Raw genomic sequence first — 58,872 nt, forward strand, 5'->3', positions numbered from 1 at the left:
TGTGTTAAAAAGCAGCTGTTATTTAGAGGATGATTCATAAGTCTTTCCCCAGGTACTTAATTAAGATTCTGAGCAATGTATTTTAGTAAATGGGGCTCTTTGTACCCGGTCTTGAAGATAAGCCTTTACAGCAGGAAGGCTTTATGGTAAATTTTTATTATATTTCTAAATGCTTATAGTTACCATTTGTTTCAATCCTTGCCCATCTTCATAACCCAAAAGGTATTTCTTTTTCTTTTACTTTTTGTTAAAGATAAAAGAGTTGGAACACTTTCTTGAATGGCTGGAAAAAGTCCTGCATGGTGGAACTTCACTCCATGATTTTAATACTTTACTCAGAGGGAAGAGGAAAAGTCTATCAGATCTTGAAGGGATAAGAATTATTGTAATGGGGCTGGGAGCGGTGGCTCACGCCTGTAATCCCAGCTCTTTGGGAGGTCGGATCACGAGGTCAGGAGATCGAGACCATCCTGGTGAACATGGTGAAACCCCGTCTCTACTAAAAATACATAAAAATTAGCCGGGCATGGTGGCGGGCGCCTGTAGTCCCAGCTGCTAGAGAGGCTGAGGCACGAGAATGGCGTGAACCCGGGTGGCGGAGCTTGCACTGAGCCGAGATCTCGCCACTGCACTCCAGCCTGAGCGACAGAGAGAGACTCTGTCTCAAAAAAAAATATATATATATATATATATGTATATATATATATATATAAATGGTAAAATAGGTTGACTTACTTATACTCACTTTCTAAGAAATCAAGGCTAGAATATTTTCAAATTAGAAATCTCTTGCTTATTAGAATAAAAGAAAAAAATCGTGTCCAAAATAGCAATAGTTTCAAAACCTCTTGAAAATTCCATCCATGATACAGGCGAAAATTTTTGTTTGTTTGTTTGTTTTGTTTTGTTTTGTTTTGAGACGGAGTCTCCTTCTGTCGCCCAGATTGGAGTGTAGTGGCCAGATCTCAGCTCACTGCAAGCTCCACCTCCTGGATTTACACCATTCTCCTGCCTCAGCCTCCCGAGTAGCTGGGACTACAGGCGCCTGCCACCTCGCCCGGCTAGTTTTCTGTATTTTTTAGTAGAGACGGGGTTTCACCGGGTTAGCCAGGATGGTCTCGATCTCCTGACCTTGTGATCCGCCTGTCTCGGCCTCCCAAAGTGCTGGGATTACAGGCTTGGCCCACTGCGCCCGGCCCCAGGCGAAAATTTAAGCTAGTTTACAGAACTCATTCCAGGAACATCTCGTTAAAAACTGTATCAGAGATTTGTATGTCCATTTATTTGGTATATCTAAGAGTTATTGGATGCTTACTAACGTATTTAATTTTCAAAACACTTTGATACAGATACAGGAGTCAAATAACTTATCCAAGATCACTGCTTAGTGGTGAAGCCAGGATTTAGGCTGAGGCAGTCTGGCTCCAGAAAGACCGCCTTTATAAAGCATGACAATAGCTCTGTACACATTTATTGAGTCCCCAGTATGGGTTAATCATTGTTCTAGGCAGTAATGACATATACATAAACACTTGAAAATGTTATTTCAATGAAGTCAAATCTTTATTCGGATAGGGAGAAGGTAAATTTGTTTTACTTTAAATTTAAATGAATCCACATAAAATGTTTATTTTAAAAAGCAAGTGTTCAACATTACAGCACGTATCGATGTTAACTGTGTTACTGAAAATGTTCAGGTAAAAATGAATTGACCTCGATGAATTAGTAGAAAGTAATTTCTAATTAAAATAAAACAAAATACTTTAAACAAAACACTTTTTTTGTTTCAAAAAGCGTGGGTCCACAATTCAGGTATGTAAGAATAAACTGCCATTCTGACTTTAGTCTCTGGGCTCATTTACAACGAGACCCGGGGGACCTCCACGTTCTCGTAGAGGACCGATCCGCTGATCTGCGGCGCCCTGGCTTGCGCGGAGCAAGCCAAGGCCAAGACTTAGGCCTCTCCAATAAAACCTAGTGGCTCTTTGCAGGCCCATAGCCTCAAAGACAAAAGATATTTTGGCTAGGCGAGCTTGTTCCTCCTGTCAGCGCAGGAAGCATTCACGTCTGGCCATCACTAGCTTTAAAGACTTAAGTGAACGATTGGCTGGCTGTGAGCCGCAGGACCCAGCAGGGAGACCAGTGTGGTCTCTATACTGTTGGGTAGCTGCAGGCAAGGCTCTTGTATAAGAAACAGCCCACGGACCCTGTCCTGGGCAGGCAGAATTCCGCAGAGAGGCTGTTGTTTTGCCTAAGCAGCACGGGCTGCCGAGACAGAAACCTACCTGACTAGTATGGTGTATTATATGAGAACATCCACTTAGCATAGCAACGTCTACGGATAACCCCTGTAGCTCTTCTTCTGGATTGCTGTTTCCAACCATGTTTTCTTATTTCCTACTAGTTTATTTGCTTGGGAGCGAGCGTGGTCGTGGAAAACCCGTAACCGCTAAATTCATCTGGGTCCCCAAATGCGGAGCAGGCTGGCCTCGGTATTTATGTGAGCGGCTATATAAATGAGGATTCGGAGCTTGCTCTATTGATTGGACAGAGCTGGAGGAGGCGGTCTCTCTTCCAGAGCGCTAGTTGGGAGCGGAGCCTGCCTCTCATTGGTCACCAGAGCCAATGGGAAGGGCCTGCCGCGCGGCCGCAAAGAGTTTGTAGAGGCAGTTCGGGGGCTGTACGTTGCATTCCGGTACCGGACGCCGAGAGCGGTTTGTCTCCGTCTCTGGAGTTGTAGGCGAGAGGTGATCATGTCCGGTCGCGGAAAACAGGGCGGCAAAGTACGAGCAAAGGCCAAATCCCGCTCCTCCCGCGCGGGCCTGCAGTTCCCGGTGGGCCGAGTGCACAGACTGCTGCGCAAAGGGAACTACGCGGAGCGAGTGGGCGCCGGGGCGCCTGTGTATCTGGCAGCGGTGCTGGAGTACCTGACCGCGGAGATCCTGGAGCTGGCTGGCAACGCCGCGCGTGACAACAAGAAGACCAGGATAATTCCCCGCCACCTGCAGCTCGCCATCCGCAACGACGAGGAGTTAAACAAGCTGCTGGGCAAAGTGACCATCGCTCAGGGCGGCGTCCTGCCCAACATCCAGGCCGTGCTGCTGCCCAAGAAGACGGAGAGTCAGAAGACGAAGAGCAAGTGACCCTGACGCCGCCCTCAGGGAGCTGGCTCCCCCCGCAAGGGCCCTTTTCATGGTCGTCCCGCAATGGTTTTGAATGTGCTGGATGTCATGGAGGGCCGGTGACATCTAGCGGGGAGGTGGGCGGCGAGGGGCCCGGCGGGAGCCAATAAAGTTGGTGAAAATCGTTTGGTCTAGAGAGCTGTATAGTCATGGGGACCTGCCGGATGGCCCCAGGGGAGGGGGACGATTGGGAAACCCCTGGAGCAGGTACTGGTGGGTGGGCTTGAGCCACTCTGGACTGCTTTAGTCCGCAGGTCACCCTCGAGGCGTTAAGGGAGGGTGGCTTGGAGGTGGGCAGGGTGGGAGCGCACCTCGCTCTCAGTAGGGCAAAGGGGAGGCAGAGTCGGTGCGGCGAGGCCTCCTCCGGAATTATTTTTACTTCCCCTTCCCAGAGGCTTCGCTCTCCTGCCAGTTTGTGGGCACTCAGGACCAAGTTCTGGGAAGAGACCGTCGGATCGAGCTGGGCTCAGGGCAGGAAGTGTCTCCGGCCATATTTTTCAAAAAGTGGAGTAACTTTCCGTCTTGGAAGGGTGGTTCTGATGGCACGATATTAACTTAAGAGATTCTTCTTAGCCTAGTAGCTGCTGTGCTTTCATGCTTTGGATATCAGATATCTTTATATAGCACCTTATGTTCATATTTTTTTTAATGAAGGAAACGTTCGATTTGAGTCATGAGGTTGGAAATTCGTTCCCCGGACAGTCATATTGCATAACATTGCAGCGCCTTTAGTCATGAGTTACATATGCTTGAGTTTTAAAGTGATGTTTTCAGGTTTCTAGCTTCATAAGATCCTGTCTTCATATTATATTCTCTTTGAGACTCAGTTTGACTTTGCTTTAAAACAAAGCAAAAACCTCTTGCTTTTAGGGGTTCTTAAACCAACAAATAACCTGTTTGAAATCTCTTATATTCTCCCACTAGCCTGAAGCAATGACCTCATTCCAGTAATGTCTTTGGGAGTTGCGTTGCCTAATGGCACGATATTGCTTTAATAAACATGTGAGGACAGATAGGGCCAAATACTTAAGTGCAGGGAGAAACACATTTCAGACCAGGAATCCACATTAAAGAGTTAACACTAGTAATCATCTTCTGCCCTTAGTTGACACTCCCATTTATTTCATCCTTCTCAGCAAAGTTAATCCTGGCCTACAGACCCCACAAAAAAGATCCCAGTACAGATTTCACATCTTTGGACTCTTTCCTGTGAGTCGGAATTGAAGTCTTCCCCCGAAAAATATATATATATATAAAATATATATTATGATATATTAGAATATATATCATTATATATTATATAATATATATCATCTATTATATAGTACATATTATATTAATTATATAATATAATATATATATATATATTATGTCTTCATCCTTAGTAGCAGCTGGCCCGTTTTCCCACTTGGACTTTATTTTGTCCCCAGTATTTATTGAACAGCTGTCTATGCCAGGCTCTGTACAAAGTGATAGGAGTAGAGCTGTGAATGAGGCCAACGAGATTTCCATTCTCTTGGAGCTCATTTTATTTTTATTGGTTCCTGAAGACGGGACAAGGAACAAATACATACGTTCATATGAGAGATCAGCTTCTGTTAGTACTTGTACCTCTCTGCTGTGTGTGGATGAATGATGGAATTACTTGTCTCATGTTGCCACTTTTGAGGTGTACAAAGGTCAGGACGTACACACCTCTGTTAGCAGGCAAATCATTGGGCAGGTTCCAGATGTCCTGCTTTTCACTCCTTGTGGTTTTGTCATATGTGAAAGTCATAACACCTGTTTTAAGGATTGAGCTTGTTCATTTACTGTGTGCCACATATTAGACAACACATGGAAAAATGTACGATGTTCTATGGGGGTATGGGTTTATCCTTATAGGTTCAATTATAGGTAAACATTAATAGGACTTTAAAAAAATGCCTAATTGTTAGAATTAATACTTGCAGTTACCACTTGGGGTCAGTGGAACAAAATGCATATATGGTTTTGACATTTGAGTCTAATTTCTTAAAGAGATGAGGCATCTGAGGGATTGTTACCAAAATGATGAAGAAATAAGGACAAGGGACATCCAGACATTCATAAGAAAAAGCACCTTTGCCTTTCCCTGGGAAGATTCACAGGAGTCTGTCCAGCTCTTGTTACATGAAGAGCAACATAGACAAGATAAAGGCATGGTAACTGCCCTGTCTCCACTGCCTCTCCCACCACCACCCTAAGGATTCTTAGCATCCCCTCAAATACTTTGCCTGCCTCAAAATTCAATCATCTCCTCACCATTTTGTTTTTGAGAGTTTTTTAAAAACCTGAATCGTTTATTGGCAGTTTAAAATGCATACTCCTACAAAATCAGCTCAGTCCATGATCCACGATGGACAAACAGTAGTTCTTGCTGATGTGTGATTGTTAATTTAAAAGGCCAATATTTCTTTAAGCATAAGACCATATGGTAAAAGACCTAAGACAAAATCTGGTGGGAGTTGAATTCCAGTTTTTAATAGAGTTATAATCCATAGTTTCATTTACACACACACATACTCTTTCCTGCAGAGATAAGCCGTTCAGTGTGGTTGTGGCTTGGCCAGGATTTGTTTGATCTTTGTTTTTCCTGCAGGGCCAGTCTTGTCTTTGTGTCCTTGAGGACTGGTCTGTTTAGTTGTGCCTGCCTGGAATCAAAAGGTTTAGTCAGGCTCCATAATTGGTGATGACTGGCGTACTACATGCAAACTTCACAATGCCCCTTCCAGTGGTTGAAAGGTCGCATACCATGCTGTGTAAGAACTTAAGCTCTCTGCAATGAGACTTAAATTCAGATTCACTCATTAGTTATCTGATCTTTGGAAACTTAATCTCTTTAAACCTGTTTCATCTCTAAAATGGGCATAATAGTTTACCTCAGAGAGTTTGGGGAGGATTCAATGAATTAATGTGAGTGAGGACACTAAGATTCCTGTATAGAAATAGGCTCAATGAATAGTAGCTATTCTTATTTCTATGTAAAGTGAGTAGCGGTAGTTGATGGGAGCTGTTGAAACAGGTAAACATACAGCATTCTAGCAATCCTATGACTTTTGTGATAGCAACCATAAAAACAATTTTAGTGACTGTTTTATTAAAGCACATCCACAATTCAATGTATAACAAAAAAGAAAGTAATAAATGATTAAAACTTGTGAACCTGAATTTGCATTTTTGTTTTTTTTGTGTTTGTTTTTTGTTTTTGCCCCTGAAGACAACCTAGTTTAGAATTTATGGCTTGTTAAGTCCACCCACACACATTAAAAATGGACCCTGTTTGTTCAATAATTTATTGAGCAATATTATGTGTTACACCTGTGATTGGTAAACAGCTGCCAAGAAACTCACTATCATGGTACACACACCCAAAAGGAAGATAATAACAGAGTACATGTAGAGGGAAGGAGATGCTCAGGGTGTTAACAGGAACAGGGAATATGGGTACCTGTGTCCCTCAGCCAGGTGGGCACACTGGCTGGTGGGAGGTGTAAGCTGGGCTGAGAGGCAGCACGCACGAAGACATGGGGGTCAAAGGTAACTCCTGCAACTGGATTTAGATCTGAATCTAGGGGAAAAAAGTCTGGATTGGAGCTAAGAATTTGGGAGTCATGACTAAAAATAGCCAGAGTAGATCAAATCATCCAGAAAGAACATATACATGTATAGAGTACAGACCGATATCAGAAATTGCCACAAGGAACAGAAGATCTGTGAGATTTAATCAATTGGCAGAGGAAGAGGCATCACTAAAGAGAGAAACGGATGCGGCCGGAAGGACACCAGGAGAGAAAGTGTCAATAGAGATTTTTCCACAATTGGATCGTTTTGCTTCTTCATACTCCCTGCTTGCTTATACTTAAAGAAATGGTCTTTAAAAGTTATTTTTTCCACAGATAGGAAATGGTGACAAGCTGGCTCATGTTACTAATGGAATTGGAATCAAAATGCATTTTTACCCTTTACATTTTTAAACTGCGCATATGGAAATTCAAGGTATACACGGTGACAGCAAAAACATTTTTCTAAAAAAAAACCTAGAAGAATATTGGCTAAGATCCCTTAAAGATATCCTTTATCATCATTCTTTTTAGTTGAATATAAATTTTAAAGAACTTTTAAAAAGAGGCAACTTATTCATAAAGCCAATGTAGGCATTTTAGAATGATTAAAACATGAGAAATTGGCTCTGACGAGGCAACTTTTAAAAAAATCAATAAATGTTTAGCTTTCCGAAAGAGAAATGGAGAGTGAGAGGAACAGGGAAGAAGCAGAGGAAGAAATAATGAAACTGGTTTCAGGCAGATATGAAATTATCACTGTAAAGCTTTATTTTGTTTTCTCCACAAGTGGAGGAAGGAAAGCTTACGTGTTGAAAATTGGATTTTAACATATACATACTTGAAGGAGAATGGTGACTTGTTTGGGCAATAACTTGGATCCATGATTTTTTTTTTTTTTTTTTTTTTTTTTTGAGACACGATCTCCCCCAGTTGCCCAGGTTGGAGTGCAGTGTTGTGATCACAGCTCACTGCAGCCTCCACTTCTAGGCTCAAGCCATCCTCCTACCTCAGCCTCCCGAGTAGTTGGGACTACAGTTGTGTGCCATCACACCTGGGTAATTTTTTTATTAATAATTTTTGTAGAGATGGAGTTTTACCATGTTGCCCAGGCTGGTCTCTAACTCCTGGGCTCAACTGATCTTTCCGCCTCTGCCTCCCAAAGTGTTGGGATTATAGGCATGAGTTACCACGCTCATAGACCCTTGATAATTTTATCGAGCCATGAAATAAAAAAGCCAGCATTGCTTAACCCCAAAGTATGGAATCATAGGAGAGACGAACCCTATATTCAACAAAATTATCTTTCTTTTAGACAAACAAGCAATCTGCGCATGAGAGTTTGCTTTCTGTTTTAAAGCACTTCTCAAATGAACTGTCTTTTTCATGTCAAAAGCCCAGGTGATCACTGCAATTCCGAAATATCCCTGATGAAATTGTTGTGTTAGAGACGGAAGTGCACAGATTAGCTTTGTAGTAAGACATCGTGAAGAAAACGTGTGTTTGGCCTGAAAGAAGTGCAGTTTTAAATTGTGAAGACTAGGAGAAATGCAGTCATATGTAAAGATGTGTAACCTCTAACCCCCAGAGTTTGGCCATGGGCCAGCTATTAGTCTAGGCAGACAAAACAAAATAGTCCAGGTCTCAGGGGCACATAGACAAGACTGAGGAAGACGTCTTAATCAGACCTGGAAATGGTAACCCCAAGCAAAATTTATCCTAAGATCTCTGGTCTGGAGACCTTCTGAACTCATTAGCACCTGGAAGTCACTTGCAAACAGATTTATCAGAACTATGTTTATAACTTTCCCTGTGGACAACACTAAATACTAAGCAAGCAGTAGAAGCAAGGAATAGAAGACTAAACATGGTTTGCTGAAAGAATATAAATCTGATTAGATAATTTAAAAAATTCCAAGAGATCGTCTTCCTAGGGAAACACATAAAGTCAACACTGAAGCGCTTCAACAAAAGACAGGAAGTCAGTTCAATATGAACTTATTTCCCAGCCATGAGCAAGTGGCACCTCACACAGATCAAGTCACAAGAGGTCTCAGATGTGCACACTGCATTGAGAGTCCTGGTGCAAGCAACGAGAGCTTGGGCTAAACCTGTAGTTTTGTCTATGCCCTCTAGCCGAAGACCATCAGGAACATATTTGTAGTTGAACAAGTTGGGATTATTCCTCTTTGCAGCAAGGGGGAACACATTCCATGGGGAAATGTGGGGTGTCTCAGTAAGAGGCTGTTAGGGCGTATTATAGGATTTGGGTTTGTGTTAGTTGATTTGGGGGCTTTGCTCAGAATTGCATGCCGTCAGGAAGTAGGGTGCAAGGAATGTTGTAAAGTGCAGAATGAAGTGAAACTAAAGCTGTAATTGGTAAATATGCTAATGCATATTAGCCAGGATAGGGTTTTTTTTGTTCATTTTTGTTGTTTGGACAATGTTCATGTTTTTCTTTCTGTTCAGACATGATTACAGAAAGGTCTTGTTTTTTATTTGATCTTTTTACAGCCACTCAGTGGCCTTGTCTCGTGTTAGTGTTCTGTGAATTGTGTATGTTCAACAGATCACCACAGTGTAGCTGTGTCAGGCCAACTCCTGGCAACAGCACAGCCTAGCTGATAGTCCAAGTCAGTTGCTGTCTGTCATGGACTGCTTTTCCCTTGCTCATTAGCTAAAAAAATGTGACACACAAAAGAATGGTTGCTCAGCGGTGGAAGTAGACAAATACATCTCAAGGCAAATGTTGGCAGTGTCCAAGCGTCATGCAAAAGAGGGAGCTACTGTCTTCAAGTAGTTCAGTCACACATTTATACATTTCAAGCATCCATATCTGCTAACAAAATCCTCGTTTTCATGTTCATCAAGTAACTTGCTATCTTGAATTTATCTTTTTGTCCATGTCTTCACACAGGATAAGAATGTCCTTGTTTCTTGAACGTGGTGTTCCAGGTGTTCCTAATAATAAATCATGCTTTAAAGTTTTTATATCTATATATGTATATTACTTATATTTATTTAAACATATATATTAGGTAAATACCATGACCTCACTTTCCTCCCTTCTTCCAGTATCCTGTTTCCCATTGCCCAACCCAAATGGAAGACAAAAGACAAGGAAGCACATTGATGCCTTATCTACAGTTTAGCCTTCTGGAGGCATACAACAGAGTGGAAGAGTATCAAGACAGCATTAGGAGGGCAGACGTCTTAGTTGTCCAAATATAATATGAGCATGCATCCATTGCCAGGGTAAAGAGTGTCACTGGACCTTTTACAACATGAGAAAGGTTATCTCCTCACAAAACCCTTGATATAGAGTGTTCTAGCAAGAGCAAACAGTCCAGATGAAATCTCTGTTGTAAAACTTTCATATGAGTAGTTCTTAAATGAAGTCTATAAAATGTATAGCTTTATAGATTCCAGCCTGTTCTTCTGCCATTCTTTATACCACTCACCAGCCATACAAAACTATCTCTTGTTTCTTCCAGCAGGGAACAAGGGCACAGAGAACTCACACCCTCTTCTTTGCTTCAGCCTATCCACTAGAACTAGTTCAGGCTTAATCTAACTGCGAAGAAGCTCAGGAAATACAGAAGAGAAGATGAAATATTTTGGTGAGTACCATTGTCTCTGCCAGTTTCTTGGAGCATTTTTGCTTGCTTGCTAGTTCTTAGCTTTGTTCTATTTAACATACTTCTGTTGTGGAGCTTGCCAGTTAATTAAAGTTCCTTTGAGAGTTTTCAAAAAAAGTGATACACACAGTTATATTAGCTAGCACACATAAGCTAACAGAACTAGCTAGTAGCCCCTGCCAAAAAGGGCTTGAGAAATATTCCATTTGTTTTTGCCAAAGGAACCTGTGCTAAGAATTGTTTTAAAACGTTGTGATAGTAGAAGTAAAAAGCACTGAGTTTTCTTTGGATTCATGTGTGCCAGTTATGAATTTATCGGTTCTGAGCTCCAAATTAAAACTTCAAATTCAGCTCTGAGTTTTCTCAGTAGAGGGCCCTGTAGAGAAACATTGCAGTAAGAAAAGGCGTATTTCCATTTGGACACCAAGTAAGGTAGGCTACCTGCCTTCAGTGCAGGTTTCATCTTAGGAAACCAGAGTAGTGACAGAAACTGTGTAGCTCACAAAGCCCAAAATACTCACCATCTGGCCCTTTAGAGAAAGTTTGCTGATCCCTGTTCCAGTCTATCTGTGGAAACAAAAATGAAAAATACGAAGCTCCCCAAACCACAAAGCATCTATTGAAATAACTGATGTTGTTCTGCTAGATTTTTATGGAGAAAAACTAGCAGAACAACATCAGTTATTTCAAATAGATACTTTTTAAGGTTAACACTTAAGTTTTAAAACGATCTGTCTTAAAATTATTTCGTCAAATACAAGGTTTTTTTTTTTTTTTTCCCATGAATATGTATTTTATAAATGAACTTTGAGGGTACAAGTGTGGATTTAAAAATACCTCCTCCTTTGGTCTGGGTTACTATTCAGTAAGAACAGTCTTAGGGGGAGATGTTGAATTTGTACTTGGCCTGGGTTTTACTTCCCTTTTCAATCAAGAAAGCCATCAAACATTCTTTGAAGGTAAGGTTTTCTTTGCAATAAGTTGCTGAAGCTCTTTTTCACTTTTACAAAGAAGTTCAGCCTTCATAAAAATAATATGGCTTTTTCATTTGTGGGTGGTATGTTTTCTAAAATCAGACAGGATTTCAGAGATGTATGTTTCCCCCTCTTCCTGCCTAAACTTTGGCTGTCATCTTCCTTTTTTCTTTGCCTCGCTCCCCATTTTATTGGGATCAAGATTGCTGGGTATAGACAGTAATAATGAACAGTGCAGTTCATTCTGTTCTTCTTTGGACTATAAATCTTTCTAGAGATTCTATGGCTAGAAACACTGTTATATTGTTTCTTCACAAAATACTGTTACAAAAGCCATTATTTTACTTTTTTTTTTTTTTTTTTTTTTTTTTTTTTGAGACGGAGTCTCGCTCTGTCGCCCAGGCTGGAGTGCAGTGGCCGGATCTCAGCTCACTGCAAGCTCTGCCTCCCGGGTTTACGCCATTCTCCTGCCTCAGCCTCCCGAGTAGCTGGGACTACAGGCGCCCGCCACGTCGCCCGGCTAGTTTTTTTTGTATTTTTCAGTAGAGACGGGGTTTCACAGTGTTAGCCAGGATGGTCTCGATCTCCTGACCTTGTGATCCGCCCGTCTCGGCCTCCCAAAGTGCTGGGATTACAGGCTTGAGCCACTGCGCCCGGCCTTATTTTACATTTCTTACAGCATTTTTAGAGTGGTAATTCTGCATATATTTATCTCCTGCAAAAGTGGTGTAACTCTTACTAAAAATGGACTTATCGTGGTATTTTACAATTTTAAAAAACACAGCTTCTTTTTAAGCTTAATATGCCTGGAGGGGAAATACTCTGTGACTGGAATAACATGTCAAGGAAAAATGTGTTTGGGGACCCATGGTCTTCTCTTGCAGACTTCTGATTTATTTTAAAAAACATACTTTCTCTATTTGGTTGCAGCACCATTAGACCCACAGTGTATATTTAATATTTCTAAACTTACAGAGAAAAATGTTAATTTTTAAAAAAATTTAGAAAAGTTAACATATAAAATTATAAATGTAAAATGAATGTCTTCACTGCCACGTGGCATATATAGCTGTTTTCCCCCCCAAATTGTTGTTAAAAAAAGATGCTTTAAAAATGTAGCATTAATAAGTATTGTACTCAGGGTTTGAGACAGATAAAGACAATGAAGTTTATTCCCTCAATTTCCCTAAGGTCCATGAGGGTAGGGACCTTACTTGATTTAGCTCACCACTGTATTCCCAGCACCTAGCTCAGTTGTTGGACAGTAACTGTCTATAGAATAAGTAAACTTCATACTCTCATGTCCCTAAATCCTCAAGTATGTCATTCCATCAATTACCCCATCATTCTCCACCCTCTCCCTATTGGCTATCGCCCCTCAGCACAACGTCTGCCAATTAAAATCCCTCCGTTCACCCAGAGTATAGCCAACTGCCTTCTGTCCTCTTTCCTTCATAAACGACAAGGTTTTCTTAGAGAAAAAAGTTGGGAGACAGTTCTTTTGGCTTCAGAGAAGTTCTAGTTCCGACTTTTGCCAAAAGCTCTTATTTCTAAGAATGTAAAAATGTTTTCCAACAACTCATTAATACCTTCCTGGATCTAGGATCTGTATATGAAGAAAGTATGTGTAGCTCTGCTTGGTGACAGCTTTGAGCCCCAGTAGTCCTGAAATAACGCCAGTCTTCCAAACTGGCTGAGGAACATTTTCAGATGTTAGACCTGCTGTAGTTTGAGTTAGGGATAAAACTGTTCCGTTCTATGGGGGTAGTGATTGTCCCATCTTCTTGGCCTGAAGAATTACTTGAATGCAATAAAAGTGATTTTTAAAATACTTATAACCCTCCCCAGCTATACATAAGGAGGTATTTTAACAAAGAGCACAAACGAGAATATAGAAAATGATAATCGAAACAGAATTTTGGATAGCATCTGGGCTGCATGCTGATTCCATGACATGGCAGAGTATTATTGTGGTGATCCTTAATTTAAAGGGGCAATTGCTGTCCCTAAAGTGACACTTTGCTAAGGAAATAGTAACAAGTCTATCCACATACATGATTAAAGATTTTTATCATTTACATTTCATAGCTGTGATCTAACCATTTTTGTGAAAATATTATGTAAATTATGATCATAACAAGTGTACCCAGAATGAGAACTGCTAATTAATTCCCCTTTCCTGTGGATGCAGCTGATGTATTGTGTCACATCTTACCACTGATTTTCAGAAAATTATACTAGCAATATTAGGAAATGCCTTTATGATAAACTATCAACAGCTTTCTTGTATTAACATGAATCAGAAATCTCCGACTCAAGGCTGAGGTGGGAAGATCACTTGAGGTTAGGAGACCAGACTGGGCAACATAGCAAGACCTCATCTCTAAAAAATAAATGAGCTGGTTGCGGTGGCACATATCTGTAGTTCCAACCACTTGGGAGGCTGAGGCCAGAGGATCACTTGAACCCAGGAGTTTGAGGTTGCAGTGAGCTATGATCACATCACTGCACTGCAGCCTGGGCAACAGAGCAAGCACCTGTCTCTAAGGAGAAATGATAAAAAAAAAATCGTTCCCAGAAAGAATAATATGTTTCAAGTAAGATCATTAAAAATATTTCAGATCAAGTATTGGGGAGTAATTCTGTTTATGCTGAAACTATAACTACAATATTGATACCATATGGTTTGATCCTTGATATCCATAAGGTTATCAAGGATGGTGTCAAGGATTGATAACGTAAGGTTCAATCCTTACATCTAAACAATCAGACTCAATTTACCTGCTGACCTATATTAATAATACACTAAAAAACCAACCCAAAACGGTCTATTTAGTGCTTTGGCAGGATTTGCTTTAATATGAAAGAATAAATCAGTATCTTCCAAGCAAAGTCAAAACAAACAAAAGATCTTGAATAAAAATCTAAAAATCCATCAAATAAATCAACTCTAAGAAAATAAATGCCTTATTGTATTACTGCACTACATTTTAGGTTATCACCAATTTTTGATAGTACGGGATTTACATGAAAGGCATTTGAGATACTGTGGAAAGTAACGTTATGACTAAACAATGCACACACTGTGTGTATGTGTTTATGAAATACACACTTTGGATCACTGGATAAATCACGAGTCCTTTTTAAGTTTCAATACTCTCTAGTGTAAAATGGGGAAAATACCCAGAAAAGTCATCTATTAGGGTTACTTGGTAGATCAGTTAGTCATGAAATTAACATTAAACTTAGTAGACTAAGAGTTAGTCTACATTGGTACATGAGTTTACATTAAAGCACTTTGTAAAGAAAATGGTATAAATGCAAATTAATGTTATATATGTTAAAATATGAATGAATAATATAAAAGCACACAAAACCCACCAATTCAGAAAGGAAAAAAAGCTAACCTTTTCTGATTCTTTAATAGCTTAAAAATGGTTTAAAATGACTTTTGCCATTCAACTTGTATCAGTTCATGAAGCTCTAGCGTAAGTAACCACTGAAGGTAAGACATCTTTTAAACAATAAAAGCCAAACCATACTATTCCTAACACCTCTCAGTTTCTTTAAAGCCAGTATGACAACCTTACAGGAAAATAATTACTCCTCTTTTTTATCCCTTAAAATTTAAAACGTAGTTTCTACCAAGTTTTCAGTAAGATTCTCATTCTGTACCAGAAAGGCAGTTCCTTAAAAACCCAAGTTTTAAATACTTAACCTTTTTTTTTTCTGTCCATAAACTAGGTATTATGTTTATACATTATCAGTAACACAGAGTCAGTATCTTGGTGTAGAACATTTATTTATTTTTCCCACGAATCACTGAAAGTTTAGGTCAGTGGGAAATAATTTTAATCAAATAATTGTACGTTTTCTTCCCACATATCCTGCCTTGTATTAGGAAATGACATTGTGATCCATTTCATTACAAGTAAAATATTACAAAATATTTACAGGAAAATATTAAAAATAACTCAAACACAAAAGGCAAGATGAAATAAACTGTTCTTTTCAAAAATCTCTACTCCAGTGCCCACAGCACACAAGAGTCAAAACAAATAAGCAACTAAGATCCCCCTGATCACAAATTTCCAAAGAACTGGAGGAGGGGAAGAAACAGGATGAAAATGGTGGTGTGAAAGGGAATGGATGTTAGCAGCACTGCTTCAATAACTGATCTATTCTGGATGAAATACCCTCTTTTATGTGCAGTAAATTCTGAACAAGGCTAAATTTTAGGATATTCCTTGAACTGAAATTAGAAAATACCCTGACAATGGAAGCAGCTCTTTCATCTAAGTTTAATAAGAGCTTCTTTCTCCATGGGCCACTGTTGTGAACAGAAGCCTGTTCTGGAATCAAAAGCTGTCACAGTAGCCCTTCCATCTCTTTCATGAAAGCCTCATAGACATCATCCTTAGTTTGTACTGAGACAGGAACAGAAGGACCAGATTTGGGTGCTGCTTTGGCAAGAGGCACAGCAGAATCATCCTCTGACTTTCTTTGGGGAGCAGCAGTAGCCCCTTTATTCTCCCGACGTACTCTCAGTGCAGTGGGCACAAACCGAGTAATCTCTGCCTTGGGATTAGTGATCTGTGGCTTGGCACTGATGGTTGCTGTGGCTTTCTTCTCAATGGTGGCCGCACTCGTATCATCCGCCTTGGGTCGCTGAATCAAGTTGGGTGGGGCACTTAAAACCCCAGGGTTCGGCAAGGGAGCTGGTGGGAAAAGCCCAGGGGGGGCAGGTCCAAGGGGAGGCACCAAAGGTGGGCGCATCATGCCAGGACGAGGTGGAGGAATACCTAAATGAATAAAATAGGCAGGATGAATACTGTAAGAACTAATACAATTTAACTACTATTAAGGACATTTAAATATTGGTTACCAATTTTTTAAAAACTGGATAACAACTTACAGAAAATAAGCTGAACTCATACTGGTTGCAATGTGAAACTCAGGAATATTTTATTACAAAACAGTATTTACCCTCAGCCTATATTGCTGTACTTACAGTAATATGTTCTCTTCTCTAAATAATGTTCTACTTTAAAATATAAAGTGACATCAACTGGTTTCAAATTACTCTCTCAAATCTCATATCCCAAGATTCTATTCCAGCTGCATAGTGCAGATATTAGTAAGGACAAGGTCAGGAGACCAATCCCCATGCATTATATTTCCATTACCATTACCCCTGCACAAAAAGGTAACAGTGTGCAAGAAATAAAATTTTAACTCTGGTTATTAAATGCACATGGAGGCCAAGCACGGTGGCTCACACTTGTAATCCCAGCACTTTGGGAGGCCAAGGCGTGTGGATCATTTCAGATCAGGAGTTCAAGACCAGCCTGACCAACATGATGAAACCGTGTCTCTACTAAAAATAAGAATCCCAGCTACTTGGGAGGCTGAGGCAGGAGAATTGCTTGAACCCAGGAGGCGGAGGTTGCAGTGAGCTGAGATCGCACCATTCTTGCACTCCAGCCTGGGCAACAACAGCGAAACTCCGTCTCGAAGAAAAAAAAGCGCACATGGAGTAAGAGAATGCAACTAATCACAATCTGTCATCATTACTGGAAAAGAACTCATGTCCTATGGACAGTCAGACATACACAATATTCATATACAAAGAACTGCAGATTTCAGTTCTTCAAATGCCACTTTTAAATTAAAGTACCATATTTTATCAAATCTAAGATCCTATTGATTACATAAACGCATCATTATTCTGTGTACCACTAAGACAGAGAGAGAGAAAAAAAAGCCTCAGACAGGGTACTTAAAAGCAGATCTTCACATGAAAGTGGGACATTTCAGTGTTGTAAACTAGAAATATATCTGCCACATAAAACAAGCCCACAAGAAAATCTGCATGTCTAACCTTGACACTAGGTAGAGGAAAGGAAAAAAAAACACTCTCTGTAATTTTAAACTTTAAGTTGGTACTCATGCGGATGCATGAAACAGCTTCATAACTACAACTAAAACCAAAAAATTATCAAATAGAGAATTTAATCCCATGTTCTCTGGCTAGAAGTCCCTCAAGCAAACCAAGGGCAAATACCCATTGGAAGAACTCTACTTCAAACCAGGTCAACAACTTAAAAACCACCACCAACTGTAAGATTACCTCAGATTTCAGAATACTGAAATGTGACCATATGTCTTAGAGCAAATTAAATAAACAGTAGGCAAAGTTTTTATTATAGAAATTGAAAGCGTCACCTGGAGGTGCAGGGGGAGGTAGCCTTGGTGGGGGTCCCCGAGGAGGGGGACCAGGAGGCAGACCTGGAGGTGGACCTGGGGGAGGGCCAGGGGGTCGGCCTGGTGGTGGTCCTGGAGGTAAAAGTCGGGGTAAGGGCCCTCGGAGTCCTGGCATTCCAGGTGGTCTCAGGAATGGAGGAGCTCCTGAAAAGGGAAAAATGATAAATTAATGTCACACAAATGTACATTAAGTAATAACTATGGCTTAAAAGTAACTCAAATATGGTTTGACTTTAACCTGAAATCAGATTAACTTCAAAAACTTAATGAAACATACATGGAAACAGAATTCATTCAATAAATATCTCAGTACAGCCAGGCATGGTGTAATCCCAGCATTTTGGGAGGCTGTAATCCCAGCTCACGCCTGTAATCCCAGCATTTTGGGAGGCTGAGGCAGGTGGATCACGAGGTCACGAGTTTAAGACCAGCCTGGCCAAAATGGTGAAACCCTGTCTCTACTAAAAATACAAAAAAATTAGCTGGGCATGGTGGCAGGCGCCTATAATCCCTGCTACTCGGGAGGCTGAGGCAGGAGGATTGCTTGAACCCGGGAGGCGGAGGTTGCAGTGAACCGAGATCACACCACCGCACTCCAGCATGGGCGACAGAGCGACACTTCGTCTAAAAAAAAAATATCTGAGTACCAGAAAAATGGTACTGGATTTGTTGTGGATCTTTTCACTTTATTTCCCAACACTGACAAAAAGCATACTCAATCACAGCTCTGCAATGCTGGAAATATAAAAAGGTGATAAGAATTCTTAAATGGTTCCAGTATAACCTGAAAATGGAATATAAAACACAATGCTTTGTCCCTACAAAGGACATGAACTCATCCCTTTTTATGGCTGCATAGTATTCCATGGTATATATGTGCCACATTTTCTTAATCCAGTCTATCACTGATGGACATTTGGGTTGGTTCCAAGTCTTTGCTATTGTGAATAGTGCCGCAATAAACATACGTGTGCATGTGTCTTTATAGCAGCATGATTTAGGGGGGAGGGACAGCATTAGGAGAAATACCTAACATAAATGACGAGTTAATGGGTGCAGCACACCAACATGGCATATGTGTACATATGTAACAAACCTGCATGTTATGCACCTGTACCCTAGAACTTAAAATATAATGATAAAAAAAAGGCAAGCAAAAAAACCCCACAAAAAAAAAACAAAAAAACAATGCTTTAAAGACCCCTTGAAACTCATGAATATATAGATAAAAACCACTAAGAATGACATAAAATATGTAACTTTCCTTTGCACCAATCGGAAAATGATTAGCTTAACTGAAGAAAACTTAGTAGGCTGACAATAGGATGAACGACTAAAATCACAAATAGTTGAAAAGTTCTCTGTTGCTTCATTTTATAATCTTTTTATACTTTCAAGCTGAACACTTAATAAACAGACTAATCACCTTTGCCTCTAAAAAAGAACTACAACTAAAAAACTATGCAGATTACACTGACATTCAACATTCTTAACCTAAGAACACAAGACAGTATTAACTGTGTCTTACGCCCACCTGCTGCCAATTTAGAGCTAGGTCAACCTATCATATTAAAAAGCAATACGAAAGAAAGCCTCCATTACGTGTTCAAGTTTCTGTCTGCTGTAATCAGAAAAACTTTGAAAACAAGAGTGCTTTGGAGAAAAATAGGTGGCTGTCAGCAGAACTATGAGTTGCAAACAATGGTTTAAGAATAAACAAGCTTTACTTGTCCTTTGAGAATCTTTCACATCTTAGAGAATCCCATTAGGAGGAAACAAGAAAACATGAACGCTAATAACACATACTATTTTCTGGAATGACTTCACTCTAACCTCATTTAAACTTTAGTCACATGATGTAAGTGTTTACCTGGAGGTGGACCAGGAGGAAGGCCTGTAGGTGGCCCAGGAGGCCGTAACGGTGGAGCAGGTGGCGGTCCAAGAGGTGGTGGTCCTGGCATGGGAGGTGCTTGTATCTGAGAAGGAGGAACAGACTGCGGTGGAGCCTGCTGCTGTGAAGAAGCAGTGGATGCGCCATCAGAATGGGATTCCTCTTTATGCTGTTTTTGTGATTGCTTTTCTGCTTCAGAGTCATCGGAATCATCATCATCATCGTCCTCTGAAAATTCCTCTACTTCCCGTCCCTCCTCAGGGATTTCTTGACCTGAAAGAAATTTTAAACTCAGTAAATGGAGTTGATTCATTTTTTTATAGTTTGGAGAACAGCAATGACTGAATACACATGGTTAATAAATGTGTTCTTAAAATTAAAAACCAAATAGTCTTCTTCAATAAAATACTTAGATGTGAAAGAAATACTATTCTATAGTCATCTGTATTAGTGTAGCATCGTGGAATGAACTCAGGCTTTAAAACAAGACAGACCAATATTTAAATGCCAGCCCAACCATTTACTTGCTATGTAACTTTAGGCAGCCTATATAATAGTTCCAAACCTTATTTTTGTAAAACAAGAATTTATTACTTACTTGAAGGTTGCTGAGATACGAAATGGAAAACTGTATGTAAAGCAATTAGCGTGAGGATACACCACAAGGTGATTCACTATTTTTTCCCTGCCTTACCTGCCATACGAAGCATCATGGCTTGAAGAGGAGTCAGTTCCTTCATGTTCTTCTTTTTCTTCCTTGATTTTCCAGGCATATCTGCAAACCGTACACTCAGACCTAAGGGGACAAAGGAGGGAGCGGAGTAGATTGGGATCAACAAAATTCAGTAAATGTTTACTATGCAACACTATAAAGTACTAGATATGATTGCTACCCACTACTTGGCAGAGGTGCAGGATGAGACAGCTATATTAATGATACAAACATCCAGATAAAAACAATGTTCTAGAAAATATAAATTATTAAAGTTGGCCAAAGAGGTGATAAGCCCAGAATATACAAAACTTAAATGGTAGTTGAAGATCTACTCCTTAAAGGCTACAAATAATTTTAGGAGGAAATTCAGCCAAACATTAAGTTACAGAAATCTCCTGATAAAGAGCATAGGAAAAGATAAAATGTTACCCAACTCATGAAGCTAGCTTAAACCTGATACCAAAACTCATCTACTGGCCAACATAAAATATAAGCAAGTTATACATGTTTATAGCAGCACAATTTGTAATTGCAAAAATATGAAACCAATCTAAGTGTCATCAACCAACCAATGGTTAAAGAAAATGTGGTATATATCCACCATGGAATACTACTCAGCCATAAAATGGAACAAAATAATGGCCTTTATAGCAACCTGAATAGAGTTGGAGGCCATTATTCTAAGTGAAGTAACTCAGGAATGAAAAACCAAATATTGTACGCTCTCACTTATAAGTGGGAGCTAAGATATGATGATGCAAAAGCGTAAGAGTGATACCATGGACTTTGGGGACTCAGTGGGGAAGGGTGGGAGGGGAGGGAGGGAAAGGAGACTACAAACTGCGTACAGTCTATCCACTACTTGGGTGAGGGATGCATCAAAATCTCAGAAATCACCATTAAAGAACTTACCCATGTAACCAAACACAACCTGTTCCCCAAAAACTATCAAAACTAAAATTTACAAAAAGGAAAAAAATATATAAGCAAGTTGAATCCAAGTGTTCCAAAAGCCAGCAATGTAGTTCACTACAATAAAGAACTTACAAAGAACAAAAAAAAAAGTTATATCCCAACAAATATATAAAAAATACTTATAATTAAAAAAAAAAAAAAAAAACTCTCAGCAAGCTAAGAATAAAAAGTTCTTTTTTTTTTTTTTTTGAGACGGAGTTTTGCTCTTGTTGCCCAGGCTGGTGCAATCTCAGCTCACTGCAAACTCTGCCTCCCAGGTTCAAGTGATTCTCCTGCCTCAGCCTCCGGAGTAGCTGGGATTGATTATAGGCATGTGCAACCACGCCCGGATAATTTTGTATTTTTAGGAGAGACGGGGTTTCTCCATGTTGGTCAGGCTGTGTCGAACTCCCGACCTCAGGTGATCCACCTGCCTCGGCCTCCCAAAGTGCTGGGATTACAGGCATGAGCCACCATGCCCGGCCTAAAAAGAACTTCTTAACTGACAAAGGCTATCCATTAGACGCTGGATAGGAGTATTTTTAGCTGGTAAACATTTTAGGAGGAGAACAGTTCCATGTGAACAGGACTTTAGTTTTGTTTACCCTGTATCCTTAGTGCCTAGAAAAAAATGCCGTCTGTATAGTAAAAACTCAATAAATATTAACTGAGTGAATACCAACTCAGAGTTGGGATGGCCAGTTTCAGAACATGTGTATTGATGAGAATATATAAGAAAAATGTGGCTGGGTGCTGTGGCTCATGCCTCTATTCCTAGCACTTTGGGAGGCCAAGGTGGGCAGATCACCTGTGGTCGGGAGTTCGAAACCAGCCTGGTCAACGTGGTCAAACTCCGTCTCTACTAAAAATACAAAAATTAGCCAGGCATGGTGGTGGGTGCCTTTAATCCCAGCTACTTGGGAGACTGAGGCAGGAGAATCGCTTGACCCCGAGAGATGAAGGTTGCAGTGAGCTGATATTGTGCCACTGCACTCCAACCTGGGCGACAAGCGTGAGACTGTCTCAAAAAAAAAAAAAAAAAAAACAACAAAAGAAAAAAAAATCTGTCAGCAGAATAAAAGGAAAAGAAGGCAAGAGACCACACAGTCCCAGAAAAAAATGGAGCTGCCGTGGCTCTAATGGCTTTCTACTTTCCAGTACTAGTTCCTACCTAACAGTCCTCTATAATAATCTTTCATTACCAGCTCTTATTATTTTTAACTAGCTTTTTTGTTTTTGCAACCATGATTCTTAAGACACAGCAGAAGAAAAATTTGTCATTATCAATATTAACATTAGTATTACATAGTATTATATAAATATTCTGTTGTAGGCTACAAAAACAATCCCAAAAGAAGCTCCAAAACTGCTGAGGTTTGACAGAATTGGTGTGCATTTTGCACTGTCAGTACCTATTAACGATGCTTAAAATTTTCTTGACAAATGTCCTATTCAAATTTTTTTTTTGAGACGGAGTCTCGCTCTGTTTCCCAGGTTGGAGTGCAGTGGCACAATCTCAGCTTACTGCAAGCTCCGCCTCCTGGGTTCAAGCCATTCTCCTGCCTCAGCCTCCCAAGTAGCTGGGATTACAGGCGCCCGCCACCTCGCCTGGCTAATTTTTTGCATTTTTAGTAGAGACGGGGTTTCACCCTGTTAGCCAAGATGATCTTGATCTCCTGACCTTGTGATCTGCCTGCTTCGGCCTCCCAAAGTGTTGGGATTACAGGCGTGAGCCACCGCACCCAGCCTGAATTTTTTTTTTTTTTTTTTGAGACAGAGTCTCACTCTGTCGTCCAGGCTGTAGTGCAGTGGCGTGATCTTAGCTCACTGCAAGCTCCGCCTCCCGGGTTTACGCCATTCTCCTGCCTCAGCCTCCTGAGTAGCTGGGACTATAGGCGCCTGCCACCTCGCCCGGCTAGTTTTTTTTTTGTATTTTTTAGTAGAGACAGGGTTTCACCGGGTTAGCCAGGATGGTCTCGATCTCCTGATCCCGTGATTCGCCCATCTCAGCCTCCCAAAGTGCTGGGATTACAGGCTTGAGCCACCGCACCCGGCCTGAATTTTTTAATAAATAAACATACACATTATAGATACAATATGTTTCATGATTCCACTCGAGTGTACCTGGGTTATAAATATGACCCTGGTTCATGTAAGATACCATAAAAGGGCTTCAAAAGTAGATATTTAAACAGATTTATAAAATACAACATCAATGTTTTTCTTAATATGGCTATTCTCCTTTCCTATAACATACCCATAATAATACATGTTTATGCTGTTGAATAGTTATACCTTTTACCCCAAAGTGAACTTTATTGCATAGACATTTTTATTACACACAGTTTGTTTTTCCTCATAAACATCTACTGAGTACTTACTGTGTCAAAAACTTTCAAAATTGTAATATATAAAGATGAATACAGCTATGATCCCTATTTCCAAAGATTTCAGAGTACTCTCACAGATTCAATAAATTAGGACCTTCAGCTTGTTTTCTCTTTATTGATCAATACCATGAATCCCTCATCTGCACATACCTGACTTCTTTTCTTCATTGTTGTCTCTCTCACCATCATCACGGTGCACAAATTCATCCCCGTCACTTTCTCCATCTGATTTGTCGGTGTCACTGTCATCAGTACTGTCATCATGCTTATCCTGATCCATGTCCTCAGGATAGCCATCATCTTCACTGGTGCTAGAAACATCATCATCGTGACCTCGTTGGGCTGAAAAGTGGGAAAGGCACATGGAGAAGTAATATGATTGGACCCTCCACGACATGGTACCCAGAAATACAGAAAATTATCCTATTTAACTCAGGCTGTAACAACTTAATGCTTACAAAAAAAATTCCTGTATATAGCTATTCATACAGTCTAACAGTATTTTCATTTGCCAATAATTTTAAACACTTCTTTTTGGTAATTTAAGATTTTTTTTAAAAGAGGTTCTAATTTGAAAACCCATTTCCTCCTTTAGCAGCAATCATGTTTGTATACACATACACAGTCAGTGAATGTATACAACGATGCTCTAGTCTGATTACAATAAAGCTAAAAGGGAACCAGATATACAAGTCTTAAGGGATTAGTAGCAAGAGTGACATCTCCAAGGAAAGCCTAACTTAAAACACAATAAACATTTCTATACTTATGTATGATGCTTTTACTTGAGTAGATCCTATGATTTATCCAACTGTATGTATATTAGTATGTACATGATATCCTCTCATTTACTTCCTAAGTTCTGAGGGTGGTGAACAATATGTTAAACAGGCCTAACACAAAAAATGATAGTTATAAGAGCAAGGGAACAGTCACTTCTCACCAAGTTCAGGACTATATAACATGTCTTCATCTCGCCTACGAGGGGGAAGATCTAGGGCAAAACCCACTTTACGGCCATACATCTGCACGACTTGAGGAGGAGGTGGACCAGGGGGAGGGCCAGGAGGTTTTCTGCCAGGGGGCAAACGTGGAACACCATGTCCAAGAAGAGGAAGGATAGAAACTGCCCGAGTTGGAGGTCTGTTAACAGAAAAACAAAAACAAAAAAAACCCCACAGTAACCACTTAACAGTAATGAGATTATTTTCTCTTCTAAACAATTTTCAAGGGATTTATTTTACATTTAATCAAATGTCACACTGTTTACATCCACATTGTCTTTATTTCCCCCTGCATTAATTTTGGCACTGGACAGTCAATTTGTGCCTTTACTAAATGCTCTCTGATTGTGACACTACTTCCTTACCCATAGGCTGAGGTTTTCTTTAGTATAGAGGGTGGCTGGGCACCAGGAAGTGGAATGTCCTGGATCAAAATGTTGGAAGGAGCATGTGGCATATCCGGCAAAGGAATACTCTCCACTTCCACATGCTGAGCATTCTGAAAGAGAGAGAACCATTCAATAGTACGATAAAAAAGTCATCCACTAACTCAACACTAAAACTGACAAGTCAGCTGTTTCATAACTTGGACACGCTTTCCAACTAACATAAATATCACCAAAAACCCCCACAAAAATAATCTCACGTCAATACTTATAGATTGTCAAAGAACTGAAAGAAATCTTTACTTTTAAAAATGCTAAAACCCAGCTGCTTTTTTCTCCTCTTATCAGGTAATTCTTTTTGGATATGATTCGAAATAGCTGTTGTTTAGAGAAACCCAACTGTTAAAAGCATCTAGCACCAGACCTACCCTATTTAATATGCAGGGTGACAGAAAAATACATGTCGGGCTGGGCGTGGTGGCTCACGCCTGTAATCCCAGCACTTTGGGAGGCTGAGGCAGGTGGATCACGAGGTCAGGAGTTTGAGACCAGCCTGGCCAATATGGTGAAAGCCCATCTCTAATAAAAATACAAAAATTAGCCGGTTGTGGTGGCGTGCGCCTGTAGTCCCAGCTACTCAGGAGGCTGAGGGAGGAGAATTGTTTGAACCTGGGAGGCAGAAGTTGCAGTGAGCCTGGGCAACACAGTGAGACTCAGTCTCAAAAACAAAGAACAAAGAAACAAAAAGAAAAATAATACATGTCAACTAACAAATAGTACATATCCAGTGGTGGAGGTTGGGCTCATTAGCTTGCCTATGTTGAATTTCTGTTGTGTATTAGCTTAACTAAGCAAGTTAACTTGTGCCTTCATCTGTAAAATGGGAGACATATTACCTCCTTTACAGAAATTATAGCATTTGATTTTTTTCCCATCTTTGAGGTAAACAAAATGTACAAATTCAGTAAGTTTTGACAAATGCATATACCTCATACTCCTTCCCAATCCATCTCTAATATCATCCCCCAAAGGCAACCACGGCTGTATCTTTTTTTCCTGCACAGATTAGCTATGACTATTCTAGAATTTCATAAAAATGAAATCATAACAATGAAATAAACTTAGCATGTTTTTGAGATTTATTCATAATTTTTCTTTTTTTTTATTCCACGCTGTTTTGAGTATTAGATTATTCCTTTTATTGCTGAATAGTATCTGATTGTATAAATATGCTACAGTTTAATTATCCATTATCCTATTAGTGAACACCTAGGCTGATCTTAGTTTTTGAATTAATTTCTTCTGTTTAAATAAAAAGGATTAGATTTGCTGGTTCACACGGTAGGTATATGTTTAGTTTTAGAAGAAACTGCTATGAGGAAGAGGTTCAACATGACTAAATTCTTCCATTAACTTTTTAAATCTAAGTACAGGTTGAGCATCCCTAATCTGAAATGCTTCAAGATCCTACACTTTTTTGACTCCCACATGATGCCATGGTGGAAAAATCCACACCTGACCTAATGTGATGGGTCGTAGTTCTGTTTCATGCACAGAATTTATAAAATTATCTCCAGGCTATGTTAATTTCATGCTTAGACTAGGGTGCCATCCCCCAAATATATGCAAATATATGCAAAAACAAAACAAAATAAAAAACAACACTAAATCTGAAACACTTCTGGTCCCAAGCACTTTGCATAAGGGATACTCAATCTGTGTAATATTTTAGTTTATCTCTAAAAAGAAAACCTTGATTACCTTGACAGCATCAAAATATTGGCTAAGTTGAGCCCTCTTCTGTTCATATTCTACTTCTAGCTTTCTCAATTCTTTGTAAATATCTGGATTCTCTTTTTCATAGAGTCGTAGAATACGTTCAAAGGTTTCACGCAGCTTTTTACGCTTGTCTTTCAGTACTTTCTCATTTAATTGTGGCTGTTGCACTGGGTTAAACTCTAAGAGAAAAAGTAGATTATGGAATTAACAATTAGGTATCAATAGGTTACATAATAAAAACCTCCATATATGCTAAAAATTTTTTAAGAGATCTAGACACCCAGACATACTCTTTTCAATTTTATTCAAAGAACTACAATATTTATTAAAATCCCCACCCTTTTTAGATGGCCACTAATTTTACCTTTCTCAGAAATGCCACCTAATTGATTTTCATCTTCATTGTAATAAAAATCAATTTTCACTGCTCTGTGCTGAAAACCTGGTGAAGATTCTGTCAGATTTGTGTTTACATACTATATTAGTCCCGTCAAATTTTGAGATCTATTAGCTGGGCGTGGGGGCGCATGCCTGTGGTCCCAGCTATTTGGGAGGCTGAGGCAGAAGAATCGCTTGAATCTGGGAGGCAGAGGTTGCAGTGAGCCGAGATCACACCACTGCACTCCAGCCTGGGCAACAAGAGCAAAACCTCGTCTCAAAAAAAAAAAAATTTTTTTGAGATCTTAGGCATTTTACTTGAACTCTCTGATTTTTTGCTTCCTCATCTAAAAAATGGAGACATTAACTACTTTGTAACAAAGCTATGATGATACAATGGGATTACAAATAAAATATCCAGTGGTGTTTGACTCACCACTTAACTATAATCTTTATAACAGATCTGTATTCCTGGCCTAGCTACCATACGATCCTTTTTCTCCCCAACTAATCATGTGTCAACATGGGGCTTAACTGCAGGTCCTCTATGCCAAGAATAAGACCTCCAGGCCTGTCTGGTCAATCATATCCCCCTATCTTTCTTTTTAGTGAATGACTCGGAGATCAATGAGCACATGATCCAAACTAGGGCCAGAACCTTCCCTAAGATTTTAAATGTAGACGTGAGAGACAGAAACTCTCAGATTTTCCTTCTGGACATGTTCTATACAGATAAAACAAATCTAGAGCTGTCTGTGGCCTTGTCTCCCAATCATCAGTAATTACACACATATATTCCACCTTCCATCCCAAGAAGTTCATCAGTAGTAAGCTGAATGAGGCTAACAGAGATCAGACTAGTACAGATCAGATCAGTACTGATGATGAAATTGGACTTTGAGGTTATTTTCAGGGATTTCTCTTTTTTTATGTTCAGACTTCTTAATTAAGAGAGCCAATGCGTGCTTTTTTCTGCCTTAACTAGTCTGTATTGAGTTTTATAAATTGTAACTAGACTCCTGATGAATAGTATTCTCTTCATCCCTTTCCTTTTTTTTTTAAAAGAATAACAAGTTTATCGTCTTCCTTAAATCCTATTAACTATTATTAATCTTGGTAATTTATTCAAATCTAAAGGGTGTATTCTTACACTATACTATTCCTAGTGTGATTAGTAAAAGCACTGAATGCCTGAGTTTTAATCTCAGCTTTGCCACTACATAGCAGTGTGATCTTGAGAAAGCTATGTAATCTTTCTGTGCCTGAATTTCCTTACCTGTAAAATAGGGACAGTGCACCTATAAAAGATTGTGAGGATTAGAAAACTAGTGGGAAAAAACTGGTGCACAGGTGTGTAGCAAGATAACGACTCAAGAAACCTCAGTTATTACTATTAGCTCCTTTTAAAACAACACATAACATTTGGGGTCATTTAATGAAGGATTCCCTGGTTCCCCAGGGAAAGTAATTATTCCTGCTGATATTCAGACCAGATGCAAGAAGTGAAATCAGTTACAGCTGAACTGGGAAAGATCTGGGATCTTGAAGCCTGACCCAGAACTCTTACTCAGGCTAGCTGCACAGATTCTTCCACATTATTTCAGAAACCTTGTAATAGCATAATGCCATGACTGAATTTTTTCTTGTACTGCATTTAATGTATCATTGAGGAGTTTCATTGCATCTCTTTTACTTACTACTCTGTTTTTGGGCAAACCATGGAACTTGTAACAATCGCTTTAAAATGCTATTTTACAAAAGTGGCAAAGGGTAGAAGACAAAGTGGCAAAAACTTGACAGGTGAAAAGCACATGGAAGTTAACTAGACTGTTTTATTTTCTGCATGTTTGAAAACGTCTATTAAAAAACCAAAATATTCTACACGTTCTAGTATTAAACAGAAAGGATATTTGTGGGTTAGGATAAAATTTCCAGTGGCAACATCAATGATTCTCAAACTTAGATGCAAAAAAAGATAACATGCAGCTATTTCATGTGATTCCAGTTATAACAAAGCAGCGATATTAAAATGCATATGAAGAGTGAATAAAATTATTCTATAAAATGTGAAAAAGGCAGAGAATCCTGGTATAGTATTTTATATATTTGGTTTTAGGTATTTGATGATTTTTTTTCTATATCCTTACTAAACAGTTAAGTATCTTTTTGGATCTTCTGACTGGAAAAATTGGAAACTGCCTTAATTACAGGGGTCTAATACTTAGATTTACATGGTAGTTGCCTAGTTGCCAACATTAAATAAAAGACAACAAACAAAAAACCCAAGGTTATTCCATAAACCAGATTTAAGTCTTCTCCTGAAAAGCAAGCTGGCCAAACTGCTTCTGTTATCTCATAATAACAATTAGCCTAAAATCAAATAATCACTTCCCTCTTATTCTGGTATATGGGGTCTCCAGTTTGCAACAGCCCTCTAGCACTTCATTTTGTTTCCCTGAAACTAACATTAAATCCAAGCATCAAATGCCCTCACGCTGTTCTGTTTTACTTATGCCTATGCTGCTTCACTTATTACCTGCCTGCCTCTGTATGTGTCAGACTGTTACAGCTGCCTGTTTGTAAATTCTTACCCATTTCATCCAGTTTCTCCATGTCTCGGATTATCTGTTTTGGATCCTTCATCTTTAAAACTGCAGCTCGAACCATCATGCGCTGTTTTTTGTTCTTAGAAAAACAAAAGGCGGCCAGATGTCAAGAAGTCAGGCACTCATGAGTTTTACTTCAACTTGCTTTAAGAATCTGAACAGAATAACTCCTTGGCTTCTGATCACTTGTTTCGACCACCAGAAACAGCTATGTAATTTTTTGCCTTAAAAACGTTTACACTTGTCAAAAAGATAAAGAAATGCTATTTTTAAGTTGTGTTTTCTTAGTAAAGTATTTCTTTGAGCTCTGTGAGGTCTTTAGCAGTTACTTAAACACACACACTTTAAATTTTTTAAACCCCTTACGTTTTTGCAGACCTTGGGTGATTGTTCCTGCCCCTTGTTCTAAAACCTCTGCTAGCTGAAGTCCAAAGTTTTTTTTTTTTTTTTTAAAAAAAGCAAAGGTTGAAGCTAAATTCTAAAATTATATAAAGAATATTTAAAAATTTTGCAGGAGTTAATGCTAAACATGAAAACACAACTGAACATTATTTAAAATCTCTGTTGCTTCAATGTATTAAAGCAAAATACTATAAAGCAAATCCTTTCTTATTCTGTTGAAGTACTTTGCCACAAATTCAACAGCTAAGAGGAAAATGCTAATCGGGAAAAGAAAGGTAATATATTTATAAATATTATAAACCAATATATATATTTAAACTAATGTAATATACATAATAGTTAATCAGGAAAATGGATAAAGTGATCCAGCATCATGTTTATTTCCACCCTCATTGGTAGACTTTAAAAGTTATGTTTTAATAAATAACAAAAAAGAATTATTTTCAAAAGTATTTTTTAACTCACTGGAAAAGTAATCAAAAATGGCATTATAACTTGTAGTGAGCTTCTCTGCAAAGTTACTTCAGTTCCTAAATATAGTAAAGTTTGGCTTAGTATATCTTACAGTTTTTATAAAAAGCATAAAGCATCTTTTCTAGAAAATATTAGAAATATTATTCTGAAACCCACTAATCCCAAACCACAAGATGTGCCAAACAGTACTTGAAGTTTTATAAGATGCCTCTGAAATCATACCTTCTTTAATTCTCTCTTCCGGGCTTCCTTTCCTTTAAAAGGAGAGAGGGAGATATAATAAAATTTTTGAATCTTGAACATTAGCATTTCCTCCAATTTAATACAGGTAATTCTTTATTGTGGGAAGTTATAGTATGCACTGTAAAACAGCAGCATCTTTGGCCTCTATCCACTACATGCCAAGAGCATCCCTCTAATTATGACAACCAAAAATGTCAAGACATTTTTGTTTAATGTTTCATAAAAAACAACTATGAATCTGAAGGAAAAAGATAACATAAAATGCGAAACACGGGCTCACAAAACTAATTTGCTCAAAATTTCAAATACAAAAAGAAAACTTTCAGCCAATTCTACTTTGCAAGTCAATCAAATTTGAAAACTAAAATATGGGTACTAATTTCTTTGCATGTTTAAAGTCTTAATGTTCCCATCCAAACACTGAATATACAATTTATTCCTCCTGTCACTGCTGGTCTTGTAATTAAGCCACAGATAAATAAATTCCCTAATATTTGGAATTTTTAACACTCTCCTACTTCATCATTCCACACTAATGGACACTTACGGGCTTGGTCTGTGGGGTTCATAAATTTTCCACTCTTGGTGGATGATGTAGATCTCCGTCCCATGTTGACAATTTGTATGGTTTACTTGTTCATTAAAAAAAGAAAAACCTGTGAAGGTGAAGACAAATAAATAGCTTGTATCTCCTAAATTTATTTCTTCCTTTTTCTAGTCCCCACCAATCTCTGAAAAAAAAAAATTCCTTTAATCAGAAATCCTGTGAGACTGTTCTTTCCTTAGTTTTGACTTTAATGTCCAAGAAAGATGGCATCAACTTTCTTGACCACGAAAATTTAGATCTCTATCATTCTTTAGAAATGTGATGAGTGTGAAAACCACTTTGAATATCCTCAAGTCATCAGTTTATCTTTTTTCTTATGGATCACAGTACTGACTTTCTCAACTGATAAAAAACAACTAGAAAATGCTTCAACGATATGGCACAAACCATGAACATCAGAATTCATTAGTCCTTCTTCTATAACCTCCCTTTATTAACATGTAATTGTAAAAGAAGAATACGAACAGAATGGGGGTAATGGATCTAGGCTCAAAACAAATACCTCACCCTTGCCTTGCTCCATGGTTTTTCTTGGCATGTATGCTGTACGTTCTCAACACTTCTAAGACACTAAAAACTCATTCATTTAAGCATATTTAATTCAGATATAATGCTTGACTCTCAAGAGTTCAAAACACAACTAAAAATGCAAGTATTTGAAATTAGTGCTATACTGACAGCTCCCCAAAATTTAAATATTAAGACACATATTTTTCTAACACCTGACTCCCAATATATAGTTCTTAAGGTAACTAAAGGAAATACTTATTTTTGCTTGAGAAAAAAATATTTTGTAAGCTAAAACTTTAATGAACACAGTACCCTATTACATGACTTCTTCCTCTTATTCCAAAAGAATGGGGCTTAATTTTTTGAAGCATTCTTTCCAGTAATAAAGGTGGACAAATTTGCTTCCTTTTGCAAGTAGACACTTTTTAAAGGTAAGAAAGGGAAGATTTTCAGACCAGTTTGTTACAGTTAATGTCTCTTTCGCCAAGTGTCAATTGCCCCGAAAGTCAGATGTTTCAGAAAGACAGATGTTTCACAGCTGTTCTGGTGGCAATTATTTCAAGACGGGCGGTGTCAAACGCTCTGATTTTTAGCTTCCTCATCTAAAAAATGGGGACATCAATTACTTTATAACAAAGCTCTGATGATACAACGGGATTACAAATAAAGTATCTTACGATGTTTGACTCACTATTTAACTATAATCTTTATAATGGATCCATATTCCTGCCCTAGCTACCATACACCCTGTCAAGTGGTTTCCTTCTCAGAAAAACTGGGGGGTGGGGGTGTGGGAGAGCAGCAGGGAGTAGGAGGTAGGGAAGGAGGAAAACATGCAAAATCCGTACAAATACAAGCTCTCCCATCTTTGATTGCCTACGTTTTTTGTGCTTTCCTTTCTCAAGTGTCCTCGGGCTCATGTTCTGAATCTCCTCCCCCACAAATGAAACACAACGGATATGAATTACAGAGAATTTTACGGAAGATACCGGAGCTTAAGTCTGCAAAGATTAGTTTTTTGTCTACAAGCGGGGGCGACTGGAAAATCAAGCCAAATAACCGTTGGGGAACTGTAAATAGCCAAAGAAGCTTCAATGGGATAGGGTCCAGGTCCACCAAAGGAGGCAACACCAGCAACTGCCGAAACCATAGCGACGGTTGACCGACCGTGACTCGAGGTACAAGACGTCAAACCTAAGGCTACCAATCAACGTGCATAGGAAGCGGCCCCAACCGCCCCGGGCGATGCCAACCGCGTAACCACTGGTCGCCGCGCCACCCCAGGCCCTGGAATACCCCAGTCCGCAACCGGGAGACCCCAGCCGGGGAGAAGACGAGCGGGGCAAAGGGGCTGGGTGTCCCCCAAGCCACTGCGCGGGCGGTGGAAGGGACGAAAGAGATGAGGAAGAGTAGTAGAGCAACTCCATACACTCACACTTCTGCTGTGCTCCCAGGACTACGAGAAGCGGGCAGGGGGCGATTCCCGGCCTCTTTCACTTCGTAAGGGCCTTCAACTCGGCCTCTCGGTCTACCCCTCAGCTACCGCCATCTTGAAACCTCGCGCCCCTCCGCAATCCTTACGTCATTTCCCATTCCTCTGGCCGGCTGTCTCTTAGCGCAGCTCGGCCCTAGAACCATAGAGAACACGCAAGAATTCCAGAACCAGAGTCTCTTCCGGTCCCATACAATACTCCATTGGTTGGTTGTCGGCTAAGAGCCCGCCTCATTGCACTCATCTAGTACAATAGGAATTGAAAGAAGATAGCTGCTATCTGATTGGCTGACAGTCCTGTCCTGTCTCTCGAGTTGGAGGCTTTCTGACCTAGTTGCTGCGGGCGTAATGCCTTGAGCTGTCCGAGAACGGTATGGTCTGCAAATGCAGAAACGTTCTGCGTTTTGTGTCTCTTGGAATTAACGTTAGTTTTTGGATTTTTATGTTTCTTATGACGCAAGCAGGTGCGATCCTTTAGGGGTGTCTCCGTTTGTAAACGAATACCCAGATAACATTTGCTACTGAGTTTAATCCGCTTTGTAAGCATCAGGTTATCCCATGTGGGCGCCTGGTACATGTGGAAAGTTAATAGACGCGCAGAACAGAACATTTGTAGACCACTTGAACAAATAAATCAGCACCCGTATTAGAGTCGCAAGTTGCTTATACAGGTGGTGATTTATTATTTATTAGTGTTCTGAAGAAGAAATACAGGGATACATATGCAGTCGGTTTTAAGTTTATGAGTGGCAAGGTTGATATATATTGGCTGTATTCCCGACTGGTCTATTCACCAACCAAAGGTCCTCTATGATGTCACTCTACGTACGGGATTATTCACTTACCTCTAGCCTTCGCCCTTTCCTTACCTTCTATCCCCTCTTTCCCTGAGTCAGCCCCCACTTGTTTCCCTTAAAGGTAAGTTTAAACATTTAAAAAACTATCTTAGAGGATACGGTTGGTTCTTTCTAATCCTAACCTGACTATGCCTTGTAGGAAGGCCATTCTTACCACCAGTTATAAATATTTCAAAATATTGTTGGAGATACATATTAATTGTTGGCAGAATCTTTAAACTGCCCTTGAAGGTAATAAGATCGGTCCTATACCTAAACTTACCTTTGTGTTAGGAAATTCTTGATTTGAATTTAGACTGAATTTGAGTGTCGGAAACAATGACAAGATCTGGTAGGTTAAAGCTGATAAACCAGGTAATACATAAAAAAGAAAATAATCTTGAATTTTGAGGATGAACTAAGTTGTAATGTTTTGCAACTTTTTTTTTTTTTTTCTTTCCTAACACCATATTAGTGGTCATAGTTTTGCAACTTGTTTTGAAAACAATGCGAGAAGAGAAAGAGAAAACAAACTGTATGTTGGAAATATTAAAGTCTTTCATGTAGCTAAAATTTTTCCTGTAGCTAATATTATTAAGCTAGGCTAAATAGTTTTTATTTCAATACATTTCTTGTACTTGGATGGGAGAATCAACTATAACAAACGCAGTCTGGCATCAACAGCATATTAATAATTTTGTCAGTATAGACTAAAAGAGTCCTCATGAGAATTACTTACTGGCAAAGGATTTAGAAAACAAACACATCTGCAGAGATTCAGCTGAACCAATAGGCCTCCATAGCCTTTGGCGTTTTCTAAAATCAGGTAATTAGTGAAATGGCCCACCTAATGCGTCATGTAGCAAAGGCAGCTGCCTCCTTTTTGCTAGTGTTGAAAATGAAATTATATTAATTTTTCTGAAAACATAATAAATTATGACTTTCCTTTAAATGACAAATGCTTTAAGAGTAGTGACCTTCTATTCTGCATCCTAAATGCATTTTATTCATATGTAGCTGTGTTTTGCTTGCTTGTCTTTTAAATGTTTCAGTGTTTGAACATTCACTTGAGCTATATTTAATCATCACAGTTGGTCAGGGTTGGTTGCAGTTACAGAAACAGGACCTTGATGTTTTTAGTTTTGATTCTTACCATTTTCAAATCCATCCGGTTTACATTGTGTAATTAGTAGACTTTTACAGATCTGCTTCCTGTCCTAATGGAAGCAAATTGTTACAAATCATTTTTCAGTCTCTTCTAGTTTACGAAAAACAGATTTACTCTGATGGTCAAAAATATGATAGTATTTCTGTCTCATTCGAAGGCCTAGGGTTTGTGTCTAGGCAGAAGTTACTAAGTATGTCCCCTTATAACTAAATGATATTTGAAGCTGGTGGTAGAAATGAAAGTCTCTGCAGTCAATGTAAAATTTAAGAATTTTAATGAAATTAGAAAAGGAAAAAGTAACCTCTATACTTGCTACTCTATGATAGCATTTACCCCAATGTTGATCTGGTAGAGCAGGGTGTGAAAACATCCAGGGAGGTAATTTTTTTTATCTCATAGCGTCTAGTACCAACTCATCCAGGCATTGGCTCTAAACTCATCTAGTCATCTAGTCTTGGCATCCCCAATTTCCCTCTCCAAATTGTTTATCCTATTTAAGTCCATATTGGAAGCCTGTAGAAAATGAACCTAATCAAGGAAGCAAACACTGTTACTGAAAAGGAAGCGGAAAAACACTTCAGTGGCAAATAAGATGGCTGTTCATTTCATTTGGTGTTTCACTGTATTGGTGATCTCAGTAATGGCATGATTATATTTTTCTGAGGCTGACTTGAATTCCACCAGATGCTCCTCATAACTTTTGATGGCTGCTTGAAGCTGTGTTTTTTCCACTGCTCCCAGGATGGCACGGACAATCATATCTATGCCAAGGCCAAGAACAGCAACTCCAATACTACCAAGGAGAGAAGCACCAATTTGAGCTAACACAGTGACCAACTTGTTAATTATGCCAGTTGTGATATTTGAGCCCACAAGTTTAACAGCGACTGCACTGGCTGCAGATGTAGCTTCTCCCAGGATGACCGAAATAACCTTTTGCACTATTGCAATTTTCTCTGTTTCCCTTTCCTTAATATCCTGAAGTTTTCTATAGAGGGTTGGCTCTAGCTTGTCTTTTAGTGCTTCATCAACCTTTTGCAATTCCTTTTGGATTTTCATAATGGCTTGGATGATGATATCACAGTTTTCTTTGATGGTCCCATCTCTTTTCATCTCAATGGAGGCCAGCCTGCACCCCAAGTGTGTGTTTAGAACCTCAGTCAGCTTATTGGTGACATCGAAGCTGTCAGATAAGCAATCAAGGAGCTGTTGATGAAGACGATTTACTTCTTGCCGCCTCTTTGGGTTATCTGGGTAGAGGAAGTCACTTTGGGCCATATTTCCAATATGATCGCTGAAAAATAAAATGGTAAATTTTTACTGAAAGTCTTAAAAAATGTCTGCTAACTGCGTAGAAGGGACTAGGAAATCTTTTTCTTCATGCATAGCAAAGAAGCAAGATGCTGTGTAAGGGGAATTCCTCAGAACACTCAACAAGTTTTTTTTTTTTTAGAGATGGAGTCTCACTCTGTTACCCAGGCTGGAGTGCAGTGGCATGATTTCGGCTCACTGCAACCTCTGCCTCCCAGGTTCTAGCAATTCTCCTGCCTCAGCCTCCCAAGTAGCTGGGACTACAGGCACACACCACCATGCCCAGCTAGTTTTTTGTATTTTAGTAGAGACGGGGTTTCACCGTGTTGCCCGGGCTGGTCTCCAACTCCTGAGCTCAGGCAGTCCACCCCCTTGGCCTCCCAAAATGCTAGGATTACAGGCATGAGTCACTGTGCCCAGCCTCAGCAGGTTCTTTAAAACAGTTATTGTTATGAAATTTGGAGTCAGTGTATGGAAAATGTAGGCAACAGAATACAACCCTTTGATGGATAAATTAAGGTATTAGATTTTGTGGTGGTGGGAAATATTCATATTTATCAAGCATCTGTTTATTAATAAGCATGATTATTTCTAGGTAATATTTAATAACTTTTATTTGAAATAGACCCCAATTTGAAATGCTTAGCTCTTGATTACTAGTGCTCCTTAGTTTCTCCAACCCCTAGTCATCACATTGACCACACCTACCGACTGATTTCTCTGAATTTACAGGGCTGTTTTTTTGTGTTTCAATACTTGGTTATTTTCACTTAAAATATTCACATTACTTTATATTTCTCTACAGGCAAGTTATTTGTTTTCTAAACCTAAGGGATATCCAAAGGCAACATATATATCATGCTAGAATCTTAAAAAAATTTTTTTCTTGTGATAAGAGTATATATTCAAGACTCTTTGGATTAAAATTTCATGTGAGGAGAAGGTAGGAACTATAAATACAAAAATTAGTTGGGCATGGTGGTGCATGCCTGTAATCCCAGCTACTCTGGAGACTGAGGCAGGAGAATCACTTGAACCAGAGGTGGTGGTTGCGGGGAGCCAAGATGGTGCCACTGCACTCCAGCCTGGGCAACACAGCAAGACTGTCTCAAAAAGAAAAAAAAAAAAAAGTGGTGAGAGTACATCATAGAATGAATAAAATAACTTGATGGGAGACTTCAGTGTTTGTTCTTTTGGCCCACGGTGCCATTTAGAGAGAACAGTCATGTTCTTCTGTGTTTATTTGGGTGAAAAATCTAAATTTGAGCCAGTAAGAGCACGATGCTACTCAATATGCATACTTTGAGTGGCCTTTCTATGTGGCTGGCACTTTTTTAAAAAATTAAACTCGAGAGAAAAGAGAGAAAAAATGGAGTTCTCTATCCATATCCATGTGGAATCTGGCACAGTCTCTTTTTAAGTAAACAACATCGTAATTAACTTGGACCCTATATCTTCTAGCACCACAGTTCTTATTCTGCTTAAGGGGAACCTCAGAAGCGTAAAATGAAGGAATGAAGATGTTTTTCTTTCAAGAAAGTAAACCTGAAAATAACCTATCCTCCAAATCATATGGATATAATTTGGAAACGGAAAAGGGAACATTTTTCTGAAATTGTTTAGAAACATAAATAACCATGTATGTTGTTAGATTTAGAAAAATGCACTGGAACCTCCTGGCAAAATAAACTACCATGGTCAGAAATTCATTTTTATCCTTGATTCAAATCCAGCACACATGCACATATATACAGGCAGGCACACGTGTAACAGACACACATTTCCACAAAACAATACTTAGAAAATCTCTAATCCAATTCCCTTTAAAGAAATTGCTTGTCGAGGATCCAATAAATATTCTCTAAACGCACAATGGGTTGCAAACTGTAATTTGATAAGCACAGATGTGGACTTTGAATTTTATTTTTTCTTCTAGTAATTTTCCATTAAATGTTTGTCTTTTTTGACTCCCGGTTTTCAGATCTTATTATGAAGTGAAAACTCTAGTTTCTGACTGACAGAAGAAAATTAGCTATATTCCTCTTCAGACAGTTAGGTGAGAGGAGTTTTCTTATCCTGAAAAAGCTGAAAATATCTCTAGCAGCTATTATATGCCATTATATGAAGCCATAGTTTCCAGAAAAGGTGGTGGTCCTATCTACCTCAAGATAAACAAATGGAGAAATGAACCTTCCTCCTGGATGGGAGGCAGAATGCTTCCAAGTGGTCGGCTCCTTTTCAGTTAACTCATTGTTTTAGCACAACTTCACAAATTAACCGTAGAGTGTTTCTGAAAGACTGAACAGGTAAGCCTTATTTTTTTCAGGAAAAAAAAAATAGAACTCTTCTCCCCCCAGTATTAAAACACCATAAAAACAAAATAGTAAACAGTATGGTACAGGAACAAGAGTCAGTGAATTAATAGAACAAATTAGTCCCCAAAGCAGACTCTTCTATCCATTTAATAATAATAAATTGTAGAATCTCAAATCAATAATAATCAAAATTATGACTCCATAAATGGTCCTGAGTCATGGGCTAGACTTTGGGGTTAAAAATTAATAACAAAATTGTTAGTGTCATACATGTAGAAAATTAAATAATAGCTAGAAGAAAATGGATAATTTTCAAATATCTGTATGGAGGAGGACTTTATAAGCCTAAAACCAATGAAAAAAAAAAAAATCACATGCAAAAATTTGACAAAGATGGCCAATGTAAAAAGAACTGAAAACAAGCTGGGGACAATGCAAAAAAGGTACTGTTATTATTTTTAAAAAGCAGTGACAATCTAATATATAAATGAGCAAACAACCCTGAACAGAGTACAAAAAAATAGTGTCTAATAAAATGGTGGGAAAAGTTCAGTCTTACTAGAAATCAAAGTGTAAGACACTGTATGTTTTCAACTACTGTTTTTCTTCCTTTTAAGTAGTCATGCTCTTGCACTTGCACTCTTACACTCTTCTTCGTAGGATCTAGATATCAGTTCATGACTTTGTTCCAATAACGAGTTTAGCTAAGAAACATTATGATGTGCTAAGAATTATGTTTCCCTTATAGTGAAAAAGGACTTTTATTCTGAGTCAGACTTACCTTCCTAGCTTTTTTCCTAAGGGTAGGAAGTGGGGAGGGTTTTTTTGTGCTAACATATCTTCAGCAGGCCTGCCACCATACCTGCTCAGGTATGTCTGAGCTCCAGCTCTGAATACAGCTCCAGGTTATTTCTACACCCCAAATGAGATAAGGAGCACTGGCCAATTAGGAAGAGGAGAGGTGGGGATTGAAGGTGAAACCATTGAATTGTGTTTTGGATAGGTGAAGTCTGAAGAGCTTAGTGAAGAAGGCAATTATTAATTCATTAGCAATTCATCTAATAGGTTAGTGCTTACCACGTGTAAGGTCATATGCCAGCACCACTCTGCAAACCATACAAAGATGAACACATGGTCCTTGCTTTTTTGGAATTTCTAATCTAATTAGGAAGTTAAGACAGATTTATAACTATAATGTCAAGTTGAAAGTATATATCATACAAAATTAAAGGTATAGTTGGTATTTGACTGGTGCAAATTTGTTTTAAACAACCCATACTTTAATATATGATATATTGGCACTGTGGCCATATGGAGACATTTAGTCGTCTAGTAAGGTTAACAATTTGTAACCTTTCAAGTAGATATTCTTAAATATGTGCTTGACAGTTGAGGAGAGGTTGGGCACCACATGGAGAACTATAGTTGGCAGGGTGCAGTATTTTCATTATTGCCTTTAACAATTTAGTTCTGACTCCCAAAGCAATAACTCCGCTCAGCAAAACAAAAGCCTTGCAATTATTTGGAGTCACCCTTCTTAAAGGTCAGAGTTGTTACTCATGCAAGCTTCAGGTGATATTTTACAAACAACCCATAATATTGTGCCAGAGAGGAGTTCTGTGCCATATACTTTCTCCATCTTATTCCATTTTCAGTGACGACCTGTCACTTTCAAAGATTGTGGCACCAGCAGCAAGTGGTATATTTAATGCAGCTCTGGTTACACCCATTGTATGGTAAGTTTGAACTTTTACATAATTTGAATTATCACATGATGGTGCTTTCTGTCAGTGAAAAATTCCACTTGGGGAATTACCATCCACTTTTGTACAGAGTTTATGCTATTATTTGAATATTTTATTGTAGGTATCCATGAAATGGGTTCTGTAGTGCCCTGGAGAACTGCTAGCCAGCAGGTGGAGCTCTTGGTCTCTGGGACTCCCATTTTTCACCTGGGCCTTTGCTGGACTGGAGCAGCTGTGTTTTCTCTTGCTCTACACATTTGGGATCTGGGTGGGTAAAATTTTATTTGATGAGAGAGTTCTGTTGCTAAAACAAAGTCTGGAAACTTTTGACTTGTTATTTTATTAAAAAATGACAAAAACATCTGAAAGTGCTAATGCCATTGATCAGCACACCTTAAGAAATGAAAATGGAGACAAAGGTTAGCTTGAGATGGATGCTTACTGCACCTAACTTTTGTCAATTTTTTTGAATTGAGAAGTCAACATTTAAGATTAAAGAGCATATAAGATATGGTAGAAATATACTGATAATTGTATCTAAAAGTTAAGGTTTATTTAATGACACCATACAGTTGTTTTAGTTTTTCAGAAAAGGAACCACCTTACAAAATGAAAATGTATTGATTGTCATATGTTCAAATAAAACTTTTTAGGATACTTTCGTGAATAACAGTAGTGCGTTGACTGTCAAGTGCTAGTGAACTTAGAAATTAATATCAAGATGATTAGAGAAAGCTTCATGGATAATGCAATATATGATTTGTGCTTTGATGGTACATTATGGAGAAATTCAAAGTGAATGGTTTGGTAAAACAAATAAGTTTTTAATATATACTTATTACCAGTAATATATAAACTTTTTTAAATAGAGGAGAAAAAACACCCATAAACCTGCCATTTTATTTTTGATTTGTTATTCCTTTTCAAAATTTGTTTAAATGTGTAAGTATCTTTACAAAGTTATGATAATAGTATAAGTAAAATTCATCTTATATTAATTCACTTAACACTTTACCCTATTTATAGTTTTAAAAATATTTTATTGGTTGCATATACTATTCCCTATCTTTCCCGTAGTTTAATAAATCCAAAATTGTTTCACTATCACAAATAATATTCTAATGAGCATTTTGATACCCACATATTTTTTTTTCCTCCATTATCTGGATTATTTCCTCAGCATAAATACTTAGAAGAATTACATAATTAGTGGCATAAGTAATGGGAATTAAATTTTTATTACTTTTGATATGTATCGTAAACTGCATTCCAAAAGCTTTTACCGTGCTACCCCAAATAAATTTTTATAGTAGGATACTGGGTATCCTGCTATAAATATTTTACAATTTTTATTTTAGATTCAGGAGGTTCATATACAAGTTTGTTGCCTGACTATGCTGTGTGTTGCTGAGGTTTAGGGTATGAATGATCCCATCACCCAGACACTAAGCATAGTGCTGGTATCTTTCCAAGTCAAAGATAGTCCTGCTTAAATATTGTTGATTTGCGAAGTGTAAGGTTAAATTTCAAAAAGAGAAGTTCTTGCCTGTTTGGAAATACAAACTGAAAACGTTTAAGATGAAATGAAATGGTCTCTGAGATTTGCTAGCAAATCATCTGGAAAGAATAGTGGGGTAGGGTTATAGAGGAAAAAAGTTTGGATTTGTTTTGATAATTTTTAAAGCTGAGTTATGGGTACATGGGAGTTTATTGTGTTATTGTCTCTACTTCTGTGTATGTTTGAACTTTTCTTATAATAACAATTAAAAAAGAAAGAAAGAAAAACATGACCCCGTCTAAACCTCTGATGTTTAGTCATTAGTGCTCTCTGAGGTTTTACGTTTCTTCTTGCTGTCACTTTTCTTCACTGTCCAAATGGAGTTTTGCCATCATGCACAGTTCCCTTATTTGGGAGTGTGGAAATAGGGTATAGGTAAAATCAGGAGCTTTTCAGGAGAAAATAACAGCTTCTAACTAGTTCTGAGTCTCCTTTAATTCAAATAAAAACTGTGGCCTTTAATTAAAACAAAAATTGCTCATGATGTGATGATATACTTTCTGATATAAATTCTTTTAAAAAATGTTTCTGACCAGAAAGAAGAATATTAAAGTCATTCATCAGCATTTGTCAAGTGTTCACTGGTGAAGCTTCTACTGTATCCCTTGAGGCATTTGAAAAAGACAGTGTTCCTTGCCCTCAAGATGATAACAGCCTGTTTGGAGACACACAGCAAATGCTCAGAGATATTTAGATAGAACATAATTTATGAAACAGTATAAGTACTATACATTAACCAGTATTGGATTCCACATTCATTCTTTTGCAGATAGGTACTGAGTGCCTATATTAATATTAATGGCATAGAAGGAAATGGTACTATTCATATAAACTTCACACGTTCACACAGGTATCATTTTATCCTTAATCCTTCTTAAAATTCATGGCTTTACTGCTTCTCTTCCACTCTGACTTAATCAGTCCTAGAAATTGTTAATTTTCTTCCTTCTCTGCTGTCTTCAGAGAAGGCCAGGGAAGGTTCCTTCCAAATCACAAGGAACGTGTCATGGGATCCTCTTATAACAAAGCTGCTTTTTTTACTTTATTTATGGTTCGGATTCAAGACTGATGGGCTGTTTCAAATTTCTCCTACTATTGAGAAACAGAGTATTATATCAATAGAAATATCCACGTTGCTTACCTTGCTGTGTTTCTGAGTTCCGTGGTCCCAGCAGTTGTTTAGGAGTATTGTTAAAGTGCTTTTTCATCTGGTTTCATCTGGATATTTCTGGTGGAATGTGATGACTTACAGACTTTGCTAGTCTCTGCTGGGTCCCTCTGCCTGTCTGCTTTATAGGCTATTTCTACATAACTTGGACCTCAGGATTCTTTTACCTCCTATTGATGAAAACTTAGTATATAGTATTAAGTTATATAAATTGAAAGACTAATAGTGTGTAAAACTTATTTTTAAATTTCTGTTCTTTAATGGACTTTTTATTTTTGAGAAGCGCTATATAACTGAGCTAATTCAGTTCAGTAGAGAAGGTGGCTCTTTGATTGCAGCTCTCAGATTTTGGGGTTTTATCTTGTCAGCTATTCCAGATATTAAGTTTCTGTTAGCTTCTGTTGCATTTGTACCTCTAACTGTTGCTGATTATTTAAGTTCTCAAGAGATATAAATGCAGTTACTTGCATCCAATTTTTTTTTTTCTTTTCTTTCCAGCTAGGAGTTCTCCTCTTTATCACTCTTTCTCTTCCTATGTTGGTGAATTGTCTTGACAATATAAAAACCTTAAAGTCTAACTCTAGTCTTTTCTCCGAAAGCTCAGATCAGAGTCTTCCCTGCTGCTTCTTCTGGCTTCTGTCTTCAGACCCGTTAATTCCTCCGCAGCAAAGATACCTGAGTCACAGGGAAATCACTCAGCCCCAGTGTAACTTAGTGAAAGACAGCAGGCTTTACCCTCAGACAGTCCAGGTTTTGTGTACTCCAAGTACCACTTACTGGTCATGTAACCCTAAGAAAGTCACTTAGCCTCTCTAAGTTTTCCCATTGGTATAATATGAGTATTAGTTAATAATTTATGGATTTTCAGAAGGTTTAAATGGGATAATGTTTATAAAGTAATTGCCATAGTGGCGGATATGTGGCAAAATCTTATGAAATGGTAGCTATTCATATGTTAACAACAGTATCTCCTGGTGGAGGGGAGAGGAGAATGGGTGGGTACAGGATACAGAATCAAAATGCCAGACAGGCAGACAGGAGACTTTAAAATCTAAAGATGCTGCCCAGTGTTCCTAAAGAAGGGCTAAGTGGGGTCACTTTTCTACTTTTGTCCCAGTGGATCATCTTGCCTTGATGTATCCAGGGCCCCACCTGTGGCCAGTGTATCTGAACTAGGTATGGATGTTAAGTAGGATTTTAACAGATGTTTGGGGAGGATGGCAGTATAGAGGAGATAATACAGATGGAGGGAACACTGAGAGCAAAATTGTGGAACATTTTCAGGGAACAAAATCTGCCATGCTGGTGATACAGGGTGTAAGTGGGAGCAGTTAAGGGAACGTAAGTCATGGAAAATTAAAAACAGTTTGTAGATAGCCTTAAATGTCACGCTAGGAAATTGTATTTCATTCTGTAGGTAATAGTGAACCATTAAAAAATTCTTTTTATTATGGGGTAATATTTGGAGGTTTGGATTTCAGCAAGGGTACGTTGTGTCAACTTGATTAGTAAGTATGGACAATAAAGCATGAGTCACCAATCCCATTACCTACAGTATCTAGAAAAAATATGTCTGTCTCTTACCCTATCTTAAAACAGTTACATTTTGTTTCTGAAGAGGCTATTGTTGAAGAGTACCATTTAACCCACTTGTTCCTAAGGTGTTTGTTTCTCTCCTATTTCTACCCTTCTTAACATTTATTGCCTACTCATCCACTCCTTTCTCTCCTACCACATAGCAGCCTAAGTGGAGTTGCCAAAATTAGGGATAAACAGTAACAATGCAAAAGAATTATCAGAGAAAAACTAGAAGCAATATTGACTTCATATGGAGCCTCCTAATCAACTTGAACTTCTTTTTTCTGCAATCAGTTTCTCAGGTTGAAAACTTGAACTTCTTAAATCTTTCTTGACTACTAAAGCCAGTATTGACATCAAATCAATAGTCAGAGCTGAACAGTAGGAAGGAGGCAAATTTTCTTAGTGTAGATCTTGGAGTCAGGGTGGTTTTAGGGAATCAGGAAGGCTGATTTGACAAGTTTCACTGCTGGATCGACAGTGGTGGGAAATGAGAGTGAAAGCAATAATATCTCCAAACTTATCTGCATGTAGCTCTCACTTGATAGTTTCTTTTATTTAGAATGCTCTATTTTTCCCTTTATCCTAAAGCTCATCCCCTTCTTTTCCTAAAAAAACTACTCAAAAACCATATATTCCATGACCCTGAATAACCTGCCTGATTCAGTTTTGATTGTTTCAACAATTCGCCAGCACTTATGAATGTTGCTCTTAAAAAAAAATCAAGCAAACCTAAAAATAATCACCTTTTTGACCCAATAGCCTCCTTTATCTCTCTTTTCATAGTTAGACTTCCCAATTGGGTAGTGTACATGCATTGCCTCTACTTCATTTTCTCCATCAATTTTCCAGTATTTATAATCTAGCTTCTGCACATATTCCTGCCTCTTGCAAAATTGCTTTTCTAGCATTGCCAATGACATTGTAATGAGTAAACATAATAATTTACAATGTTTATCATACTTGCGGCATTTGAAATTGCTGATCAGGTCTTTACATTTTCTTTTTCTTTTCTTTTTTCTTTTTTTCTTTTTTGATACAGAGTCTCACTCTGTTGCCCAGGCTCTAGTGCAGTGGCACCATCTTGGCTCACTGCATCCTCCACCTTCCAGGTTCAAGCGATTCTCGTGTCTCAGCCTCCCAAGTAGCTGGGATTACAGACATGTGCCACACCCAGCTGATTTTTGTATTTTTTAGTAGAGACGGAGTTTTGCCATGTTGGGCAGGCTGGTCTCCAACTCCTGGCCTGAAGTGATCTGCCTGCCTTGGTCTCCCAAAGTGTTGGGATTACACTAAAATAAAATACTTAAATATAAATACTTAAATATAAATCTAACAAAATATGAGCCACCATACCCGGCCAGTTTATCGTTTTTTCTTTAATGGATATGCTTTTGGTATCATACATATCAAAGGACTAATCAGCTAACCAAAAATTACAAGATTTTCTTCTGTTTTATCATTTTATGTTTTTATATTCATGTCCCATTTTGAGTTAATTTATGTATGTATATGGTATGACATAAAATCAAGGTTTATGTCTTTGCATATGGGTATCAGGCTTTTCCAGCACCATTCGTTGAAAAACCCTAAACTTTCTTTTTTTGTTGTTATTTCTTTTTTTGTTTTGTTTTTCTTTATTTCTTCTAAAAAAAAAAAAAGAATACATGTGCAGCACGTGCAGGTTTGTTACATAGGTATGCATGTGCCATGGTGGTTTGCTGCACCTATTGACCCATCCTTTAAGTTCCCTCCCCTCGCCCCCCACTCCTCAACTGGCCCTGGTGAGTGTTGTTCCCCTCCCTGTGTTCATGTGTTCTCATTGCTCAACTCGCACTTATGAGTGAGAACACGCGGTGTTTGGTTTTCTGTTCCTGTGTTAGTTTGCTGAGAATGATGGCTTCCAGCTTCATCCATGTCCCTGCAAAGGACATGATCTCATTCCTTTTTATGGCTGCATAGTATTCCATGGTGTATATGTGCCACATTTTCTTTATCCAGTCTATCATTGATGGGCATTTGGGTTGGTTCCAAGTCTTTGCTATTGTAAATAGTGCTACAGTAAACATACATGTGTATGTGTCTTTATAGTAACGTGATTTATAATCCTTTGGGTATATACCCAATAATGGGATTGATGGGTCAAATAGTATTTCTGGTTCTGTATCTTTGAGGAACTGCCATACTGTCTTCCACAGTGGTTGAACTAATTTACATTCCCACTAACAGGGTAAAAGCATTCCTATTTCTCCACACCCTTGCCAGCATCTATTGTTGACGGTTTAATAATCTCCATTCTGACTGGCGTGAGATGGTATCTCACTGGTATTTCTCTGATGATCAGTGATGTTGAGCTTTTTTTTTTTCATACATTTGTTGGTCTTGTAGAGGTCTTCTTTTGAGAAGTGTCTGTTCATATCCTTTGCTCACTTTTTGATGGGGTTGTAAATTTGTTTAAGTTCCCTGTAAATTATGGATATTAGACCTTTATCAGGTAGGTAGATTGCAAAAAATTTCTCCCATTCTGTAAGTTGCCTGTTCACTCTGATGATAATTTCTGTTGCTGTGCAGAAGCTCTTTAGTTTAATTAGATCCTATTTGTCAATTTTGGCTTTTGTTTCAATTATTTTTGGCATTTTTGTCGTGAAGTCTTTGCCCATACCTATGTCCTAAATGGTACTGCCTACGTTTTCTTCTAGGGTGAAAACACCTAAACGTTCTATATTAAATTGCCTTTGCATCTTCGTTAAAAATCAACTGACTGGCCACGCATGGTGGCTCATGCCTGTAATCCCAGCACTTTGGGAGGCCAAGGCGGGCAGATCATGAGGTCAGGAGATCGAGACCATTCTGGCCAACATGGTGAAACCCCGTCTCTACTAAAATACAAAAAAATTAGCGAGGTGTGGTGGTACGTACCTGTAGTCCCAGACACTTGGGAGGCTGAGGCAGGGGAATCGCTTGAATCCGGGAGAGCAGGGGTGGAGGTTGCAGTGAGCTGAGATCGTGCCACTGCACTCCAGCCTGGTGACAGAGCAAGACTCCATCTCAAAAAAAAAAAAAAAAAAAAAAAAAAAATCAATTGACCACATTTGTGGGTCTTTTTTAGACTTTCTATTCTGTTAGGTTCATCTACGTATCACCAATACCATACTGTCTCAATTACTGTAGTATATGTTAATATTAGATTGTGTGAGTCTTCTAACTGTTCCTTTAGAAAAATCTTTGTCTATTCTTGTTCCTTTACATTTACATATATATTCTAGAATTCACTGTTCTATATCTATAAAGAATCTTGATGGCATTTTTATTGTGATTGCATAATTCTGTGGAGCAATTTGGGAAAAATTGACATCTTAACTACATAAGTCTTCCAATCAGTGGACAGAGTTTGAGTTGACATCTTTGCTTTATAGTGTCTTTCAATTCATGGACAGAGTTTGTCTCTCCATTTATTTACATTTTCTTTGATTTTTTTTTTTTTTTACTTCAGAATTTTTAAAAAATCTTAGTGCACAGATTATGCACATATATTTTTAGATTTATATTTAAGATTTTATTGAGAGAGTATTATAAATGATACTTATAAAAATGATTGGTTCCCTGTTGTTCATTCCTAGTGAATAGAAAACAATGAATATTTGAATGCTGACCTTGCATCTGCTAAAATTACTAATAGCTCTAAGAACTTTTGTGTAGATTCCTTGGGATTTTATATGTAGACATCATGTTGTCTACAAACAGAGGTAGTTTTATTTCTTCCTTCTGAATTTGAATATTTTCTTTTTCTTGTCCTACATCACTTTCTAAGATTTCCAGTATGATATTAAATAGAACTGGTAAAAGTGGACATACCTGACTAATTCCCGGTCCTGAGGGGTAACAATTAGTCTCTTACTATGTTAGCTGTGGTTCTTTGTAAGAGTCCTCTATGATTAAGGAAGTTTTCTTATATTCCTAGTTTGCTAAGAATTTTAATTATTAATGGATATTGAATATTTAAAAATGCCTTTTCTGCATCTACTGATGTGATCATGTCATTTTTCTTGTTTAGTTTGATTTTTTAATGTTGAACCAACCTTACATTTTTGGGATACAGCTTAAATTGGGTGCGATGTATTATTCTTTTTATACATTTTTGGATTGGATTTGATAATATTTTGTTGACGATTTTTATGTGTATGTTCTTAAGGAATATTCGTCTAGAGTTTTCTTATTTTTCTACAATGGTAGCCTTATAAAATGAGTTGAGAAATATTCTCCCGTGCACTTTGGGAGGCTGAGGTGGCTGGATCATGAGGTCAGGAGATTGAGACCATCCTGGCTAACACAGTGAAACCCCGTCTCTACTAAAAATACAAAAATAAATTAGCCAGGCATGGTGGCGGGCGCCTATAGTCCCAGCTACTCGGAAGGCTGAGGCAGGAGAATGGCATGAACCTGGGAGGCGGAGCTTGCAGTGAGCCGAGATCAGGCCACTGCACTCCAGCCTTGGGGACAGAGCGAGACTCCGTCTCAAAAAAAAACCAAAATGAAATATTCTCCCTTTCTGTTTTCTGGAGGATATTGTGTAGAGTTGTTATTCTTTTGTAAATGATGGTTTAAATTTACCAGTGAAACCATCTGTGTCTTAAATTTTCTCTTCTAGAAGATGTTTAACTACAGATGCAATTTCTTTAAGAAAAATAGGTTTATTCAAGTTTTCTGTTTCTACTTGGGTGAGTTTTCATAGCTTATATCTTTGAAGGAATGGGTCTATTTCATTTAAATTGTTGAATTTGTGCACACCGAGTTGTTTATAGTGTTCTCTCTTTATCCTTTTTATGTCTGTAGGGTCAGTAGTGACATCTCATTCTTTATGTTGGTAATTTGTGTTCTCTCTCCTTTTTTTGGTCAATGTGGCTTAAAGTTTAACAATTTTATTGGTTTTTCTTTTCAAAGAAACACCTTTTAGTTTTATTGGATTTTGTCTATTTTTTCTGTTTTGAATTTCACTGATTTCTACTCTTTATTATTTTTTTCCTTTTGCTTACTTTGAATGTTTGCTCCTTCTTTTCTAACTTAAGATAGAAGTTAAAATTATTCATTTTATATCTTTGTTTCTAATATAAACACTTAATCTACAGATTTCTCTCTAAGCACTGCTTTAGTTTCATCCCACAGATTTTGATGTATTTTCATTTTTATTCAGTTCAAAATATTTTCTATATTTTTGTGACTTTTTTGATTATTTAAGGGTGTGTTAATTTATAATATTTTGTAGTTTTTTGTGTATCTTTGTTGATTTCTATTTTAATTCTATTAAGAGAACATTTATTGTCTTTTATATATATCAGAAAAGCTGCTGGAATTTTTTATTGGAATTGTGTTGTTTTTATAAATTAATTTGAGGAATACTGACATCTTAACAATATTGAGTGTTTTGGTCCATTAACAGTATATATCTTTCTATTTATTTAGGTCTTCCTTAATTTTTCTCAGCAATATTTTACAGTTCTAAGTGTAGAGATATTTCATCTCTCTTGTCAGATTTATCTATAAATATTTCATATTTTTAATGATATTGTAAAGGTCATTGTTTTAATTTTAATTTCTGATTTTTATTTTATTGCTAATATATGGAAATACAATTGATTTTGTACATTTGATCTTGTATTTTTCAACCTTGTGAAACTTAGTTATTAGTTCTAGAAATGCATATTTAATGTAACTATTGATATGCTTAGATTAAGTGTAACATTTATTATTAGTTTTCTGTTTTTCTGTTCTGTTTTTAAAATTTCTCTGTTTTCCTTTTCAAACCATCTTTTGAGTAATATAAGTAGTTACTTAAATAATTGTGAAGTTTCATTTTAATTTGCCTATTGACCAAAATCTGTATTAGTATCTAGGGCTGCTGTCACAAATTACCACAGACTTAGTGATTTTAAACAACAGAAATGTACCCTCTCAGAGTTCTCAAGGCTGGAAGGCTGAAGTCAAGCAGGCCCTCGCTCCCTCTGGGGGCTCTGAGGGAGAATCTATTCCTTGCCTCTTCCAGCTCTGGTGGCCATCATCAGCCCTGAATGTGGGGCCACATCACCCCCATCTCTGCTTCCATGGCCCCATTGTTTTCTGCTCTGTTTTTAGTGGCTACTCTAGAGATTATAATATACTTCCACACTTCACGCAATCTGCTTAGAATTAATATTTTATCACTTCACGTGAAATCAAGAAGTCTTTCAGCTACATAAGTCTCCTTACCCTCTCTCCTTTATGATGTAATTGTCATATACATTGAGTCTACATGCATTGAAAATCCCAACAGTGCTATTTTTTGGTTATAATTTTTGCTTCTTTCTGTGGTCTGCCACCCACTGTTTGATTCCCAGGGGTCCCCTTTCCTGGTGTTCTGGCTGGAAAACAGTTTCAGCTCTTCCCATTGCAACTGGTTCACATCTTGGGGCAAAGCAGTGAGAGAAAGGAGCCTGCAAGGTCACTACCACCATCCCTGCACGACAGTTGCTTCTGCCCAGGGTAGAGTGGGAAGAGTGAAAAGGGGTCCACCCCATAAGGACAGCCTTTTCACTGCCAGTTGGCAGGGGCAGGGGCAAAGGACTGACTGACCCCTGCTGTGCTTGTGAGATGTGTGTGGGGGTGGGGTGGGGAGTAGGGGATGGAGGTGGGTGGCACTGCTGTTACTTCCTAGCGCTTGAAATCAGAAGTGTTTGGGGCTGCCTCCTGCTCATGACTAGTTGAGGGCAGACAGAGGGCTAGGTCGGTGGGGGGCGGGGGGGCTACCATTTTGTTGCCGGCAACTAGATCAAAAGGAATCTACCCGGCAGAGGCCCCTGCTCCTGATTTGCTAGGCAGAGTAGGTTTTTTTGGAGCTCTCCCTGTTTGGGCATGTTCACAGTTCTAATTCCAGGCGGCCCTAGAGCCCAAGGTGGGATATATAGGAAGGAGGAAAAGACAAACAACAACGACGACAACAAAACACCCACCCTCAAACAAAAAGTCAGAGAGCTTCATTGCTTTGTTGTCCTTTCAATGCCGTACTCCCTACTTCCTTGGCCTTTTGTCATCTAGCTTTCAGCATTATCTGATAGGGATTTTATATATTCAGTTCAGATTTTTAGTTGCAATCAGTAGGAAAGATTGGATAGAGTGTACCTAGTCTACCTTAACTGGAACCAGAGACCCTCTATGTAATTTGTAATGCTTTATCCAATATTTTTCACTACACTGAATAGTTATCAAGGGTAATATCCTTGAGTGTAGTGTAATTCAGTATATGAATCTATCCATATATTTGGGATCCAGCATACAGTATTTGATATGTGGTATAAATTCAGTGATACAACCCTATTCTACTCTGTTTTAATTATTTTTGTTTTTTTTTTTTATTGAAGCAAAGTATCATTTTTGTTTTAATGTTTGTATAACTTTCCTGCCCTTGGCAGGAGTTATCCTCATATTTAGACTATACTTTCAGTTTTTTATGGTTGCCAAATCGACTTTTAGTTTTCATTTGGATTACTGCTTTGCTTTGCAGTGCTGAAACTTCTTTGTTGAAGAAATGTCTTCAGAGTCAGAAAAGGATAAAGAGAGACTGATTCAAGCTGCCAAAATGTTCTTCTTTCATGTACAAGATTTTGCTTCTGTCACAAACACACTGACTGAGTTGTTTAACCGCAGTATGAATACTCAAATCCTTTTGATGGCTGTGAAAAACAATAGTAACATTAAGGATTTTTTTGAGCAAATGCTCAAAATTTTTAAGGAGATGCAATCTGTAGTGGATGCAAAACTTGACAAAATTCAAAAGGAGTCTTTAGGTTCCAAGGTTGCAATGGCCATGTGCTCTGTGGTTCAGAAGGGTACCAATGTAGAGGAGTTGCATCAGTCAGCTAAAGAAGTGTTCAAAAGTGCCCATACACCAGTCGTCATCTCTGCGCTAAAGAGCAGTAACATCCTTGGGAGTTTGGAATCTTCTCTTTCACACTTGATGAAATTCCCCATCATGAATCTTCAATTAAGTGACTTCTATATAGAAGACACCAAAGAGCAATCAGATGTCACCACATCTGAGAGAACCAGGAGTCCAGATTCTTCCAAAACCACTATGACAGACACCTTGAAAAAACTGCAGGATGCACTAAAAACTGAGGATTCCAAAAATCCCATAGGGTCAGCAGCAGATTTGTTGGAACACATTGTCAAGGCTATGGGACCAATCTTAGAGATTCTCCAAAAAGCCATAAAGACTATGGAAATGAATATTTCTGTGTTTAAGAAAGCCAGTGACAAGTAGGGATACAACAGAACTGTTCATTTCTGTCAGAAAACTAATTCAAATCTTACGGTTTTTCATAGTGGTTTCTAAGATCTTTTGGTGCCAAACATGGTATGTTAGAACATAAGTACACGAAAGTCATCTGGCAAAACATTTACCTGTAGTTTTGCTTTATTAAAATAAAAATAAATAATTCAGAAAGCCTGTTTGAAATGTCAGTCACTAAGAAGAATATATTGTTGAAAAAAACAAAGTGGTATTACATTTGAGGATGTTTCTAAATATTATGTTTCATCTTAAAGCATAATTAAAACAACCCTAAAGTAGTTCCCACTCTTAACTATTCTATTTCCAGTGAGAAGTCCAGGTAAACTGTAAATGTTGTCATTAGATAGACAACCTAGGCCTGGGAAACAAAATAAACTCAATTTTTGTCACTCATATACCAATTTCTATATACTTCAGTACCTTGACAATCAGAAGCCATCACTAAATATTTTAGATATGATTCATTCATAAGTAAATAACAACAGTGAATGAGCAACAGTAGACTTTTCTTGCTTATGTGAATAAGACTAGAGCAGATAGTTCATTCTCATTTGTCTCCTTCCGAGGTCTTATGATTAGGAGATTAGAGGTGGAAAAATGGAGATACTCTAGCCTTTCACACAGAAAATATTTTCACAAAGAAAACACTTGCAGAAGTAGGATATCTGAGATGTGCTTGTATTTAAAGAGATGAGATAGGACAGTCTCTTTGTCTACCATAAGTCTTTGGTTCTCATGCATTGTAAATGAGTGTGTACACCTAAGATTGGCCTTGAAGTTAACTATTTCACATGATACCTTGATAGAAACTCTGCTGAGAGTAGGAAAAGCAATGACAACTCCAAGCCAAAGTCATCATTGTAATTACTATTGTCATTTAAAATAAGGAATCGCTTCCCCATCCTCAGACAAATGGTAAGAATTTCAGAATGTTTGATAGGGAGGGTCAAGTAGATTTTGACCATTACCAGAGCTTGGAGGTCCTGGAAAAAAGGATGAGTTTCAATACATTAACTCTCATTTTCTCTCCACAGCAAAGCTGAAATCTTGCTTATTTGTAATAGGTTTCTATTAAGAACTCTATTATTTTGAACAGTATGTTAAATTGATTCATTTGCTGCCACCACCTCAGAAGAAACATATATATATACACACACACATATATACACACACACACACATACCCACACACATACACATAAACACACATACACACACACACACAGGGTGAGAGAGAGGAGAAGGGAGACAGGACTCTCACTTTGCTACTTTTTCTAGACCTATCTGTGCCTAGGGTTTCAATCTCTTTTTAGTCTTAGAATTATGTTTCAGAATGTTGGATGCAATAGCTAGGGGGATTCATATGGAAGTGAATGAGACAAGGACCAAGAAAAGTGCAGAGTCCTTCTGTGAAGTGACTGGAAGAATGGCTGGTGGCCGTTCACAGGAAGTCCTTGCCAGATGCCACTGGGAATTACAACCAGGGTGTTAGAGATGGGAAGTGCCCACTTCAATAAAGATGAGTGGTCTTCAAGTGCTGGTGGCTGTTGTTAGGCTGGTGATCATTTACAGTGTTTCACATTTTCCCACTACTGGGTACCACCAGTCTGACCACTCTAATGACATCATGTCTGCTACTGCCTCTTGGCTTATGGAAATACTGAGGAAAGGCTGTACTTTTTCTCAAACCTATTACTCACATTTAATGTCTCTCAAATACTTTGGTTGTGGGTTCCTCTCATTTTCTCTAATATCTTTCGATTTTTGAAGAACAAAGTGGGGTGGACTCATGTGTTTCTATGCTATTCCTGGTCTCATTCCTCCTCTAGGCTGTGAACATGGCATGGCCTAGCTGTTTGAATGAAGCATAAGTAGGGAGGAAAAAGTGAACTGCCACACAACAGAACACAACACATGATCATTTTCTATTGTAAAAAAGGAAATCCTATTCTACTTGTATTTTTTTTCTTTATCAGTTGCCAATGTTTGCTGCATCTTGGTATTTCTGAAAGCACCCAATTCAATAAATGCTTGTTGAATTTTACCAAATCAAGAGCTAGTTCATTCAGCATAAATCAATTTGATTAGTATCATTAGACAACTCTGTACAAGAATCCTGATTCTTCCAGCAAAACAAACTCTACTGAAATTTTCTTTCATTGGATTTTTTTAAAAAAGAGTAAATAGAGAACTTCAGGATAATCTAATAAGCGTATTAAAGAGAACACTTTGTTATAAAAATAAAGTATTACATGGGTTGAGTGTTTTTACTTTTTAAATTTTTCCTGTTTCAATCAGTTTCCTCAGGTTAAACAGTATATTTCTGTACACATCAAAAGGAGAGATGCATGTATTTCTTTAATAAAATTACTATAGGACATAAGTATTCCTTATAGCACAGTCTCTGTTAACAATTGCATGAATTTACACATATTTGAGCATCCACTTTATCTTTGAAAGATATCCCAGCCTAACAAATTTATCCCAGCAGAAATTACAGTGGAATTTCTAAAACTAGTCTCTTAGAGTTTCATAAACATGTAACTTAGACTTTGAATCAATTTAAATCATACTCTACAGACTTCTTGCTCAAAAACTTTGGACTATAGGGAGAGACTGAGGGGATGTGAACCATGTACATTTATCCTTAACCAAACTCATGAATCTACATAATTTTAAGAGAATAGTTTCTGTCTCCAGAGATTTGATCTGTAAAACAGCAGCAGGAGTTAGAACTAAGTTATCATTTTTAGAAACTTGGCTATTCCCCTAAGGATCATAATCATGTAAGTCACAGTGTTCTCAAATGTTGGTGTATAGCAGAATCATCCAGAAGACTTATTAAAACAGACTGTTCAATTTCTGATTCTGTAGTCTGGGATCCGGCTCTAAAATTCACATTTCTAACGAGTTCTTAAAGGATGCTGTTGCTGCTTGTGCCTGGAGAGTCAACGCTTTAGGAGAATTGTCTTACTCAGAAAATTATGGCTTCTCATGGAAATCAAATGCTTTTGGCTGACTTTTTAGCTTCACTGAGTGGCTTCCAATTGCCTGTCCAGCCTACATTACCCCTCACTCTCTGCCAGACCTGTCTGCTCCCTGACCTTATGCTGTACATACATCAATCATTCTGTATCTGCTTCTATTTTCTACTTTCCTCTAAATAAAACCTCATCTCTGATAGAAAGCTTTATCTAACCATAGGCCAGAGGAATCACATTTTTGTCTCAGCTCCAAGCATTTAATATTTGTCCTTGTTTTGAGCACTGCACACTTGGCACATACTCTTTCTTTTTTTCTCCTTCCGCTCACCCCTTCTCCCAGGCTACAGCCCTAAGGGCTGGTTCAAATGCAGCCTCTTACTTAAACCCTTCCAGCTGTCTCTTCTTGCCTAGGTTGGAAGAAGTCTTTCTTTTGAATTGTTTTGAACAGAAAACTTGATTTTCGCCTTTTTTTTTTTTTTTTTTTTTTTTTAAATTTTATTTTTTTCTTTTTTTTTTTTTTTTTTTTTTTTTTGGCCTTTCACTTGTGGCTTGCTTATGTTCTTAATTTCTCCCAAGAGATTGTAAACTCATGAGAGATCTGGCCTAGTGTTCTCAACTTTTAATCCCCAAAGTGCTTTGTACATAGTATGGCTCAATACATGCATTTCTATGGCACAGGAAAAATGTACTTAAGATGTTGGTTGGCTTTTCCCAACATAGCATGTCATTACTGACTCATCAATGCTCACTGGAAAAGCTTGCTCCCAGAGCCATGCCCCCAGGACTCTCTACTAAGTAGCCAACAAACTGCCAAAGACGCTATCCTATGCAAGTCACATAAATTGTTTGTAGAAATTCTTTTTTTCTTTTTTTGAGATCGAGTCTCACTCTGTTGCCCAGGCTGGAGTGCAGTGGTGTGAACTTGGCTTACTGCACTACCTCCACCTCCTGGGTTCAGACAATTTTCCTGCATCAGCCTCCCAAGTAGCTGGGATTGCAGGCGCACACCACCATGCCTGGCTAATTTTTGTATTTTTAGTAGAGACGGGGTTTCGCCATGCTGTCCAGGTTGGTCTTGAACTCCTGACCTCGTGATCCATCCTCCTCGGCCTCCCAAACTGCTGGGATTACAGGGGTGAGCCACCATGCCTGGCAGAAATTCTTTCCTTTATTTACTGTAGAGGCTACTGCAACTAGGTGACAGAGGTGATTTGGCCCTGTTAGTTTCAAATCCCAATGTAAAGAAGGATAGTACAGAGATGCCTGAACTCCCTGCCAGGTAATTTTATGTAGCTTATTCCCCATTCTGTTTCTTTGATCATGACACAGGCCATTCAGGAAGTCCTATGGAGAGTAAATAGATGGACCGATTTTCACTTTTGCTGCTGCTTATCCAAATCTCAGAAGGGATAAGGAGCATGGACTTTCAAAATCCAAAATTTTAGAGTTAGCCCACATCTTTACTCCATTTAGCCTGATACCAGGGTCTTTAAATGATCGTGGTCAGGTTAAATAATCCCTTAGGTCCCTACCTAAATTACTACCTGAGGGAAGCATTAGAGAACATTTCCAGCTATGCAATTCAACAATTTATACTTCTCTGCATCTGCTAGTTTACATGTAATGAGACCTCACTATATCGCTGATATTTGTGTATAATCAGTGTTTTTTTCCTCTCATAATCTCTGTTAACCTTCACACATACCCTTATGTTTTCCTAATATTTAAATTTGCTATGAAGACTTAAATTTGCCATCAAGTTCTCTATAAACTAACATATGAGTTTAAATTTTAACTTTTATAATGTCTTAGGAACATGCATGAACACCCATTAGTGCTGGTGAATGAGATTTCACTAACATCTTTCATTAACTTTCCCTTTTACTTCTCAAGTTTCCATGTGTCTTCTCATCTGAGGCCATACTAGCTTGATCTTGAATGCTCATAAAAATATCTGAAGAAAATTCACACCTTGGTTAATCTCTGGGGTTCAAAGCTTTTCCGTTTGGTGAATAATTTGTCCTTTGCTTTCTAACTTGATCTTCTTTGATTTCTTCCTATTTGGAATAACTAAATTTAAAAAAAAAAAGGAAGAGTCCTTGTATTCATCGGAACTCCTTCAACTGCTTGATGCTTGACATAGAAAATCTAATTCAAATTATGCAGGCAAAACCGTAAATTATTGATTTATATAATGAAAAATGTTGGAGTATTCAGGTTTAGGCAAAGTTGGATCCAGAGGCTTATACACTCTCATCAGGTCTCAGTTTCTTTTCATTTATCAGCTCTTCCTTTGTTGTGTTAGGTCCTTTCTCAAGGAGGTAGGGTCTCCTCTTCTGGTGGCAGGATCTCTACTGGCAGCTATAAGCTCCTACCCTGCTTTCATTAATATCCATTCAGAAAAGAAGCTCCCATTC

At 38.2% G+C, this 58,872-nt stretch overlaps 4 protein-coding genes across 7 annotated transcripts; 2 read left to right on the plus strand and 2 right to left on the minus strand.

The window, feature by feature from the left end:
- The first annotated feature begins 2,603 nt into the window (after positions 1 to 2,603).
- Positions 2,604 to 6,371, plus strand: LOC111552072 (histone H2A.J). The gene is made up of 2 exons (XM_023226166.2): positions 2,604 to 3,120; positions 3,595 to 6,371. The coding sequence occupies exons 1-2, from the start codon at positions 2,754 to 2,756 to the stop codon at positions 3,693 to 3,695; spliced, it is 468 nt and encodes a 155-aa protein (XP_023081934.1). The 5' UTR covers positions 2,604 to 2,753; the 3' UTR covers positions 3,696 to 6,371.
- Positions 6,372 to 13,229: 6,858 nt separating this feature from the next.
- Positions 13,230 to 33,592, minus strand: WBP11 (WW domain binding protein 11). Its single transcript, XM_023226121.1, has 12 exons — positions 33,414 to 33,592; positions 31,409 to 31,517; positions 30,841 to 30,872; positions 29,728 to 29,821; positions 26,741 to 26,937; positions 24,959 to 25,092; positions 24,533 to 24,732; positions 23,740 to 23,931; positions 20,225 to 20,326; positions 19,510 to 19,803; positions 17,601 to 17,783; positions 13,230 to 16,177 (listed from the first exon to the last, which is right to left on the minus strand). The coding sequence occupies exons 2-12, from the start codon at positions 31,470 to 31,472 to the stop codon at positions 15,744 to 15,746; spliced, it is 1,926 nt and encodes a 641-aa protein (XP_023081889.1). The 5' UTR covers positions 31,473 to 31,517; positions 33,414 to 33,592; the 3' UTR covers positions 13,230 to 15,743.
- A 168-nt stretch (positions 33,593 to 33,760) lies between these two features.
- C10H12orf60 (chromosome 10 C12orf60 homolog) lies at positions 33,761 to 53,625 on the plus strand. 4 transcript variants are annotated; one of them, XM_023226122.1, is made up of 2 exons: positions 33,761 to 33,841; positions 52,684 to 53,625. In XM_023226122.1, exon 2 carries the CDS (start codon positions 52,708 to 52,710, stop codon positions 53,440 to 53,442), a length of 735 nt encoding a protein of 244 aa, XP_023081890.1. In that variant the 5' UTR covers positions 33,761 to 33,841; positions 52,684 to 52,707; the 3' UTR covers positions 53,443 to 53,625. The 4 variants fall into 4 exon arrangements, with proteins under 4 accessions (XP_023081890.1, XP_023081891.1, XP_023081893.1 ...); XM_023226123.1 differs by having other exon boundaries at positions 33,785 to 33,934; XM_023226125.1 differs by having other exon boundaries at positions 33,823 to 33,894.
- On the minus strand, positions 34,716 to 43,601 carry SMCO3 (single-pass membrane protein with coiled-coil domains 3). Its single transcript, XM_023226127.1, has 2 exons — positions 43,545 to 43,601; positions 34,716 to 36,768 (listed from the first exon to the last, which is right to left on the minus strand). The coding sequence occupies exon 2, from the start codon at positions 36,750 to 36,752 to the stop codon at positions 36,075 to 36,077; it is 678 nt and encodes a 225-aa protein (XP_023081895.1). The 5' UTR covers positions 36,753 to 36,768; positions 43,545 to 43,601; the 3' UTR covers positions 34,716 to 36,074.
- Positions 53,626 to 58,872: the final 5,247 nt, after the last annotated feature.

This window comes from Piliocolobus tephrosceles, chromosome 10 (genome assembly GCF_002776525.5).
Source record: "Piliocolobus tephrosceles isolate RC106 chromosome 10, ASM277652v3, whole genome shotgun sequence".
NCBI lineage: Eukaryota > Metazoa > Chordata > Mammalia > Primates > Cercopithecidae > Piliocolobus > Piliocolobus tephrosceles.

Excerpts from the sequence above, each read along its gene's own strand:
- LOC111552072 (XM_023226166.2), top strand. The coding sequence starts at position 2,754 with ATGTCCGGTCGCGGAAAACAGGGCGGCAAAGTACGAGCAAAGGCCAAA. Across the intron at positions 3,121-3,594 it reads GCTGCCCAAGAAGACGGAGA|TTTGTGGGCACTCAGGACCA; the intron begins GTCAGAAGACGA and ends CTCTCCTGCCAG.
- WBP11 (XM_023226121.1), bottom strand. The coding sequence starts at position 31,472 with ATGGGACGGAGATCTACATCATCCACCAAGAGTGGAAAATTTATGAAC. Across the intron at positions 30,873-31,408 it reads GAACCCCACAGACCAAGCCC|GAAAGGAAGCCCGGAAGAGA; the intron begins GTAAGTGTCCAT and ends CTCCTTTTAAAG. Across the intron at positions 29,822-30,840 it reads GGAAGAGAGAATTAAAGAAG|AACAAAAAACAGCGCATGAT; the intron begins GTATGATTTCAG and ends TGTTTTTCTAAG.
- SMCO3 (XM_023226127.1), bottom strand. The coding sequence starts at position 36,752 with ATGGCCCAAAGTGACTTCCTCTACCCAGATAACCCAAAGAGGCGGCAA.
- C10H12orf60 (XM_023226122.1), top strand. The coding sequence starts at position 52,708 with ATGTCTTCAGAGTCAGAAAAGGATAAAGAGAGACTGATTCAAGCTGCC.